Below are 72,089 nucleotides of genomic sequence, written 5' to 3'. Positions count from 1 at the left end.
GCCCCATCATGAATAGACGACCGAATATTCAAGACCTGACAATGTGCGTCTTTAACGCAGACAGCATTGTTAATCAAGAGGTCGAGTTCAGAGAACTCATGAAGGAGTTCTCCATCGACATATGCATGATGGGGGAAACCCACCTAAAACCGGGAATAAAAGCGACAGTTCCCAACTATGTTAGCTACCGTAAAGACAGGCCACCCCTAGGCGGGGGGGTTGCCATATATGTAAAAAGAGGGATCCCCCACCACCAGGTATTCTTACCAGCTACCAACAAAATCGAAGCAGTGGCGGTGGAAGTAACCACTGCCACTGGACCCCTAACAATTGTTGCAGTCTACCGACCCCCACATGACCAGATAGATGAGGGAGACATAGCTGCTCTAGGGCAAATTGAAGGCAAACTCATAATAGGGGGAGACTTCAATGCCAAACATCCTGATTGGAATTCAAGAGTAACCTCCAGAGCAGGCGCCAAACTGCAACAACTAGCGCGCACCCACCACTTCGAAACATGGGGTCCAGTCGAGCCCACACATTTTCCAAAAAATGGAGGCAGGCCCGACGACTTAGACATAGCTCTCACTAGGAGGATCGCAGGGTTTGTGGCCGCAAGGACAATCAACAGAATGTCCTCCGACCACAACCCAGTGATTCTGGAGGTCGATGTGGGAGAATGGGCAGCACGGTACCAGACGTCGTACAAACGTACAGACTGGGAGCGATACCAAGAAACTGTCGCCTGTGATATCGCACGTTCTCCGCCACCTACTGCCGAAACAGTAGAACAAGCGCTACAAGACCTAACAGGCACCATCTTGCAGGCAGTGGAAGAAGCCACCCCTCCACAAAGGGATGGCCCACCGCCGCAAATACAGCTCCCGGAACACTTGTTAGCTCAAATTCGACATAAGAACAGAGTGGCAAAAGAGTGGAAGATCACCAGAAATCAGGCCACAAGGAGGCTGCTCAATCGTCTACAGAGAGAACTGAAGGTAGCACTCAATGAGCACAGAAACCAGCAATGGCAAAGCCGCCTCACAGCTCTCAAAGTAGACGATCATACACTATGGCAAGCGACCAAACAGTTTACAAAAAGACGCGCTAGGATGCCGCCACTGCATGGCGAGCGGGGACTGGTCTACAGCCATGCTGGAAAGGCCAACGCCCTCGCCGACTCCTTGGAGAAGCAGTTCCAAGCGGCAGAACCCCAGGATGAAGAGCATGAAGAGGCAGTCAGTCGTCAATTGACTGTCTTCCTCAATGCCGAAGAGGCTCCAGAGGACGAACCCATATTTTTTGCCACCGAGGACGTGGCAAGAGTAATCAGGTCCCTCCCTACAAAAAAGGCACCAGGGCACGACAGTGTCACTAATCAGTTAGTCAAAAATCTCCCACCCACAGCAATCACACACCTCGCGAACGTCCTCAACGAGATTACTCGATCCCGTGTTTTCCCAGCTTGCTGGAAACATGTGGAAGTGGTCGCGATACACAAACCAGGAAAAGACCCTCTATTCCCGCAGCACTACAGGCTGATTAGCCTCTTGCCAACTCTCAGCAAGATCTATGAGCGCCTCCTGCTAAGACCCATACAAGAACATATTACCAGAGAGCAAATTCTGCCAGATTTCCAATTTGGGTTCTGGCATAACCACTCTGCCCCACAACAGGTCATGAGAATGATTGAAGCAGCCACAGAGGGCTTCAACCACAGAGGCTACTGCGGGATAGTGCTACTAGACGTAGCCAAAGCCTTTTATTCAGTATGGCACAGAGGGCTACTCTACAAGTTGTACACACAAGGGTTTCCCGGGAGCATAGTTCAGCTGATTAAGAGCTATCTCACGAATAGGACTTTCTCCATCAAAGTAGAAACTGCCACCTCCACCAGAAGGCGTATTCGTGCTGGGGTGCCACAGGGATCGGTCCTGGGGCCCGTATTGTACAGTTTGTACACTGTGGACACTCCAACGGCCCCCCTGGTGCACACTGGACAGTACGCTGACGATACAGCCTTCTACACGAGAAACGCGAACAAGGACCTGGTCATCCGTAGGCTACAAAAGGTTTTAGATGACACAGAAACTTGGGCCCGTCGCTGGCGCATCACCTTCAACTCTGAGAAGACGCAGGCAATGCTGATTACCTGGCGACCCTCCTCAACGTCCCCCCCCCCCCTCCGCCTTCACCTAAACGGAACCCAACTCCCCTGGCGCAGAACCGCCAAGTACCTTGGCGTAACCTTGGACTCCCGTCTTACGTGGAAACCCCACATAGACTAGGTCCACAGGGAGGTCTGCGCCAGAATGTCCATCCTATACCCTATCCTGAACACAACCAGCTCCCTTCCTTGCCCAGTAGCAGTAAATGTGTACCAGGCCCTGATCCGGCCAGTAATGGAGTAAGCGTGCCCTCTCTGGGGATACAGGGCAAAGCAGCACCTGGACAAACTCCAGAGGCTGCAGAACCGCGCCCTCAGAAGGGCACTGCGTCTACCTCTTGGATTCCCCACAGACGACCTGCACGCCACAGCCGAAATCCCACTCCTGAGAGAGCGTTTCCAGGATCTGGCAAGGGCCTTCTATGAGGGTTCTTCCAGATCTGGAAACGCACTCATCCACTCCCTAGGTCGGTACGACATGTCCCGCGATAAGCACAAGCGCCCTATGACGATCTTCGACGACTAAGTCGAAGAGAAAATCTCAACACCCAATCCCTAATCCTGTTCCTTCCCACATAACACCAATTTTCTCGCCTACCTCTGGCAAGTACCAGACACACTCACAACAATCATCACATTATCACAGACACCATAAAAACTATAGAAAAATCACACACACACGTAAAACTCACAACAATCATCACATTATCACAGACACCATAAAAACTATAGAAAAATCACACACACACGTTCACAGGAGAGTAAAAGCCAAAAGGCTACAAACTCCCCCTCACACTTCCCCAAAGAGGGGAAAGTAATAGATGAGAGCAGCAGCAGCAGCGACCGAACCCAGATCCGTCTGAGCAGCCATAGCGTACGGATCTCCGTGCCGGCATGTTCACAGGAGCTCAGTCCGTCAGTTCACCTGATGATGGCGACATGTATGATCGCCGAAATATTGTGCCCGTTGGACACTGTAGACCGGCAGCACACCTGTGGCTATTTTGATTATCAAATACGCCGGGAGAAACTCAAGAATCACATCATACACCTTTACGGGGAGGAGATGTATCGCAGCATGAAGAAATTTGAAAAGTTGCGCCACCGTAGATGTCGTTTGCTAAGTACTCTTGCCTTTCTAAAGAGATGTCGTTCCGAGAATGTAGTTCCAAATTTTGCTGATGTTATGCATCACATCGATTCTGCAGCAGCTAAGAGAATCAAGAAACGAGCCAGTCTCGCATTGGTACGTGAGAGAGTTCAATTCACCAGCCGGAGCCTTGAGTTCATCTCACAGGAATTACTCAAACTACATTTGCAACTGGCTAGTAAGTTCACTTCTTGTTCCTGGGATTGGATTGATGGTGTCACCTGGGTGTCAGCTGATTCCGCCCATACGAAGGCTACGGGACGTCAAACAGCTAAGTTCTCACGTCTCCTTGACAAACCATCTCTGCACGTTCCGTGCAAGACTGTCATCAATTTGAGTGGCATGGTGTTGAGTGATGATGCGGTCTCGATTTTGCAGAAAGCTCTCAACTTCGCTCCCACCCCCAAGTTCACTCCGGTCGCAGAAATTGTTAGTGCTGTTGAACAGGCCGCAGCTCGACTTCCGCCAGAATCAACCGAGGAAATACGTCGTGAAACTTGTCGTGCGTTGACGAAATCCAAGCCGATGAAGTCAAATATCTGCAGTAAGGAGAGGGCGGCTATTCGTGATCTGAGGGAGCGCTCTGAAATTGTTGTCTTACCGGCTGACAAAGGCAATGCTACAGTTGTTGTCTCCCATAAGGACTACACTGATAAGATGCAGAGCCTGCTAAATGACGATTCCTACCGGAAGATCAGCGTTGACCCTACAAAGAAGGTGGAGAACAAGACGAGGGCGCTTCTCGAGGACGCAGATTTACCGGAGGGTGAAGCTAAAAAATTGTTACCCCAAGGTCAGGTACCGCCTAGACTATATGGACTCCCGAAGGTTCACAAAGAGGGGGTACCATTACGCCCCATTGTCAGCAACATCAGGGCACCTACATATTTGTTGGCCAAATACCTGACGGGAATATTAAGTCCTTATGTGGGTAAATGCCCTCATCACATCCGTAAATCCGTGGATTTTGTTAAATGCCTTGATAGCTTCTGGTTGGATGAGTCAGATATCATGGTGAGTTTTGACGTCGTTTCCTTGATTACGAGGGTACCCTTGCGAGAGTCACTAGAATTGATTAGTCAGAAGTTTGACGAGAAGACCACTGAACTTTTTAGGCATGTCTTGACTTCCACGTATTTTCTTTTTAATGGAGAATACTACGAACAAATGGAGGGAGTCGCCATGGGTAGCCCACTCTCACCGGTGGTAGCGAATTTGTACATGGAGAACTTCGAGGAGGAAGCCCTGTCGTCATCCGTATGGAAACCTACTTGCTTTTTCCGTTACGTGGACGACACGTTCGTCATCTGGCCACGTGGTATGGATAAACTCCTTGACTTCCTTACACATCTAAACTCCATACACCCAAACATCAAATTCACTATGAAGACTGAAACGGAGGGTAAATTACCTTTGCTTGACGTCTTGATCAAGAGAAGGGCTGACGGCACCCTAGGTCATGGTGTGTATCGGAAGACAACGCACACTGATCTGTATTTGCACGCAGACAGCTGCCACCATCCTTCACAGAGGAATGGGGTACTTAAAACTCTAGTACATAGGGCGCGCACTATCTCTGACGCAGAGAGTCTACCCCAGGAATTGGAACATCTGAGAACCGTATTTCGAAAAAATGGGTACTCAGAGTGGCAGATTCAACGTGCTCTCCGCCCAACCACTGCAGCACAACCTGTTGAGATGGATGAAGTCACGAGGGAGGAGGTAGGCACTGCATTTATTCCATACACAGGCGCACTCTCGGGGAAAATCGCCCGCATTCTGTAGAAACACCGGGTCGGAACTGTGTTTTGTCCTCCAAATAAAACTCGTGCACTGGTGGGGAGCGCCAAAGGTGATCTCGGTTTGAGGAAGGCCGGCGTGTACCAGATTCCGTGTCAATGTGGCAAGTCGTATATTGGTCAGACGATGCGTACCGTCGAGGATCGATGCCGCGAACACCAGATGCACACTCGACTGATGTATCCGAGCAAGTCGGCGGTCGCTGAACATTGTTTGTCGGAAAATCACGCCATGGAGTATGACCGCACGAGGGTTCTGGTACAGACGTCGAGATACTGGGACAGCGTTGTTAGAGAGGCCATCGAAATTCGCACCAACGACGACCTCATAAACCGCGACTGTGGCTATAATCTTAGCAAGGCTTGGGAACCAGCGATTGGGTTAATCAAGAGTAAATCGAGGAAACGTATAGTTGTGACGACCACGGCGGACAGAGCCATCACACCGACGTCATCTCAGACGCCGTCACAATCTGTTCCACCGCGCGACCGTGGCACGGGGCGCGGACGGCGGAGGGAGCGCGCCGCGGGCGGAGGGTATTTAAATCTGCCGCCGCCGCGACCGAACCCAGTTCCGTCTGAGCAGCCATAGCGTACGGATCTCCGTGCCGGCACGTTCACAGGAGCTCAGTCCGTCAGTTCACCTGATGATGGCGACATGTATGATCGCCGAAATATTGTGCCCGTTGGACACTATAGACCGGCAGCACACCCGTGGATGTTTTGATTAATGTGACTGTGGGTTTTGTGTATTTAAATACTGCACGAGCTTTACATACACTAATGAACAATAGAATTCAACAAATCACAGTGCATAAGTAAGGTAATACACAAGTAAAATACTCACTCCTCAAATCACAATCAAGCATTAACTTAATATCTAGCGTAACATAAAGAAATACTCAAAACTCTGCTCTTCAAACAATTTTATCTTTACAGTAAAAGGAGGGCGCCAGAATGAATTAGCGTATTACTGGTAACTATACAAGCTTGATGAAGTGTCAGGAAATATAAAATGAACAGATTTTAGCTCAGGATACAATATCCAGAAATTGACCCAACTAGAGCCAACACAAGAAACCCTGAAACTGTTACTAATACTACCACATAACAAGAGCTGTAGTCAATAAATAATTCAGACACACTGAACCACGCTACTCAGTACTGGCCACAGGACATAATCAATCAGTCCAATAATTCAACCCAAACCGAAAAATAAAAATGAGAACAGTAACGCCATTGAACACAACTAAATAATGAACGCTTAGAGTTTAATTCACACTGTATCTTGTCCTGCTGACAATGGTTACAATAACACACTAGTCATACAGTCATACAAAAAAAATGGTTCAAATGGCTCTGAGCACTATGCGACTTAACTTCTGAGGTCATCAGTCCCCTAGAACTTAGAACTAATTAAACCTAACTAACCTAAGGACATCACACACAGCCATGCCCGAGGCAGGATTCGAACCTGCGACCGTAGCGGTCACGCGGTTCCAGACTGGAGCGCCTTTAACCGCACTGCCACACTGGCCGGCTACAGTCATACAGTAACTCACACAACAAAGGTGAAAAACAGCCTTTTACACGACCGAAATTTGCTGCTGAACATGAAACAACATACCTCTAGTACACTGCCAAGTCTGAGCAGCTAGTATTTGCTGGGGCATTGTCAGCACGACCTTCCCTACTGTCTGTTTGCTTGGAATAGGATCTGTTGTCCCACGCCAATAACAAGTCACAAGCTTAAAACCATAAAAAATGGTTCAAATGGCTCTGAGTACTGTGGGACAACTTCTGAGGTCATCAGTCCCCTAGAACTTAGAACTACTTAAACCTAACTAATCTACACACAGATCCATGCCCGAGGCAGGATTCGAACCTGCGACCGTAGCCGTCGCGTGGTTCTAGACTGTAGCGCCTAGAACCGCTCGGCCACTCCGGCCGGCCTTAAAACTTTACCAGGCTGCCTCCATGCTGGTCGCATGATCTGGCAGCTTTGTCCCGTCCATCTGATTGCCTTCTCAGATGCTAGTTTGCTGTTGTACTTGCTTGTTGGCTCTCTGCACAATCCGCTACTCATGATGACGAAGACCGCCACAGCCTCCGTGCAGACGGGATCGCATTCACCAGCTGCCAGTAGCCCAGATGCCACTGTTCACCGGCCAACTCGCTGAGCCAGGCACAGTGCGACATACACAAGACCAGACAGCGCACCAACCGTGGCCCAGGATTTCACGTGAAGTCGTGTCCCGCTACTGTCACCGGCACCCAGTGATGGTTCCGAGTTGTTGCCGCGTTCTTGTTGCACACCCCTCTCTTCTCTGCTGTTTCACACCGCCGCTCTTAGCCTCGTTGTGGCACTGCGCTCGACTATGTTGCAGATTTGCTCGCCCATATGCATTGAAGCTGAATTTGAGTGTACTCCATTTCACCCACACCGAAACAAGTGGTCCATCTCTCCCAAATAAAACTGGCACATCTCTCCAGACTGTCTGAGAGAGGTGGACCGACCCGGCTTCTATCTGCAGTTAGCGAACTCGTTGGGCATTTCAGGTTAGTTTCATGAGTACACCTTTGTCAAGCTCGCAGTAAATATACTATATCAGCACTGTGCAAACTAAACCTTAATATTAAAATTACGCAACTACACAATTTCGGCTTACCAGAACAATGTGGTTTTTCTCCAGAACTAATACGAAAATAACAGCAACGCTTGTGCACCATGTTTTTTCACTAAGAGCTTGCCCACACAGCGGGAGCTGCCCTGTAACAGATGCTTACAGATTACAGGCTTTTTGTGATCTGAAAAGATAAAAAGACAGTAATAATCATTACCATCATCTAAAAAAAATATAGCCTACTACAACATCTCAGGCCGATGTGTTTTGGCTGTCTGCTGCCATTATTCAGTGACTCTTGAATGTGAAAGTTCAATAAAATTTTTTACACGAAAGAAATGTAGATGTTAATGTAATCGGACTTCAATATTGATAAAGATAGGTTCTTTTCCTGCTAAGTGAATGATTAACGGAAGCGCATAAATGAATCTCAAATTGTTTGGTAATTTAACAAGCTGGCTCCACCCTTTCGAAGACCTACTCTGAAAATCAAAAATAACATATGTAATCCGAAATTATAATCAGATGAGGTATTTCATCTGGCACTACGAAATTGTACGCAGTTACACAATTAATGTTAACTTATTAGTCTGTAAGCAGGCAGTACACAACAGTAAAAAAAAAATGGTTCAAATGGCTCTGAGCACTATGGGACTTAACTTCTGAGGTCATCAGTCCCCTAGAGCTTAGAACTACTTAAACCTAACTAACCTAAGGACATCACACACATCCATGCCCGAGGCAGGATTCGAACTCGCGACCGTAGCGGTCGCGCAGTTCCAGACTGTAGCGCCTAGAACCGCTCGGCCACCCCGTCCGGCACACGACAGTAACATATTGCTTTCACAATGACATTGGGAGGTGTATAGCTATTTATAAGCAATGTTAGAAAAGAGGTATTAGTGAGGGCTAAGGGATTATTTCAAAAATATGAATGCAAGTTTCCAGAATAACAGATACAGAAAGATAATGATGCTAATTATTAGTTTTTCCCCTTAAATGGTTTCTAGTACTTATTTCATCTTCTGTCAAGATCCCTCTTTTGCGTCCCCTCCCCCAACTCACCCAGCCAACAAAAATCCCCTATAAATAGTAAAATAGTGAACTAACCACCCTTCTTATGCTGTCAATGTTTGTTAAAAATATGCCGAGTGACTCAAAAAATTACTCTTTCACGTACTGAATAAACCTTGATTTATTGTGTGCACAAAGTTGTGGGTTACGCTAAATGACATGTGGCTGCTGCTATGATCACTAACCATACTTTAAATTGAGAAAAATTGTCCCCTATTTCATCTAAAATTCTCATGGTTGTTTGATTCAGTGATTTAAATTATGATTCACTGCGTATTATAATCATCCAAAAGACTCTATCACGTAAACAAATTATCCAAACTCTAAAGTCTCCAGAATATTAACTAGAAGTGCATTATACAGGCAGTTCGCTGTTCGAGGAATTGTACTTTGCTTAGTTGTATGTCAATAACGTACTCTGAAATATATGTAACCGGATCCCCTGATGCTGGTTAACTTTAATACTAATAGGGTATGAATGCAGAACTGACTGCTGAATTCAACTATAACCTTTATTTCATACTGTGTTTATTAAAAGACAAACAGATCCACATGTAATTCCTAAACAAACTGGACTTAAAATGTATATGGAGTTCGTTTACGCGAACTGGTCAGTCATAAAATAGCCACCTATCATACAACCATTGTCTAATTGCCGTGTGGATCAGTGACTGAACATATTGGATCAAAGATACACACTCGTCTCACAGTGTATCGTCATAGCTGGGACACGTCGCCTGATTGTTAGTGTGCAGAAACTTCCTTCACTAACAAATTAACATGGAGCTGCGTCACTTTACGGTGACCTGCAAGACGATGCTTCTGGTGCGCAGCTGAAACTGCTCCGTCTCCAGCGGTGGAGTGCCGCCAAACCTTATGAATAGCCGCCGACTGCAATATACTCACTCGCACCTCGGGGACTTGCGTCCCTACTTTCAATTAAGAATTCGCGTTAGTGCCCTCAGATTCTGTTTATGTGCACAGTATAGCACAACACCACTGGCTTTCACACTTGCTATCAACGACATACACACAGTGTATAAATTACAGTTTTCCCACAGGGATCAGACCATTAGTATCAAAATAGCAGTAATCGCCCTGTAAAGACATGTGCAACTTCAAGTACTGCATGGAAGCACTTGTATCAAACGCCCCGCCTCCATTACTCACAACAGCGACTCTACCGCATGCACTCTTCGCAACTACTTCTCCTTACACCGACTCTCTGACTGCTACTGTCCTAAAAATTTGTCTTCTTCCCTATTTTCGGTATTTCCGCGCCACCTTAGTTCATGTACCAATAGCGGTTTTAGGCATTTGATTACAATTAATGACGAGATTTGCCATTAGTATGTGCGTGACTCATCCCATATCCAATCAACTAAAATATCGTCTCCCACTACCCAGATTAAGACCGCCTGCACTGAAGACAACGACGTCACAAGCTCTACGCCACTGACACCTTTGTGCTCGTTCAGTGTTTTAGAGTCTCATCCAAATTCTGGTTTATAGAGGTCAACACACTGGCAGTGGGCCCGAGGCTACTCCGTTGTTTGCAGCCACCTCCAGATTAGATTAGATTCAGTTTTCGTTCCAGACTCAAAAGATGAGATGATTCTCGTGGGTGTGGAACACGTCAGAAATTATAGCGTTAAAACTTAATACCTTATTCATTTGTCAGGAGATTGTCGAAATAGGTGAATACAACTGGAACAGCTAATATTTACAGAATTAACACGCTGTCAGAATGAAGCATTGTTATGCACTATTAATAAATATATCATACACATATACTTAATCTTGACTGTTGTGACAAATTGCTGTCAAAACTGAAATCTAACAGATATTTTTACTTCAGCTGGCTTAAGTCTCTGTTAAGATATTCATCTATAGAGTAAAAGGAGTCGCCTATCAAAAAGTCTTTCAGACTCTGTTTAAACCGTGCTTTATCTGAAGGCAAGTTTTTAATGGTTGCTGGCATTTTATTGAAAATGTTTGTTCCTGAATACTGGACCCCTTTTTGGACCAAGGTAAGTGATTTTAGGTCTACATGTAGATTGCTCTTATTCCTAGTATTGATACTATGTATTGAGCTATTGGTTGAAATAGAGATATATTACTTGCAACAAATTTCATTAAGGAATAAATATATAGTGAGAAGCAGTGGTTAGAATACAAAGTCCTTGAACAGCTTTATACATGATGTTCTTGAATTTACACCACAAATGATTCTTATCACACGCTTCTGCACTCTAAAAGCTTTTGCTCGGTTTGATGAGTTACCCCAGAATATGATCCCGTGTGACATAATAGAATGAAGGCAAGCAAAGTATGCAAGTTTTTTCTGTTTATGTCTCCTACATCTGACTTCATTCTCACTGCTAATACAGACTTGTTTAGGTCCTTGAGCAACTCCATGGTATGCCCTTCCCAACTGAATTTCTTATCGAGTTGTAACCCCAGAAATATAACACTGTCAAGCTCTTCGAACTGTAGGTTTCCCCCCTTGTTGTGTCATCTCGGTCTGGCGCCGTGAAGTCTCATTGCCAGCTCTCCAAACAGCAGGCCGGAACAATGCATTTCAGGTCCCTGGGGATCGTTCGGCTCCCCGCCGACATGGCACTACGCTACCTATTTGGGTCTATGGGCAAAGCGACTGCCAGTAAGAGCACTGTTTACTACCACGGCAGGCAACATCAGCCTAGCCTGCATCCACACAACTCACGTGCAAGGAAATTCAGACTCTGCCACCACCAGTCAGTATAACGTGCAAAAATAAGAAGCTGTTATCCAGTCGCTGATCCAATATATTCACGGCTGCAAATGCAGTCCGACCACTAATGAATTAACAGAAATGCTTCATGAGCAAAAAATGGTTCAAATGGCTCTGAGCACTATGGGACTTAACATCTGAGGTCATCAGTCCCCTAAACTTAGAACTACTTAAACCTAACTAACCTAAGGACATCACACACATCCATGCCCGGGGCAGGATACCAACCTGCGACCGCAGCGGTCGCGCGGTTCGAATGAAGCGCCTAGAACCGCTCGGCCACAGCGGCTGGCTGAGCAAAATAATAGAAGAAAATATTAAATAAATATGGAAGTCGTCTGGCAAAGAGCCTATTGTCTTCCAACAAAACGGAAAAAAGGTAAGTAAACATGAAAGTGGGAAGTAAAATTAAAACATAAACTTGTTAAAACAAGATAATGTAGCATATAGCTAGCGTCCCAGGTTCGTCTTCTTAGTAATATAAATTAGTACTCAGGCAGCCAGCGATTAAAGTTTTATTTTTTTATTTTAAATACCATCTATGCAAAAAATTTTGTCACGTATTTCAGTTTGTGACTAGAAAGTATAGGTATGTCGCCTCTTCGAACGCTATAAGTTAGAGGCATCAAAAGCACTCACTTCAAGCATTCAGTCACATAAACAGTTTGTTTAGTGCTAGTATGCCTTATACAATTTATTTGACAGATACATTTAAATATTTACCTCTTCGTGGGAATTCGGAGTGAATTAACTGTGCATGGGCTAACCTTGTAAGTGTTGCTTCCCTATTCAGCTATGGATCATGGATAACCGAGCCTAAATCTGGTATAAGGGCTTCAAATCCCATCTATTATCCATGTCATAATTAAACTTTCAGTAGTCTTAGTTGCAAAAAGTAGTCATGCGATTAACAAACATAGATGAATTTCTTAAAATTATATGATTTTTCCACAAATTCACTTTCTAGATTTATGATGAATGTATATTTTTTGCTTAGTTTTTCACCATCTGGAAACCATGCTTAAAAAGTTTTTTTTTTAATTGTTATGTCATATACTGTATTCAGTATCGAAAATGAATTAATGAATGAATGCAATATTTTCTTTCTTGTGTAAAACAAAGGTTGATTCGCTGTTTCATTTGCATTTTTTTACAACAAGAATATCATTGACACGAATGCGTGGCATCAGATGTGGGGTGGTTCAATGGTCCGGCGACGAAGCAGGACGTCAGTCATCAAACTCATGTCCCTCATCAAAACAGCAGGAAACACCGACGTGGAAGCTGGTGGAACAGCCGACGGTCGGAAATACCAGGTAGGACTTGTAGATCTTCTGATGGAGTTGTAAGGCAGCTCATCAAGAGTGAAAATGAAACATTACATAGGCAGTATACACTGTTTCATAATAACAAACTATTCTAGGCTTCCCTGAAATAAAGTTCTTGTTAAAACAGTCGTATCATCATGATGATTAGTTATTTTCTACACGTTAATGCCGTCTTTGTGCATTAGGGCCTTTCGTCTTATTTTTATTTTTAGTTGACAAGCCCGCTTACTGGAAACGATCTATGGAATAATCTCAAAAATGTAACTGTTTCTCTCAGTTTGTTAGCTACTGTACAGTTCAGTGAAACCCACTGGATAAGTATACCTGTAGGGCAGTTTATATCTTATTATCGTAGAGATGTCGGTTGAATTGTTTAAAACTTCAGCAGTTTCACGCAGAGTATTACTCTAGACGACAGTTGGATACGCTGCAGTCGTCGTTGTTGAGCACCACCATAACATCCGATGGGCTATAACAGCAATTGTAATGTTCTTGCTTAAGTGTTCAGATGTACCAGTGCTCCACGATTCATGTACTCGTAGCATTTTCACCAGTTGGTGACTGTCCGTGGATTAATTTCGCGACAACACCGCATTTCCAATTTGGCTTAATTAGGCGTACCTCCACAGAACGGCTTCTTATGTTTTCAAAATTCTGTCGTGCAATTCGGCTTATGACGATTACTTGCATGACTGTCCGACACTGTAAGCTTCAGTAAACATGAGCATTTATAAATATCTCTGACTTCACATAAGCCCTTATTTCGCACTTACTTTTATATAGAAGCATTCACTTTGCACTCATTTTCACATGTGAATTCATTTAACATTTACTCCCACAGGCGAACAAACGTTGTCTCTCTTTGCCCCCTGGATCGTAAATTTTTGTTTATAAATGACTTAAATAACATTTGTGGCTTTTATACTATTCTCTAATGTACGAAGCTGTTCGTAATTCTTATATGCATGACAGTGTCGGACTACACATTTAACACACTGGCCCGACGGTATTCATTTTGATCAGTTAACTGAATTGCGTTTCTCTTTTCCTGTTTTGACCATATAGATACTTCACTTTAAGATAAAGTTCATATACTCTCCTCTAAAAGTGTTTGTTAACTACATAAAAATACGTCATTAATCATAAATAACAAATGAAATCCAAAAATGTTATTTCACGTGGCTCTACGAGCTTAAATGCAGTTAGACAGTTAATATTAACTTATTATTACGTAAGCAGTCAGTACATGATGCTTACATGTTGGCTCCACGTCGACAGGATAGAGTAACGATAAGTCGGAAAGTGACAAGTTAAAACACAAACTTAATAAAACAAGATAATTTACCATGTGACCAGCCTCTCAGGCTCGTCTTCTTAGGAATATACATTGTTATTCAGACATCGGGTGATGAAAGTTATATGTTCTTATGTTAAATACCGTATATGCAAAAAATATGACACATATTTGTGATTAAGAAGTAATGGGATATCATCAGAATGGACTTTACCGTATCATTACTTTCCTTTTTCAGTTATAGGAAAACAATAATTTTCCTTATCATTGAACTCACAATCTGGAAGAAAATTAATGTAAATAAATGGTGAAAAAGAAGTTGCCACACCAAAAGAAGTAGTCAATTTCTTCCATTTTCCGGGTGAATTTTTATATTTTAACAAACAAACTGAAAGATACAGAAGCCAGGACAAGGAAGAAAGTAAAGGTGAGCGAATAGAAGGGCTGTAAGGGGAGATAAGAGGGCACATTAAAAAAAATAAAAAGGCAAAACTGGATAGTGTCACTGCCTCTTCATCGCGGGGTCCCGGGTTCGATTTCCGAGAAGATCGAGGACTTTCTTCGTTTGGGTGCAATGTTTGTGTAGCTCTAATAATATCATCTCCTCTTCGTCACAAAATTACGCAAGTCGCGAAAGTTGTGTCAAATAAGACATGTACCAGACGCCCGAAGAACCCCCCCCCCTCCCCCCGCCGCCACCACCACCACCACCACCAACACCACCAACACCACGCGTCCATATCGCCGTACGATCATTTCATTTCTCCTTCGTCTGCGTCGTTCTCGGAATTGCATGGGGTCGTGCGAAGTCTCACTAGTGGCGGACTGAGTCCCGAATCTCTTCACGATGTGCCGACCACAGAACGAATAAAGAAACGTGTTGCTCCGGAAAACATTTGATAGACAATCCGGATCAATTTTCTGCACTTTTGTACCTACAGAACAGTCTCAATAATGAGATTTTCGCTCTGCAGCGGAGTGTGCGCTGATATGAAACTTCCTGGCAGATTAAAACTGTGTACCGGACCGAGACTCGAACTCGGGACCTTTGCTTCTCGCGGTCAGGTGCTCTACCAACTGACCTACCCAAGCACGACTCATCCCCCGTCCCCAAAACTTTACTTCTGCCAGTATCTCGTCTCCTACCTTCCACTTTCCCGCGAGAGGCAAAGGTCCCGATTTCGAGTCTCGGTCCAGCACACAGATTTAATCTGCCAGGAAGTTTGTCTCAAAGTTCGGCAGTCTCGCTATGACCCACAACAGAGGGTTAAAAGCGTCACTTCTCCTAAACAAATTCCTTGTAGCCATCTGATTACATTCAGGTTTCCGTGATCCGGTCACGAGAAAAAAAAAATCACCGTAACAGTCAGTACACCCACGCCAACTGCTTCCTTGCAACTTCCGCAGAAACCTGCAGCAAACACAGGATAATAGTTCACAGATACGTAAGTCAAGAGTCTCGCCAAACTGGATGGAAACTAATACAGTTAATTAATTGTATTTATTTTCTTGCAAATTTGAAGTGTTCAGTGTTTGGCGTGACTCTTGACCTACGTAGTTGTGAAATGCTACACTGTGCCTCGTAGCGATTCAGTTAACGATCGCCAAGTAAGACCCTTTCCTTAAACACCACCTCTAGCTAGACGACGGTTCCACGATTTGATACGAAACCTCTTTCGAGCATTCACTTGTGAATGCAGTAAACTCCAACACTTATCTATAAAATCGGAAACGACCAGTCAGAACAGAGTGCCCTCACTTGAGAAGCACTCTTAGTGTATTTTAAGCTTTCTGTACTGGCAGAATAACTTTGTCACCGAGGATCGTCTTTGACCTGAAAAATATGTCACTTTAAAACATCACCTCCGCCCAACAGAGACCACTATTTACTTCCCACACCCAGGAGGGTATCTGACAGACAGTGTGCAACGTGCAATGTGTCCCCCTCCCTCCCACCCCCAGTACCAACCCCCCCCCCCCCCCCAGACACACACACAACTTGCAGAATACATATGTAAATGTCGTAAACGTCACGCTGAAAAGAATACATTCCTAAAACTTCCTTGTAGATTTAAATTCTGTGCCAAATCGGGCCTCGAATACCGAAGATTTTATTCCATGGACAACGCTATTATCGGCTGAGTTGCCCAACATCTGCCAGTACCTCTCGCCTGCTTTACAAACTTTACAAACACTCTCCCGCCTAACTTACGGAACTTGCAGATCTGGAAAAAGCCAACGAAAGGCCATGGTTCAAAATGGCTCTGAGCACTATGGGACTCAACTGCTGAGGTCATTAGTCCCCTAGAACTTAGAACTAGTTAAACCTAACTAACCTAAGGACATCACAAACATCCATGCCCGAGGCAGGATTCGAACCTGCGACCGTAGCGGTCTTGCGGTTCCAGACTGCAGCGCCTTTAACCGCACGGCCACTACGGCCGGCGAAAGGCCATGTTCCGGTCTTCCACGAATACTCAAAACAGTGCATCTTCCTCTGTAGAATGAACGATCAGTCTGGAAATGAGTTCAACAACTCGTTCCTCAAGATTTGTCAGTGAGATGTTAAAAATAGGGCGTTCCCTATTATGCGCCAAATACGTGAGGGCTTTGGAGTGATATGGTCCTCTGAGGAGTGAATCTCTCTCCGGAGCTGAAGTTGTGAGCAACTCATCAGCATCCGGGCCTGGACTATGAGTGGCGACAAGGTAAGAAGCCGGCGGCCGGTGTTCATGGTGGCACTTCTCGTCTGCTGCAAACACGTTGCTGTCGTTACGCCCGACACAGGTCACCGGCTGCAGCCGTGAGGCGCCTAGCCCAGACGCCTACCGCCACGAAGTAAATCTGCTGTTGGCGCCCTCTCGGCTGTCCTCCATAAACAGACAAACGGAAAAAAATAGCAGCACCAAGAAGGAGTTAAACTATATAAACGAAAGTTGGTAGGCGTGTTTCTAGATTCAAATTTAAGAGTGGCCGCATAAGAGGGGCAGTAGTAGCGCCACTAAAGGGATGCAAGTGAGGTTTGGTGTAAATACACGGTGTAACGGTCGTGAGCTTAGTTAGCTTTTGATACCTCACAGCAACGGTTGGAATAATATTAAGGAAAAACACGTGGAAGGTGGACCTACATATTTCATCATTTTCGATTTCATGGAATACACTTCATTGCTTAAGAACAATTATTATCATTACAAATTAAAAACCTTTTGAAAAAGTAAATAACAACGCTCGTAATAATTTAAAGAAATTGAACAGCATCAATTCCTTAACAAAAAACTTTGACAGTTTATACCATTAAGAACAGGGCTTAAAACCATGAATACACACCAGTCCCCAAATAAAAGTAAGAAGTGACACGAACTAGGTGTGGCTGCAAGCTGGTTCAATAAACTGAGTTTTGCAAGTAAAATGAATTACAAATGACCGCCACTAAAAGTACTAGTAATTCCTAAGCATGAACAGAACTTTAAACAACTGTACAACGCCCACCCAAAATACAGAAAGGATAACATGTCACGCCATTGATTGTATTGGAAAGCCCTTAACAACTTACAAATCTTCATAAAATTCCTTAAGCTCTAAAATACACCATCTCCCAAAATACAAGAAAAGATGGGAAGGCATACAATTTAAAAGTTATTCCCAGCTGGTACACACCAGCAGAAACACTAATATTGACCCTTAAACAAATAAACAGTCCCCCAAAATACAAGAAATGCTGGTAAGGCATACAATTTAAATGTCAATCCCAAGTGCTACACATCAGAAGAAACATTTATAATGACGCTTAAATAAATCTACAACCCCTCAAAATAAAGAAATGGTTCAAATGGCTCTGAGCACAATGGGACTCAACATCTTAGGTCATAAGTCCCCTAGAACTTAGAACTACTTAAACCTAACTAACCTAAGGACATCACACACACCCATGCCCGAGGCAGGATTCGAACCTGTGACCGTAAAAATAAAGAAAGGTGACAAATTACAGCAACGAATTATCACAACAAATTGGCAGCAACCACGCAAGTTTGACTGTGAATGGAGGTAGTTAATGACTGTGGATAATAAAACTTAATAGATCATACTCATAAGTAAAAGCCTTTAAAACTTAACATTCTCCAGAACTAGCAAATCAGGGCCTGCAAGATTTAAATAAGTTGTTAAAGAGCAAATAGTCACAAGGAACTCTGGGCTTGCAGAACACACCTTAAAGGTTGTGTGCTTGCTCAAATCTCAATATTTGATTGGATCAGTGTTCCGAAATTAATTGGGTGACACTTCGCCGTGGAACGTAGAAAAACTATAAAATTTATTTAACTTGATCTAACAAGAGGCAGCTGATAGAGGCGACTGGATGTGGGCAACCTAGACGTCGTGCAACAAAGGAAGTGTCGTCGCAGTAGGAAGAAAACACATCTCTGGTCCAGTCCCACGAAGTAGGAACGCGTCCTCCGCTGCCAGAAGTAGCCTACCAACATGCCTCAGAAAGGGACCATTAGTCTGTGCAAATAAGGTTCAAATGGCTCTGAGCACTATGGGACTTAACATCTGCGGTCATCAGTCCCCTAGAACTTAGAACTACTTAAACCTAACTAACCTAAGGACATCACAAACATCCATGCCCGAGGCAGGATTTGAACCTGCGACCGTAGCGGTCACACGGTTCCAGACTGCAGCGCCTAGAACCACACGGCCACACCGGCCGGTTGCAAATAAAGCTACAAACGACAACATCTAAGGAGCAGGAAATATTAACTTATTGTGGAAGTGGCTACATACACATGTAACGAGCTTGATGCTCCTTAACATTACATGAAAATTGACAACATGAACTAAAACCACCTGCAAATCCAAATACCAGGGCACACGCTCTTTTAACAGTGCATTGCCTTCGACACAGACAATACTGCAACCCCAGTTACATCAAATCAATTTACAACATATAGTATTCACACAATTGCAATGGATATGTGTGGAACAAACAGATTAAAATCACTGACCGGTAACCCTCTCCGCACAGTCATTCAGATTTGTAATGAACATTGCCGGCCGCTGTGGCCGAGCGGTTCTAGGCGCTTCAGTTCGAAACCACGCTGCTGCTACGGTCGCAGGTTCGAATCCTACCTCGGGCATGGATGTGTGTGTGATGTCCTTAGGTTAGTTAGGTTTACGCAGTTGTAAGTCTAGTGGACTGATGACCTCATATGTTAAGTCCCATAGTGCTCAGAGTCATTTTTGTAATGAACACGACGAGTCTAATTCAACACTAGCGTAGACATGGGCTTGTGATAACAAGTACCAATAAAAGATCAACACTTAAGTCCACTCGGGTGCGAAGGAACCGTGACTTCCAGTATTCTAAGCGGGAGTGCTATTGCCTCCCATTCGTTCAAAATGGCTCTGAGCACTATGGGACTTAACATCTGAGGTCATCAGTCCCCTAGAACTTAGAACTACTTAAACCTAAGTAACCTACAGACATCACAAACACCCATGCCCTAGGCAGGATTCGAACCTGCGACCGTAGCAGTCACGCGGTTCCGGACTGAAGCGCCTAGAACCGCACGGCCACCGCGGCCGGCCTCCCATACGTACAAGTGACCTACAGGTGTAGGGATGTTTAAGCCTCTGCAGTTGGACCGGTGTTCGCTGATCAGGTTGCACGTGACGTCAGCTACCCTTCCCGCAACTCGCCGCTATCAGTAGTTAATCCAGCTGGAAAACTTTGTTGCGACCAATTTAAGAAACTCACGGCTTCACGAGCTCCACCTCCGAGCAGCAGGAGTGTCGCAAAACCAACTCGCCAGACACGTGGCCTCCCCCTAACTGCCTGTACCACGATCCGCCAAACACAACACACAACTCGACCAAAGACCGTAGTCCTGGCATATGATCAAGATCGTTATCAGCTGTACAATTAGTTAGTGGAGCCAGTGGAGTGGCATGCCCACCACCAAAATTAAAGCTGTCTTGGTTCACCTTTGAGACTGGACGTGGTGAATTGACGTTAGTCAAGAATGCCTCTAAGGCTACAAATATGTCATAACCAGTACGTTACTGAATCTGGACGAGACCGTTTAATATGACAACGAGAAGCTATATGTTCCATCTGTGATACTGCAGAAAGACTTGGCATGGATGTAACCACTGTACAAGACTGATGGCGGCGGTGGTTACGACAACGTACGGTCGCAAAAAGAACAAGCTCGGGACGGTCACGTGGCACTACCGAGAGAGAAGACCATCGTATTCGGTGTCTGGATCTGGCACATCGTTCTTCATCTGCAGCAGATATTCGAGCAACAATTGGCACCACACCTTTACAAATCGGTTACTTCAAGGATAGCTGCGAGCCAGATGCCCTGTAGCGTGCATTCCACTGATCCCAAACCACCGCCATTTGTGACATCAGAGTGTCAAGCGAGGCTCATTGGAGGGAAGGGTGGAGGTATGATGCGTTTCCTGATGCAACCTGTTTCGGCCCCTGTGCAGTGATAGCCGCGTGTTGGTCATAAGGGGGCTAATTAAGAGCCTGCAACCAACTTGTCATCGTGTTAGACACATTGGATCTACTTCTGAGCTTATGGTTTGGAGTGCAATTTCGTATGACGGCAACACTCCCCGATTATCCCAAGCATCCTGACTGCAGTCTGGAAATTTGACCTGTTGTGCTGCCATTCATGAACAGCAAATCGGGGAAGTTTTACAACAGGATAACGCTCGCCCACATGCCGCTGTTGTAATCCAACATGCTGTACTTAGTGTCAACATGTTGCCTTGGCCTGCTCGATCATTAGATTTATCTTCAATCGAGCACATATGTGACATGACCGGACGATGACTCCAGCGTCACCTACAAACAGCATCAACCGTCCCTGTACTGACCGACCAAGTACAAGAGGGATGGAACTCCATCCCACAAACTGACATTCGGCACCTGTGAAACACATGCACGGAAGTTTGTATGCTTGCATTCAGCATTCTGGATTCTAGTAGGTTTTTTTTTTTTTTTGTCATCAGTCTACTGACTGGTTTGGTGCTAACCTCTTAATCTCAGAGTAGCATTTACAACCTACGTCCTCAATTATTTGCTTGACGTATTCCAATCTCTGTCTTCCTCTACAGTTTTTGCCCTCTACTGCTCCCTCTAGTACCATGGAAGTCATTCCCTCATTTCTTAGCAGATGTCCTATCATCCTGTTCCTTCTCCTTATCAGTGTTTTCCACATATTCCTTTCCTCTCCGATTCTGCGTAGAACCTCCTCATTCCTTACCTTATCAGTCCACCTAATTTTCAACACTCGTCTACAGCACCACATCTCAAATGCTTCAATTCTCTTCTATTCCGGTTTTCCCACAGTCTATGTTTCACTATCATACAATGCTGTACTCCAGCCGTACATCCCCAGAAATTTCTTCCTCAAATTAAGGCCGGTATTTGATATTGGTAGACTTCTCTGGCCAGAAATGCCTTTTTTGCTGTAGCGAGTCTGCTTTTGATGTCCTCCTTGCTCCGTCCGTCATTGGTTATTTTACTGCCTAGGTAGCAGAATTCCTTAACTTCATTGACTTCGTGACCATCAATCGTTAAGTTCTTCGCTGTTCTCATTTCTACTACTTCTCATTACCTTCGTCGTTCTCCGATTTATTCTCATTAGACTGTTCATTCCGTTCAGCAGGTCGTTTAATTCTTCTTCACTTTCACTCAGGATAGCAATGTCATCAACGAATCGTATCATTGATATCCTTTCACCTTGTATTTTAATTCCACTACTGAACCTTTCTTTTATTTCCATCATTGCTTCCTCGATGTACAGATTGAAGAGTAGGGGCGAAAGGCTACAGCCTTGTCTTACACCCTTCTTAATACGAGCACTTCGTTCTTGATCGTCCACTCTTATTATTCCCTCTTGGTTGTTGTACATATTGTATATGACCCGTCTCTTCCTATAGCTTACCCCTACTTTTTTCAAAATCTCGAACAGCTTGCACCATTTTATATTGTCGAACGCTTTTTCCAGGTCGACAAATCCTATGAAAGTGTTTTGATTTTTCTTTAGCCTTGCTTCCATTATTAGCCGTAACGTCAGAATTGCCTCTCTCGTCCCTTTACTTTTCCTAAAGCCAAACTGATCGTCACCTAGCGCATTCTCAATTTTCTTTTCTATTCTTCTGTATATTATTCTTGCAAGCAGCTTCGATGCATGAGCTGTTAAGCTGATTGTGCGATAATTCTCGCACTTGTTAGCTCTTGCCGTCTTCGGAATTGTGTGGATGATGCTTTTCCCAAAGTCAGATGGTATGTCGCCAGACTCATATATTCTACACACCAACGTGAACAGCCGTTTTGTTGCCACTTCCCCCAATGATTTTAGAAATTCTGATGGAATGTTATCCATCCCTTCTGCCTTATTTGACCGTAAGTCCTCCAAAGATCTTTTAAATTCCGATTCTAATACTGGATCCCCTATGTTTTCTAAATCGACTCCTGTTTCTTCTTCTATCACATCAAACAAATCTTCACCCTCATAGAGGCTTTCAATGTATTCTTTCCACCTATCTGCTCTCTCCTCTGCATTTAACAGTGGAATTCCCGTTGCACTCTTAATGTTACCACCGTTGCTTTTAATGTCACCAAAGGTTGTTTTGACTTTCCTGTATGCTGAGTCTGTCCTTCCGACAATCATATCTTTTTCGATGTCTTCACATTTTTCCTGCAGCCATTTCGTCTTAGCTTCCCTGCACTTCCTATTTATTTCATTCCTCAGCGACTTGTGTTTCTGTATTCCTGATTTTCCCGGAACATGTTTGTACTTCCTCCTTTCTTCAATCAACTGAAGTATTTCTTCTGTTACCCATGGTTTCTTCGCAGCTACCTTCTTTGTACCCATGTTTTCCTTCCCAACTTCTGTGATGGCCCTTTTTAGAGATGTCCATTCCTCTTCAACTGTACCGCCTACTGCGCTGTTCCTTATTGCTGTATCTATAGCGTTAGAGAACTTCAAACGTATCTCGTCATTCCTTAGTACTTCCGTATCCCACTTCTTTGCGTATTGATTCTTCCTGACTAATGTCTTGAACTTCAGCCTACTCTTCATCACTACTATATTGTGATCTGAGTCTATAACTGCTCCTGGGTACACCTTACAGTCCAGTATCTGATTTCGGAATCTCTGTCTGACCATGATGTAATCTAATTGAAATCTTCCCGTATCTCCCGGCCTTTTCCAAGTATACCTCCTCCTCTTGTGATTCTTGAACAGGGTATTCGCTATTACTTGCTGAAACTTGTTACAGAACTCAATTAGTCTTTCTCCTCTTTCATTCCTTGTCCCAAGCCCATATTCTCCTGTAACCTTTTCTTCTACTCCTTCCCCTACAACTGCATTCCAGTCGCCCATGACTATTAGATTTTCGTCCCCCTTTACATACTGCATTACCCTTTCAATATCCTCACACACTTTCTCTATCTGTTCATCTTCAGCTTGCGACGTCGGCATGTATACCTGAACTATCGTTGTCGGTGTTGGTCTGCTGTCGATTCTGATTAGAACAACCCGGTCACTGAACTGTTCACAGTAACACACCCTCTGCCCTACCTTCCTATTCATAACGAATCCTACACCTGTTATACCATTTTCTGCTGCTGTTGATATTACCCGATACTCATCTGACCAGAAATCCTTGTCTTCCTTCCACTTCACTTCACTGACCCCTACTATATCTAGATTGAGCCTTTGCATTTCCCTTTTCAGATTTTCTAGTTTTCCTACCACGTTCAAGCTTCTGACATTCCACGCCCCGACTCGTAGAACGTTATCCTTTCGTTGATTATTCAATCTTTTTCTCATGTTAACCTCCCCCTTGGCAGTCCCCTCCCGGAGATCCGAATGGGGGACTATTCCGGAATCTTTTGCCAATGGAGAGATCATCATGACAATTCTTCAATTACAGGCCACATGTCCTGTGGATACACGTTACGTGTCTTTAATGCAGTGGTTTCCATTGCCTTCTGCATCCTCATGTCATTGATCATTGCTGATTCTTCCGCCTTTAGGGGCAATTTCCCACCCCTAGAACAAGAGAGTGTGCCCTGAACCTCTACCCGCTCCTCCGCTCTCTTTGACAAGGCCGTTGGCAGAATGAGGCTGACGTCTTATGCCGGAAGTCTTCGGCCGCCAATGCTGATTATTTATCAAAATTTAGGCAGTGGCGGGGATAGTACCCGGGACTGAAGATGTTTTGATTGCTAATCAAAGACGCTACCCCTAGACCACGGGTTACAGTTCAGGCAGTTAAACCGGGTATTAATGTGCCAACGTTTCGCATTTGCAGCCGCTTATCTCGCGTTTACATTAACCTGTGATCTTGCAATATTAATCCCTCAAATCTGTTACTTAGACAAATGTACTCCCGAAATTTAATTGCTCTACATTAATTATTTTTTGATGCCGTGACTTTTTTCCGTAAGTGTTGTTCGCACATCTTAGAGAATTGCAGGTACCTTAGGCGTTATACAATAGTCTTCTTGATTATTGTAAAGACAGAATAGCAGAGTAAAAGCCGGGTCGTCGCAAGATTGTGAAGAAAATCACTAAGGTATGCCCGCAAAGCTCTGTGGGCCAGTTTTCCGAGGCAATGCCTTTGAATCACTATTACAACAGGCAAAGGAAAGAGAACATACCGCTGGAGTTGTTGATTATGCAGATGATTTACTAGCGATTGCAGCGGCCGACTCAAGAGCAGATCTAGAAAGTAAGATAAATAAAACTTTAAAACAGATAAACGGTTGGTGGAAAAACAATACATTAATTAATTACAATTAAAATACGATAACTAGTTTCAGTTGCTATCTACAACCATCTTCAGATCTGCAAAAAAAATGGAAGAAAAATAGCCCACGAAAACTTTGCACAATGAAGCAGCATAAAAAACCATATAAAAGCTAAGAAAAATTATTTGGGGATCCAGTTCTAAGGCTAAATGTGAACATTGACAAATCAAATTAACCGTGTAGTACATAAGATGTTAACGCTTATAAGATAATAGACCATTCAGAATTTAAAAAAGCGGTGAATATGCATTGGAACGCATCATCACCTTTAATCATACAGTGACATGCATTCGTAAATATCAAGACAAAAACAATACGTAGTTTAAAAGTATCACTGTGAGAAAGCCAGGTTGTAAGCTGTGGGATGATGGTAATAGCGAAGGCAAATGGCTAATTGCTTTAGCAAAAGTCATCCTGCGGGGCTACGGCCTACAACCTGGATTGCTTGGTTTAAAGAGTGTACTGCCATTGTCTTGGCATTTACGAATGCATGTCATTGCATGCCTATAGGCAAATTTTGCTTTCCAATGCCTATTCACCGATTTTTTACTTTTTGTATGGTATGTTATCTGGTACGCATTAACACATTTTGTTCTACGCTGTCAAATATGATCATAAATGTTCACTATTACTATTATAAATGGGTCTCCATTATGTTTTTGGTCAGCTTTTATACAGCGTTTTTTTATCCTGCTTGATTGTACAAAAAATTCTTAGGCCATTTTTCCTCATTTGTTTATAGATCTGAAAATGATTGTATATAGCAAGCAAAACTAGTTATCGTGCTTTAATTGTAATAAAAAAATTGCGATCAAATATCAAAAGTTTTTTACTTTTACACAATTTTTATTTAATAAACTACATTAAGATTTCCGTCTCGTCCCTGACAGTGTCAGGTTTCACTAATAATGGTAAATGGCGAGGTACAAGGAAACTTCGTGACCAAACTAGATAACACTTTCCTAGCACGTAATAACTGCTACACGATACCTTGGCATTCACACTGACGGACGACTAAACCACATAGCCAAGTACAAGTAGTTTCTGACAAGGCCGAACGACTTTTACACTAACTATCCAGGATAAGAGCGACCACTTTAGATTACCACTTGTCACACTTGGTATATAACATTGCAAGATCTATGAGTAGGTAGTATGCTTCGTGGCCCATACACGGGCACACCGCCTTGAGATATGTTACTAACAAAACAGCTGTTAGACGAAGGCAAATAAATGTCCTGCTCAGGCTGTCTGGGGCTTTCCGCATCACTTCACTTGAAGCTCTGTGTGCGGTTTTCGGAATCTACCCGATAAACTTCAGTCAGATATCGAGCCGCAGCGTATTGGCTCAAGATGAGAAGACTTAACGAGATAATTACCATAACGGGGGAAGAAATAAGAGACAAACGCCACTTAAAGACGAGGCTATCAGATAGCTAGAAACAGGAATGGAATAACAGTGATAACAGCTGGAGAGTTTTGCACCTTATTTCCCAACATCAGGAAACGGTTAGGAATGAGACACATTTACTTAAGCAGAGGCATGGTCCATTACCTGGTTGGATATGGGTCTTACCGATGCATTTACATCGCATGTATCTCAGTGAAACGGAAGAATGTGTTTCTGGGAAGAGATGTTGCCCAGAGCACATCATAATACACGGCACACTTCCCACACAGGCCATATGACGAAGACACACATACGTGGAACCTGTACAGCGTGATTCGAAACAAACCAGCGTGCCGGCCGGGGTGGCCGAGGGGTTCTAGGCGCTACAGTCTGGAACCTCGTGACCGGTACGGTCGCAGGTTCGAATCCTGCCTCTTAGGTTAGTTAGGTTTAAGTAGTTCTAAGTTCTAGGGTACTGATGACCTCAGAAGTTAAGTCCCATAGTTCTCAGAGCCATTTGAACCAAACCAGCGTGGAAATAAATCAACAACACAGCAGACTCGATCTCTAAGGCACTGTACCTTCAGTACGAGAAAGAACTACAAAACAGACCGGACGCGAGACCCATAGACACCTCAGAGGAAGCTGGTGAAACTGACGCAAGAAACATCTCTAACCTTTCCTCACATCATTCTACTTCCTTCGGTTTCAACAATTTACTAACAGTCTTTTCTAACACCCTCCGCTTCCGTTAATTAATATAGGTTTTTCTTTGTAACTCATTACTAATACCTCGATATTTCATTACTGAATACAGTATTTGTTTGGAATTATGGAAAACGTTTTATCATATAAAAAATCGTAAAATGTAGGACCTGTTTTAAAATACGTGACAATATACTGTGACAGGACACACGAGGTGCAACGGTAAATTCTCAACTGTCCCCTCTAAAAACTCGAACTCTGGCCATGAAACACGGTATTTAGTGCTCCTCTACATATTTAACCTTCAATACGACACATTTTTTCCAACTGTGCGGTCACGAGACGTCATACGTCCGTGGCGATTTGTATGCTACTGCAAGGCGATTCGATCGCCGCGGCAGTGATGTATGCCTTGAGTATGACTGTCTCTGAGAGATGTCGCCCTTAGAAGTGTGCTCCGAAACAACGGGGATTTTCTTTGCGTACCGTACACAATGTGATGTCGACGGCCTGTAGGAGGCTGATCTCTTGGGCTTGGGGTTACTGTGTTGTCTCGATATCGTACATGGGCGGAATATTTTATAAACTTCCGAATAACTGTGAACTCTCTTGGTTAATCGAAATAGTTTTGAATGTAATGTTTAAGATTACCGGGTAATATGTCTACCTGGAGTGTGGTTTTAGCTCGTGCCAACACATGGGTGGCGGTCATGTTTTTATGTTGACTAATATCACTGTGGTAATGATGCAGAGAATGTTTGTACAATTACTCCGTGCTATAAAAGCTGATCAAGCGAGGCAGTCGACTTCTGGTCGTGATCGCGTGCAGACCGGCTCTGTACGCTGGACAACGCACCTGAGTTGTTTACTTTACTATCTGTGTTGTGTAGCGTCTATTACTATTGTACCTCATGGTGCGCAGTTACCGACGAGTGACACCTAAAGTAACAGTCTAAGCCGAACATTCAAGATCACGCGCTTATGAAATCGAACAATCCATTCGCAAAGAGCTACTTCTGGACCCACAGAAAGTGATAGGTATTCACTTTTCTATCACTGGCAGTGTCGTGTAAATTAAAATGACGGTGGAGGAAGCATGTGCTGACGTAGTTCGACAACACTCACACGGACTCAAGTTTAAGCATTCTGATGGGCATATTGGGGAGGTGACGGTAGACAACACTGGTATCGGTCTTCGAACAGCTCGGGTATTTGAGCTGCCTTTCGAAGTACCACAAAACGTGGTCGTCGAAGCCTTCCGAGCCTATGGCAATGTTGTGGGACAGACATGGAAAAATGGCAGACGCTCACGGCATACCACGTGTTGAATGGTGTCTGCCAAATGAAGGACGAACTGTCCAAACATATACCATCCTATCAGTTAATAGGTGGCGAGCGAGCCATCTTTATGTACGATGGCCAGCCGCGAACGTGTGCTGGATGTGGACATTAGGGCCATGTTAGATTAGATTGTCTCCGTCGCCGTTTGCTACAGATCCCGACCAGTGACGCAGCTCCCAAAATGACAGTAATTTCTTTACCAGACAGCTACGGCAAAGCCGTGCGCAGCTCCGATGCGTCACTTCAGGAAACACCTGTTCCCTCGCCGGCACTCCCTATTGGGACTGATAATGCGGCCGCGGCCTCACTGCACCATCTCTTCCGACGGCTACGGGACCATCAACTCCCCAAAGCTCGATGCCAGCCCGCCCGCTGCGATGGACATGCGAGTGCGGTGCCTACATCTGCTTTTCTTCAGACTGGCGTGACCTTGGACACTGAACGTCCATTTATTTATTCAGAACAGCTCCTCCGAAAGCAGCGGTCGCCCCGAAAACGGAAGAAAAGACAAACGCCCTCAGACAGCACACTTCTTTCTCCCTTCGAGCGCCCCCACAACAGGAGTGGCTGCTCCTGATGCCCCATCTGAGGAGCGTCCTTTCCACCACCTGCGATTCCACCTGACAACGATGGAGCCCGTAGAGGGAAGTTCCCTGGATCCCGCTACGGCAGCGCCACCTCGATGAGTGCGACAGTCGCCTTCCACCAGTTCGTCTCCTGGGCTGACGATGTCGACGATGGAGCAGATCAAGATGGTGGCTCACCTTTCGGGCAGTGCTTCACAGTGGTGCCTGGCCCACCTTCCACCCAGTGATTGCGGCAACAGTGGCCGCCCTGGATGTTTCACACCAGCCGGACGTCTCTACCAGACCCTCTGTGCTAATGGTGGGAGCATGTCCACAACACTACCGCATAGCGACGATGAATCTGGCCACCATTCGGGCTCCACGTAAACTGGCACTGTTCTTAGACATCACTTATGCTGTTGATATCGACATTGCTCTCCTCCAAGAAGTGATCGTCACTGATTTCCACGCCCCCACTGGCTACATGGCACACATCTCCCATGTCTCTGACAATGGTAGTGGAGTCGCGATACTCCTACGTACTAGAGTCCCTGCTGAAGATGTAGTGTACTTTCCTAAGAGGTATGGCCCTAATGCTATTCATCGTCCACATCCTCAATGTATATGCGCCGTTCAGCTCCAGTTGAAGTCTTCAACGACACATCTTCTTTGCTGACGACGTATCGCAATGGGTAAATAAAAGAAACCTTAGCCCGTATACTGATCGCTGCTTTTCTCGAAAAGTAATGAGAGGCTGAATAAAAAGCCACCATTATTCTCCAATTGCACTTAGTTTTTTGAAAGTCGGATCAAAAATAATTTAGTAATCAAGGACCATACAACTATTTGGGCATTACAAACAAGAAGTGCTAAAGTATAAATATTGAGGTTGCAAAACTGTATTTTTCGTGCTGTGTTGTCCAATTCCATGGGCTGTAGCGACATAAAGCCATCTTATTTACTGGCAACAGATCAGCTGCTATCTATTTTTATCACACACAGTGAATGATTTGTTGAGATTTTAATTCATTAATGTTGCCTTAACTTCCTTTCTCTGGTACAATTTCATACAAATAGCAGACAAATAATAAGCTTTCGTGTAAAATTTGTAGCGTTAGTTTTCTTTAATAATTGCGAATGATAACGCGTTTTGTAATCAAATACATTTATTTACTTTTCAAAAGATCTGAATACAATCTATTTTTTGAAGACAAAAGAAAAAAAAATTTCTTTCATGAAATTACTATTAACAATTTAGCCAGCAGTCAAAATAGAACATTTAGCAGCAATAATTGCATGACAAGAATTAAGATAACAGTAGTGAATTAATGCATTGGAGAACATTTAATGTCCAAACATTTCGTAAATACTCGCTTATTATGCACTGACTTGCTAGTTGACTCCTTTCGTCGGGAACAGTATCATTCAAAGACGATGCCAGTCCTTCAGCAGTCACAGGACTTCGTAGCACAGATAAATATTATTGGGCTACAAATGACAAGCCTGGCACACACCTTCTGCTTCGCTCCCAAAAAACAACAGAATCATCGATTCTGGGTAGAAAAGAACAACTGGCACATTATTGTCCCAGCAGTGCTGTAACGATTTTTATTTCTTGTTCAAACGACTCTGTGGTCGCTGCTTCCGCAGCTCTTGTAGGTAGTATATTTTATATCTGAAACTACTCTTTTCGGAGATTCTGATGTAAAATGTACTTATGTCATGCGTTTGTTGCTCGTTTCTAAAAGTTGGCGTTGTTGTTAACATAGTTCTGATAGCTTTTCCCGTTTCCTGTAATGACCTAATACTTCAGCGTTCTCGCTTCCCACGCCCGGGTTCCCGGGTTCGATTCCCGGCGGGGTCAGGGATTTTCTCTGCCTCGTGATGACTGGGTGTTGTGTGCTGTCCTTAGGTTAGTTAGGTTTAAGTAGTTCTAAGTTCTAGGGGACTGATGACCATAGATGTTAAGTCCCATAGTGCTCAGAGCCATTTGAACCAGTTTTGAACCTAATACTTCAAATCAATGGAAATTTTACAAATAAATACTACTCATTTTTAAAAACATCTTATTTAAAAATAAAAAAATTGCGTGGGTGGTATGACAAAATAAGGTTTTTTTACACAATTATTAGCAGCAAATGAAAAAAAAACATGTTGTAACCGATGCCAAACAAATAGCGAAAAACATCGGTTATGGAAAACTAAAATACCGGTATTTGTTGTAACCGGCCGTTTTTCCCATCCCTACATTAAAGTTGGGCACTCCAAGCTCTATGCAACAAGATGAACCTGTTGGCGTTGTTGTTAAAATAGCTCTGACCGCTTTTCCGATTTTCTGTAACAACGTAATATTTCGAAGCAATGGAAATTTTACCAAATAAACATCATTTGTTTTTAAAAACGTCTTATGTAAAAATAAAAAAAATGTTAGCGCCACTGGTATGATAAATTAATGTAATGGTTTTTTACCCCGTTATTAGTAGCAAATTAAGAAAAATGTTATAACCTATACCAAACAAATAGCGAAAAGCACCGGTTACGGAGAACTAAAATACCGGTATCTGTTTTAACCGGTCGGTTTTCCCAACCCTACGTTGAACTTGGACATTCCAAGCCCTTTTCCAGCAAGAGGAACCTGCACCATGGACCCTGAAGCCCAGAGGAGAGATGTAGAACAATAACAGGTCTGGTGGTACCATTTGAGCGGGCCACGGAATCGGCACCAGGTCAAAGAAGTGTCGGCGACTTCCGCCGCGAAGCGTGCCCGGCAAGCGGACGGCGCCCACGATTTGCCTATTACTTGTGTAGGGACGTCTCGCCGCCCGCGATCAGTGCGAAATAACAGCCCGTCGCAGGCCGAGTGCCATAATTACTGGCGCGTCCCTCGCAATTAGCTGCAAAGTGGTGTTTTCCAGTGGGGCGTCGGCGTAATTCACGTTCGGGAGGCGTGTTATTAAGGCATCCGGCAGAGCGCAGGAAGCGCGCGGCCACGCACGGGCCGGGTTTGTCGACCCCGCGGGTCGCGGTTCGAGGCTGAGCGGCGTCCGGCCAGGCCTGCGAATAATGGCCAACGGGACCGCGACACGCCGCGCGCCACTTCCGATGTGCGCCAGCACTCACTGGCGCCAGCCACCATGCGTGCCAGCGGTGCGGCCGCCACTGCGCCGCGAGGAAGCAGATCGCAACTCTGCTGGCGCTCTGTTGCTAAATGGCCTCCCCTCTCTATTCTCAGTGTGTTAGCCCTTTGCCATGCAAACGAAAGAACGGCAGTAAGTGAGGAAAAGGATGAGAGGAGCTGGTGGGTGTTCTCACTGTGCCATACACAGGCTTTTCATTGAAAGATACAGTGCTGATTAAACAAAATCAATAATGGAAATAAATTCCTGAATGTGCCTTTGGTCATTGTGGATACTTTATGAATAAAACCGTTCAGGTAGCTTATTGTGCAGGGTGTTTCACAATTCCCATGACAGGCTTAAAGGGTTTTACGGGGTACGTAGTAAGTAAACTACTGAATAAGGACCTTTCTACGGAAAAGTACCGATATGAATGCAAAATGCGTTTGAAGAACGGAACACTTTCAAATCTCCAGCTTCACGGTAGCACACCGTGAGTACTCGTCGTCACGTTATTTTCTATGCAACGAAGGACGTCCTCGTCAGAGTTCGGAGTGCGCCACGTCCATGGAATACACAGCCAACCAACCCTTCTATTTGCTAAAGTACCAGTTGTAGCTGGCCGGAAATGGTAAGTAATGTCATATTTACAACAGGGACTGCCGGGCCCAACGAGGTATGACGTCATACTAGTAGTCTTGTCCGACACATTTCATGATTCCTCGGCTCCTCATAGGGTCCGCTGGAGATCAGCATTTAATTGAAAGTTGCCCACTACATAAGTCTTCATTTTGTCAGATAGTATCGAGAAGTTATATTTATTTAAACGTGCTGTTAATAATTATTAAAGTCGTCTGAAATAAGATCTGTAGTGTCACGTGCTGTGACATACTCGTCACGGCCATGTCTTTTTTATGGGCCTTGAGGACTGCACAACCGCGCCTTCTCAGTTCGCGTAAGTGCCGTGAAGCGACAGATTTGAAATGGATCCAATCTTCAAAATTATTTTACATCCAAACGGTACATTTCCGGACACGGGTTTCTTCTCAAAACTTCATCTAATAAGTCCTCTCGACAACGCCTTGAAACATGACATAGGAATTGTGAAACCACCTGTATGTCTTTATTTATTACGTGTTTTTGACTCATACCAACTTAAATTCAGTAACTGCTCGGAGAGGCAGGTTACTGGTTCTACCGCAGAATTTGGCTGCCTTTCAAAATATATAACTTTAATAATCAAATTGTTTTATCTTTGTAACCTGTTGTAGAAACATACATAGTCGTATTTTAATACACTGATTGGCAACGTTTCAGCTCATATGGCACAGTTGGTATATATCGCAGTCGGGCAATTTTAAGAGCAGACACGATTTCCATAATCACAACAGCACGTTAAGGCAAATTATACTGAGTACTAAAGTTTTATGCTGCTTTTCTATAGATACGATTGTCAAACAAATTTAAGACTACGTGGTCTCCTATGTAGGTGATGTTGTAGTCCCTCCTCCCCCCCCCCCCCCCTCCTTCCTTTTTCCAGCTATTGTCAACAGCAAGCAAAGTCTATTACGAAAAGTTTGAGAGGAGCGAAGTTTTCCATAAACTTTCTAGTTTACTTAGCTTTTCGTGTAGAGTTGCCTCCAGTTCTCCTTGTCTAGGGGTCTGATTCTTAAAGCTGATATTCTCACACTTTAGGTCCTAATGGTTGAATTGTTATAATTAATTCGAAGATTGTTGCTGCAGAATTTTTGCTGTTACGTTAATATATTTTGTCACATATCAGTATATCATAAAATCTTTTGAATTTTCACATTAACAAAGCCGAAATTACATTGTTCGCCCAAAATACAAAAATATGTCCTATCGTATCAAAGACATACCACTATTTCACTCTGCGGTAATAACAAATTCCAAAGGGCTCGCAATTTTTCTTGACAAATGAATTTCTGTTAATTTCGATTATTATCTCATAAATGAACCCAGAAATAAACGTAGTAAATAGTACTAGATGGCGTAATTAATAATAGAAATTTTTAATTGAGCCAAATAATTCGTAATTTCAAATTTTTCTAAAAAACTAATTTTAACTGCACATTCAGAGCTAGTAATTATCGATTGCAACATCGAAAATAATTACTTTCACATATTTTAACTTGAAATATAACGTACTGTTTATAAAATTATATCTAAGTTTTCTGAAAAGCAGCTGAGATAATAATGTCCTATCCAAAATTCGAAAAATAATACTGGTATCGACAGTTACTGCCGAGGAAAAGCAGTGCTAGAGAAGGATGTCCCATTACAGTGTCGACGTCAACTTATTTCTGCTGTCTGAAAAACAAATTAATATGGTAATGTGTAACAGTACTCATTCACATCGTATTTTATAATTTAATTTTGGAATTTTGTATTGTCGTTACAGAATGTCTGCCAGCGACCACCTCAACAAAAAAGAATAAAAGTCTGCGAGTGAACGTGTTAATAGAATTTTAAGAGCAGTGGTCATAATATTTTGGCTTATCAGCGTATGCAATGTACCATAGCTACACAAAAGCCCTTCCAACACGCTTTACACAGTCGATACTACGTCTTTGATAGTAAAAGTTAACTTGTAGAGTTCACTTATGGTCATAGTCACAATTGAAACCCAGAATATAGTACACTGTAGAACATAACAGTACCAGCGGTTATGGGTGTAATAGGACTCCGAATGGTTGCTGTTTTATTAATTGATCAATGATTTTGAAAAATTTAAAAATAAATCGTATTATAAATGGCATTCTTTATCAGTCTCTTGTATTTTCCCTGGGCTCAAATCTCTATAGTGAATAAGAAGTGACGCTCTTTCGGCGCGTTCAGTTGCTGTTTAACTGAATTTCTACAGACAGAGGATGAATATAAGTATCAAACCCGGGAGATTCGCCTCCAGATAGTAATCGAAAGAAATACGTATATATGATCTAATAACTTCAGTTTTCATTATTACATGCAAAATTTACTTTTTATTTTTAAATTGGTAAAATATCGCAGTATCTGTGATTGTAAAATGTATGACTAGCCCAGAATGAATTTTCTATCAGTCAATTGTAATAATAAAAATAGAAAACTTCATTTATTGTTAATACTGCTTTAAAACACAGAAAAGCAATGCATGTCTAACACCATGATCTACCACTGATGTAAAGATGAAGGTAAATCGTACCTTAGTCATCAAAGTAAATAGTACGCACTCTTTTATAAACTAGTTGTATCTATTGTAGTGTATATAAATATGTCTTCAGCTTTCATTCATTTTTCACACTTACATTGTAGCTCACATTCAAGTTTTAAATATTTCCATTTGTGAATCTCAATAAACGCTTAGCTATATCAGCGATATTAGCTATTATCACTGACTCTCGGTTGCCTGTCTCATGTTGTATAACGGATTAATTATTATTTATTTCTTATTCAATCGGTCTTAATAAAAATTATTGCTCTGACTGTGATGTAATATTTTGAGAAAATTGTCTGTTTTTTCAGTAACCGAACTCTTAACGATAGATTATTATCTATTGATTTTTTCCTGTGGTTAAGAACTTTTACGGAGATTTCTTTGTTATGGAAGTTTCTAAATGGAATAAGTAAACTGATAATTTTTTAAGGAACAATCCATTTTCTTATTGTAGCTCTTTTTTGTACACTTACTGCGTTCGTTGTATCCCCAAATAATCTATCCACTTGGCCCTCCCCTGTCCATAAAGAAATCGAAAAAGGAATAATGCAAATTGCCACCATCAATTTTCATCTAATTAAAAATAATACACCACCAATTTTCATCTAATTAAAAACAAAACATGTGAACAACTTAAGGAGTTGTTTCCTAGCTAAGCTTTGTATCCCAGCAGCACCTGTTACGCGCGAGTACGACACCCCAAGCCAGTTTTCTTTAAAGTAAGAGTAATACTCTTCACTGCTTCATACAGTTGAAGGGATCCAAAATAGCACTTTGTCGAAGTCCAAGGTTTCTTTCTGTAATGTACTAAGAAATAACGAAGTCGGAAAACTCTCGATCTATCCCATAGCATTACGATACTATTCACTCACCATTCATATAAACTCTTGGCATCTTTGCAATTAGAATTATTTTCTCAAGTGAGAAACGGTTTCTGGTTACACTGTAAACGGCACTACACGTGGGTGAGTATCAACCAGATAATGGCCGTCAACTGCTATTCCATCTTTTCCGTTAACTGTATTAAACTCATAATGATACTGCAAACTGTCTACATATACATGACTATTCTGCAGTACATACACTGCCGTTCCATTCTCGAGTGGCACGTGAGAGAAACGAACTCATAAATCTTTCCGACGGAGCTGCAATTTCTATTATGTTATTACGAGTACATTTCTCCCTATGTAAGTGGGAATGAACAAGATATTTTTGCAGTCGAAGCAGAAAAGTTAGTGATTGAACTTCAGTGAAGAGATCTCGCCGCAGCGAAAATACCTTTCTTTTAAACTTGCTACCGCAACACGTATATCACATCCATGACACTCTCTGTCCCATTCTGCGATAGTACAAAACGAGTTGCTCTTCTCTGAGGATTGTCGATGTCCTCCTCCAGTGCAACCAGGCAAGGATCTCACACCGCGCAATAGTAATACAGAGGAGGATGGCAAAGCGCAATTTAGGCAGCCAATTCATTAGATTTGTAACATCTCCTAACTGTTCTGACAATAAAACCAGTCTTTGGTTCGCCTTCCTCATTGCATCTTCTATGTTCGTGACTGAAATCCCTAGGTGTTCAGTCGAATCGACAGTTTGTAAATCTTGTATAATTACCGGGTAACCAAAATTTAACGGAGTTTTTTTAGTATTAATGTGGACGATCTCACACTTTTCGTTGCTCACGACCTGTTGTCACTTTACGCAACGTGCAGATGTCTTATCTAAATAATTTTGTAACTCGTATTAATCAATGTTGTCTTCTCTGTTTTTCGGCATATTTTTTTCCGCAGTTGCAGATATACAACTTTTATACGTTAATTAGCGTCTTTTCCAAATAAAACTGCTAATGAAAAAGAAAAAAAAACATATTGCTACAGTGACCACTGAAGATGGTTTAGAATAAAGCGAAACGCGTCAGGTCTTAAGACTTCCATTACAGTTGCAAAAGGCGTTAATTACTCTTTAGATCTCGTATTAATCTTCTAACGACTTTAATAGACGGTAAACGACAGCGTCATCTGCAAACAGTGTAACAAGTCTTCTCACATTGTCTCCTTTTTGTTTCTATAGTTTAGGAACAGCAGAGGACCTGCAACACTTCCTTGGGTAACGTCACACGTCACTTCTGTTTCATTCGATGACTTCCCGTCAGTTATTACGAACTTTACGCAATCTGACAGGAAATCTCGAATTCGTTCGCAAATCTGAGACGATACTCCACACGTATGCAATTTAGTTAACTATGTAACACTATGCTTTAACGCCACATGAACTCAATTGTATGCTCTATTAAAATCTACCGAAATCACATACTGATAAAGATGTTTTGTCTGTCGCTACAAAAGTGAGCGCACACAGTGTCTAGCAACTTTCAAAATGACGGAGAATAGCAAACAGTCGTCCGTTCCTTTCACGCTAACCTGATGGTCTCGGAACGTGTCAGTAGATTCAGTGGTGACCATTACTGTATTGAGCAAATATTCTATTTTAAACTTGACTCCTGAAACATGTATGTTTTTGGTTTTGGAAGTACAATGTCTGCTGCTTGTAGTCAGATACTTTATGACACGCCATCGGTAATTACATCACTTGAGCATGGCCTTTAAGGCCGAAGTTGCCCACTTGGGCTAAATATAACGTTGCAATTAAGCAACATCCGAAGTGGAACTATGACACTGCCGTTTAACAATTTCCCGACTGTGCCACCTACATGAAGAAAATGATCCAAAAATCGTTATTTTCTTCGTTTCTAAATTGCTTGTAGTCCACATTTCAGTTCCGTACAAGGCTACGCTCCATACAAACATTTAGATGTTAGTAAATATCTCTATTTTAGAGACGTTTTTCTCGCTGTTATCAGTCTGGATTTCATATCCTCTCTACTTTGTCAGTTATACTGCTGCCCAAAAAAGCAAAACTCACGCAATGCCTTTAGTGTCTCATTTCCCACCCTGTTTCTGCCATTATTACCTGATTTAGTTTGACTATATTTTAATGGTTTTTAGTGGTGAATGGTTGTGTGGAAAGTGATTTTCAATAGGAAACTGGGGGAAGTTAGTCACTGTGGAACTCTGCAGTCTACTGTAAGTTTCGTGTGCCATAAAATTTTGCAGGGACGCCGCCCAGTTTAATTAAAATTGGGAAAATTTAATATAAGAAATGATTAATCACTGAATTGGCAAACGTAACTAAAGTGTTAATAGCAATAAAATGTGAATATATGGAATTAACGTACGGGAATAATTTAAGCACAAACAACAAAATCAAATAATTCAGAACAAGCTGAAGCTGGAGCCTCAACAAAAAAAAAAGATAATCAGACAAAAGTCGTCAAATTTAAGTCCACCTGTGGCGCTTTAGAAACGGCAGGTGGGACGTATTAGGAATAATCTTACAAAAGGAGTGGTGTTTGTCTGAGAAACAGTCATCACAGTTTAACATTTTTAAAATAAAACATCATATTAAAAATTCAGAAAGTAATTATAAACTATTATCTGTCATTGCCTGTAATTTAATTAATTAACTCAGTTGTATTGTAATACTGAGTGCTGAGATACAGTGCTGTGATAAATGAAAGGGAAATCTTAGCCGTGTACGGGAGAAGTTCACACAGATCTACACGAATCACACACACACAATAATAGAGATATAAAGAATTTTGTCCATCACCATAAGTCAAAGGCTCAGAGGTTGATCCCTGTCGCTACGATTGGATTACTGTGAATAAGAATACTATGGCATACTTTCCGCCAAAGAAATTTATCTGCATTACCTTGCACATAAAACCCCGGCGTGTAACACACGCAAATGACGTGGATATTCACGAACAAAGCAAAATTACTAAGACCTGTGATAACTTGAAGAACACAAATGTAAACCGTACAGACACAAATAGCAATACGAGTAAAACTTATTCAATATGATACTGAAATTACACATTGTGAAATTACCACCACATGGTATGAAAGAAGCTACACGATCTTAAAACTGAAACTAAACGAAAAGTAGAAGAAATAATGATTAAAATTCTTCTGGGTATTATGCCACGTCATTGCTAAAAACTAACAACAATAATAAACAAAAACCGACGTTTCGGCCGAATTGCAACGGCCTTCCTCAGTGGACGATTCAGGAAGGCCGTTGCAATTCGGCCGAAACGTCGGTTTTACTTTATTATTGTTGTTAGTTTTTAGCAATGACGCGGCATAATACCCAGAAGAATTTTAATCACTATGGCTCAAATGGTTCAAATGCCTCTGAGCACTATGGGACTTAACATCTCAGGTCATCAGTCCCCTAGAACTTAGAACTACTTAAATCTAACTAACCTAAGGACATCACACACATCCATGCCCGAGGCAGGATTCGAACCTGCGACCGTAGTGGTCGCGCGGTTCCAGACTGAAGCGCCTATAACGGCTCGGCCACCAGCGGCCGGCTTTTAATCACTATGACACCGGCTGCGGAAGCCTATGTTCTTATATAAGAAATAAAACACACACACACACACACACACACACACACGCACACGAGGAATGTTTGCACATACAATCCATTTAAAAGAGAAGTCAGGTAACTTAGTTTTAAACCTGTGATGGAGTAACGAACTTCTTACACCACATGTTCTGGTTACACAAAGCAAGGACCGGAAAAACTTACTAAATACAGAACATTTACTCGTGACTACACTATGAAAAATATAAGGATTCGTCTATCGATCTTCAAAATTGACTAGCAAATCATTATTGTGCATCAGAATAGCTACACACCATCACACAGTAACACAATCACCAAAGCCAAGTCACTCTTGTTCCGGCATAACGATAAGCGACGGCACGAAGATGAAGAACGCAAGAGCAAAGAAGGCGGAGAGAATACACGCGCCACTCTTGCCAACCTCGGCCACACCGTACTAGACCGGGACTCGCAGACCAACACAGTTGTAGACCGACATTATGATAGCAGTGACGTGTGATCCATGTCAACTGCTTACGTGTGCACTGCAAAGTACTTTCATTGTTTGCATGTCGCTTGCAACACCGTGGTAAATTCAAGGTAAGTACTGTCAATCTACTTTACTGAAATAAAAAATATTAATGTGATTTGCTTGAATTGTTGCATAGCTATCCGAGGCATTGTTTAGGCACCCTGTAAGAGACAAGGGGGCAGGACTCCACAGCTCTTTAGACAACCACATTCACAGAGCGTAGGTCCAGTCCCGAGTGCCTTGTGCACTAACGTCCGGCCGGCCAGTGTGGCCGAGTGGTTGTAGGCGCTTTAATGTAGTTGTGTACCACTGAATGGGACAAACAGGAAGCACAAAACTAAATTACACATAACTGAGCGTGACAGCACGAAGTACAAGTTAAATAGTATGACATAAATCCAACAGAGACGTTTCACATACCATTACCATAGTTTAATTTTATTCATATTCATCTGATAATCTGCCGGCCGAAGTGACCGAGCGGTTCTAGGCGTTACAGTCAGGAACCGCGTGACCGCTACGGTCGCAGGTTCGAATCCTGCCTCGGCATGGATGTGTGTGATGTGCTTAGGTTAGTTAGGTTTAAGTAGTTCTAAGTTCTAGGGGACTGATGACCTCAGAAGTTAAGTCCCATAGTGCTCAGAGCCATTTGAACCATTTCAACCATCTGATAATCTCTTCTCCAAATACTATCCATTCCGTTCCACAGCTCTTGCAAAAAGTTTGCCATCCCTAACAGAATTGCAATGTCAGGCTTTTGCTGCTTCCTCAGGGTACGGATTAAATAACATCAGGGAGAGACTACATCCCCGTCTCATTACCTTCTCAACCACTGTTTCCCTTCAATGCCTTTCGACTCTTATAAATGCAGTCTTGTTTCTCTACAACTTACGGATAACTTTTCGCTCCTTATATTATATTCCTGCTGCTTTCAGAATTTCAAAGAGTGTATTCCAATCAGCATTGTCAAAAACTTTCTTTACATCTTCAAATGCAACAAACGTAGGTTTGCCTTTCTTTAGTCTACCATCTAAGATGAGCTATAGGGTCCATATGGCCTCACATGTTCCTATATTTTTCGGGCATTCGAACTGATATTACAGTTTTTCCATTTGTTATTTGCATTCGACTGCCTGTACCGATGTCGTTTAACACTCCGATACGAAATTCAACAAAAAGTACCATTCGAATTATCCAGGTCACTCCGTATTAGCTGTATGGGTCAGTGAAATGAATCAGTCCCCTAAAAAGCCTATTAGATTACTATGAACTGCGCTTTCTGTTTCCACAGGAGAAAATAAATACGACGTTACGAGAAATCTTGACTCCAGCCACTACAGGCATTGAAATAATTCCTATAGTAGCCCAAAATCGTCTTCCATCTGAGTGGGTGTGCAACATCATCGCATTCCTGACAGTTCGTGTGTTAGCCCTTTCGGTGTCGTCTTCTTGGTCACGTAAGTCGAGGATGTGAGGAACCACAAACCCCTCCCTGATGTATGTCATAAGATGGTGTCCGTGAGATCTCTGTCGCATCCTGTTTCCACAGGGAAAGAGTCATCTGAAAAGCATTGTAGGTGAGCAGCCTTTTCTTGCATGTGTGACATCGTAATTACAAACCTGGGAACGTGAACTAACAACCTAAATGTGCTGCTGAGCTCAAAGCCATATCACTTACGTGAAACTGAAAAGAATTCCATTTGTGAAAGCCAATCTCTTTCATAAGCAAATAAATAAAAAGACCAATAATTTCACGCTTAGTAGACTTTGTCAGTGCGAACTGTTCGAAAAAGACGTAACTGCATCAAAAAAATTGTAATATCGACCTGTATAAGAATGTAACCTGAAACACAAGAAAATTTCCGCACTGACATATGACCCTGTTAAAATAAAGAAACTGACAGAGCCTATATTGCGCAAAGGAAACGAAACAATAACCTATTATGAATCTCCACCTGCAGAATGATATATCTGCAGGAACAGCAACAAAGCAAGACCGCGCCAGTTAAGAAAATACTGCTAAAACTGTAAGTAGGCTGTTTAGGTTCTTATATTGGTAACGCCGCCGCCACGTAGCGCTCTCTGTATGAAAATCACTGGCTGTGCTGTGTGCAGTCTGTGGCTAGTTTGCATTGTTGTCTGCCATTGTAGTGTTGGGCAGCGGCAGCTGGATGTGAACAGCGCGTAGCGTTGCGCAGTTGGAGGTGAGCTGTCAGCAGTGGTGGATGTGGGGCGAGAGATGGCGGAGTTTTGAAATTTGTCATGAACTGCTATATTTATATATGATGATATCAAGGTAAATACATTGTTTGTTCTCTATTAATGTCTTTCATTTGCTAACTATCCCTATCAGTAGTTAGTGCCTTCCATAGTTTGAATCTTTTATTTAGCTGGCAGTAGTGGCGCTCGCTGTATTGCAGTAGCTTGAGCAGCGAAGATTTTTGTGAGGTAAGTGATTTGTGAAAGGTATAGTTTAATGTTAGTCAGGGCCATTCTTTTGTAGGGAATTTTGAAAGTCAGATTGCGTTGCGCTAACAAAATATTGTGTGTCAGTTTAAGCACAGTCATGTATAATTGTTCAAAGGGGACGTTTCAAAACCTACAGATCGTCCAGGGAAACTGGGTTTATAATCCTGACACAGAACGCCAATCAAACATATAACTCAACCTTTAAGTTCCGAAATTTCAGTTAGGCAGGAACTTATCAAATTCTAGGCTCTAATATGAAAATTCATTTAATCTAATAACATCCATGCTACAGTGAAATAACTCAGGTCAATCAATAGAATAATTACCAAAAAATCGTTTGTGACTAGGGTGAAGTGGACCAACAATAAAAATCTATAATAATAAAAATAAACCTTTAACGTCACCAAATAATATCTTGTTCTTCGTTTCAAAACCATTTTTATGTCCGTATGCCATTCTGCCATTGTTCTGAGTCACCATTCCTCCTCGCAATAAATCTGCAACTCACATAGTTCTGAAAGAGCGTCCATGCATTACACTGCAGGCTCAACGAACCCCGCCTGTTGCACACCGCAGCTTTCCACTACTGACCGCCAGAGATCCTATGACTCTACAGTGCTGCTATCGCAGACACTGTTGCCTGACAACTGTTTCTCAGACCATAATTCTTCAAATATATCATTTTCCTTTACAAATATTAACACATTCAATAACATCATCAATAAATAGCCATCTTACAGCATGATATCCTCTCACCATCTGAAAGTGCACTGTCGATTTCGTCATGGTGTTGTAACTCTCGTGACAAGCGATCCCAGGTGTTACAATCATCACTGATCTCAGGCGGCAGCGAATGGACGTCGTCTTGATTGAATCGGCACTTTTTACGTCGTTACGGCTACGGCTGCTTATGCGTATGTATCTCGACAGCGTTCGTGGGGGATGCAAGCCGGTGTGCATTACCCATTTCGTCGCGTATCTCTACATCCACAACGTGCTCCAGTCTTCCCCCGGTCGCCGCTGGAACTCGCGGTTGTGTGTCGCGCGTAATTACGATCGGTGTCTCCTTGACTGTAAGCAACGGCACTGCCGCTTCCTCCTAAGGCGGTAGATAGATCGAAGGCTTCGGCGTCGGAGTCTGTGTTTTGCGAAGCGACACCACGTATGTCAGCGGAAGAGACGTGGACGCATCTACACTCCTGGAAATTGAAATAAGAACACCGTGAATTCATTGTCCCAGGAAGGGGAAACTTTATTGACACATTCCTGGGGTCAGATACATCACATGATCACACTGACAGAACCACAGGCACATAGACACAGGCAACAGAGCATGCACAATGTCGGCACTAGTACAGTGTATATCCACCTTTCGCAGCAATGCAGGCTGCTATTCTCCCATGGAGACGATCGTAGAGATGCTGGATGTAGTCCTGTGGAACGGCTTGCCATGCCATTTCCACCTGGCGCCTCAGTTGGACCAGCGTTCGTGGTGGACGTGCAGACCGCGTGATACGACGCTTCATCCAGTCCCAAACATGCTCAATGGGGGACAGATCCGGAGATCTTGCTGGCCAGGGTAGTTGACTTACACATTCTAGAGCACGTTGGGTGGCACGGGATACATGCGGACGTGCATTGTCCTGTTGGAACAGCAAGTTCCCTTGCCGGTCTAGGAATGGTAGAACGATGGGTTCGATGACGGTTTGGATGTACCGTGCACTATTCAGTGTCCCCTCGACGATCACCAGTGGTGTACGGCCAGTGTAGGAGATCGCTCCCCACACCATGATGCCGGGTGTTGGCCCTGTGTGCTTCGGTCGTATGCAGTCCTGATTGTGGCGCTCACCTGCACGGCGCCAAACACGCATACGACCATCATTGGCACCAAGGCAGAAGCGACTCTCATCGCTGAAGACGACACGTCTCCATTCGTCCCTCCATTCACGCCTGTCGCGACACCACTGGAGGCGGGCAGCACGATGTTGGGGCGTGAGCGGAAGACGGCCTAACGGTGTGCGGGACCGTAGCCCAGCTTCATGGAGACGGTTGCGAATGGTCCTCGCCGATACCCCAGGAGCAACAGTGTCCCTAATTTGCTGGGAAGTGGCGGTGCGGTCCCCTACGGCACTGCGTAGGATCCTACGGTCTTGGCGTGCATCCGTGCGTCGCTGCGGTCCGGTCCCAGGTCGACGGGCACGTGCACCTTCCGCCGACCACTGGCGACAACATCGATGTACTGTGGAGACCTCACGCCCCACGTGTTGAGCAGTTCGGCGGTACGTCCACCCGGCCTCCCGCATGCCCACTATACGCCCTCGCTCAAAGTCCGTCAACTGCACATACGGTTCACGTCCACGCTGTCGCGGCATGCTACCAGTGTTAAAGACTGCGATGGAGCTCCGTATGCCACGGCAAACTGGCTGACACTGACGGCGGCGGTGCACAAATGCTGCGCAGCTAGCGCCATTCGACGGCCAACACCGCGGTTCCTGGTGTGTCCGCTGTGCCGTGCGTGTGATCATTGCTTGTACAGCCCTCTCGCAGTGTCCGGAGCAAGTATGGTGGGTCTGACACACCGGTGTCAATGTGTTCTTTTTTCCATTTCCAGGAGTGTATATCTTACTGGTCGCCCCTAAGCAGTTGCGTTAATCTATTCTGGAGGCCTTCCGACCTAACATGGCCTTCACTCCTACACCCGGAACAGGTCCTTAGCTGTCCGTCGTGTATCACTATGACTCCACGGCTGCCGATGAGAGCAAATGTTTCGTTAACTCAGTGAGTAACTGTCGGACACCGTTAAGTTGTGAAAGTTGTCCATTTTTAGGCGGAGTGGCTGATCACAGTTCTCGTAATGCGTCTGTAACCACGTCTTCCGGTACTTTGAAGGGCAGTTCAACAAGCCGTATGGAGCGGATGATCCCCTCACACATCTCCCAAATGGCTTGTCAGTATCTTGTCACATGCCGCATCCGTAACCAGTTTGACATGGATGGTACGGCTTACAGCCGAGAAATGGAAGCCAATAAGATTGTTGTAATTAATGCTCACTTTGTCTCGAAAAAGGTATTCAGTTTCGTGGACCTTAGGTTTCGCATGTGCATGTGCTTGGTCTTTCTGAAAGAGGATGCCACAGTGCTCGGCTCTGAGAATTTACACACGAGGAGCCGGCTGCAATAAACACACCCTCGACCGCGAGAACATGCAGCCAGGACGTAAACAATATGTCCGACCTGCTGAACTGCCAATGGCATACTGGCCTCGGCCATCCGGACACACTTGGCGTCCAGTCAAAATGCTCAAGTTGTCACGTGAAAGTAACGACCCATCCATTAGTTCCGCTGCTCGTAGCGTTTGCTAAATCTGTCAGTAGTTCGGGGAAGATTTATCTGCACTGAAAATACGAGCCGTCTTCTCTCCCCAAAAACATACGTTTTTCATATTAGTTGCATTGTGCTGCCACCTACTGACAGGTACTCCATATCAGCGACTTCAGTAGTCATTAGACATCGTCAGAGAGTAGAATGGGGGGCTCCGCCGAAATCACAGACTTCGAACGTGGTCAGGTGATTGGGTGTCACATGTCTCATACATCTGTACGCGAGATTTCCACACTCCTAAACATCCCGAGATCCACTGTTTCTGATGTGATAGTGAAGTGGAAACGTGAAGGGACGCACAAAAGCGTACAGGCCGACCTCGTCTGTTGACTGACAGACACCGCCGACAGTTGAAGAGGGTCGTAATGTGTAATAGGCAGACGTCGATCCAGACCATCACACAGGAATTCCCAACTGCATCAGGGCCCACTGCAAGAACTATGACAGATAGGTGGGAGGTGAGAAAACTTGGATTTCATGGTTCAGCGGCTGCTCATTAGCCACACACCACGCCGGTAAACGACAAACGACGCCTCGCTTGGTGTAAGGAGCGTAACCGTTGGACGATTAAAGAGTGGAAAAACGTTGTGTAGAGTGATGCATCACGGTATACAATGTGGCGATCCGAAGGCAGAGTGTGGGTATGGCGAATGTCCAGTGAGCGTCTTCTGCCAGCGTATGTAGTGCCAACAGTAAAATTCGGAGGCGGTGGTGTTATGGTGTGGTCGTGTTTTTCGTGGAGGAGGCTTGCACCCTTTGTTGTTTTGCGTGGCACTGTCACAGCACAGGCCTACATTGATGTTTGAAGCACCTTCTTGCTAAGCACTGTTGAAGAGCAGTTTGGGGATAAAGATCGCATTTTTCAAGACGATGGAGCATCTGTTCATAATGCTCAGCCTGTGGCGCAGTCGTTACACGACAGTGACATCCCTGTAAGGACTGGCCTGCTCAGAGTCCTGACCTAAATCCTACAGAACACTTTTGGAGTGTTTTGGAACGCCGATTTCGTTACAGGCCTCACCCATCAGCATCGATACCACTTCTCAGTGCAGCACTCCGTGAAGAATGGGCTGCCATTCCCCAAGAGACCTTGCATCACCTGATTGGCCATTCCCCAAGAAACCTTCCATCACCTGCTAAGGTGGAAGCTGTCATCAAGACTAAGGGTGGGCCAACACCGTATTGAATTCCAGCATTACCGATTGAGGGCGCCACGAACTTGTAACTCATTTCCAGGCAAGTATCCGTATACTTTTCATCACACACAAACACACACACACACACACACACACACACACACACACACACACACACACACAAATAGGGCGGCTCACCTAACTCTGCCACCTCAAATATCTCTGGAACAACAATAGGTACTCAAAAACGGTTTTCACCAGCATCAACGTACGGCAGGGGCATAGGCAACCAAATACTATGCGAAATTTTAAAACGTAAACAAATACTGTTTTCAACACAAACTTGGGTATTTTTAAATAGACACCCCCTATTATTTCGTATGCAATCAATAGCATGGAAAATCAAAATAATAATGCCGTTGGTTGCACCGAAATATGTCAATTACATCCCGAGAAATTGCGAAGCGAATTTGACGGGATTGAAATAAATAAAGCGCACAGCTAGCGCACGTCCTGAGACTCAAGCGTGCACTTCTGCGTTGTGTGCGGGACATCCATCATGTTGGAACCACACTGATAAACGAGTTTCCAATCCTATATCATCCATGAGGAGTGCTAGTGTGTGTTGAAGAAATGATGCATATCGCTGTCCATTGAATGTTCCACGGTAAAAATAGGTACCTACAATAGAGTTAGCAATGATATCGCACCAATCATCGACATTCCACTGTCGTTGATTATCAACTTGGCGAATCTAGTGGGGATTTTGCACGGACCAGTAGTGCATGTTCCGCAGATTCACATTATCATGATTTGTAAATGAAGCCTCGTCCTTAAACAGCGTGTTGCTTAGGAATACTGGATTACCTTGCAACTGCTGAAGTGCAAAACGACAGAATGGAATGCGGGATTCCAAGTCATTCCCGTACAGTTCTTGGTGCAGTGAGATATTGAACGTATGCAGATGCAAGGTTCTGCGCGCGCACACACACACACACACACACACACACACACACACACACTACTGTGCAGTTTCTCGTACACTCTTCTAAGGATTGTGCGCTGCTGCAGCCACAACAGCAATTTCGTTTCCATTGCCAGTCGCTGGCTTTGTACGTCGACGTTTCGTGGGAGCCCAGTTTCCTGTTTCCGTGAGTGTCTTGCAGATGTTGCCAATGGTTAGACGTGACGGACGCCGCCGATCTTGGTAGCGTACAGCATACTGTGTCACAGCCGCGGTTGCATTTCTGTGTCATTCGCCATGAATTAAAATAATATCTAGTTTTTCTTCATTACTGGAAGTCGGCATATCTACTAGATGACGGCAAATGTAACAAGCCACAAGAAAACCGGTTTTAATGTGGCAAAAAATGTGAATTACGTTACAGTATGAGAGCAGTTCAGCAGACCAGATTAGGAGACACTTGTACACTGAAGGTAAGTAAATGCAAATGGCTCTGAGCACTAAGGGACTTAACTACTGAGGTCATCAGTCCCCTAGAACTTAGAACTACTTAAACCCAACTAACCTAAGGACTTCACACACATCCATGCCCGAGGCAGGATTCGAACCTGCGACCGTAGCGGTCACGAGGTTCCAAACTGACGCGCTTAGAACCGCACGGTCACACCGACCGGCTTGAAGGTAAGCGTGCCGTGGTGATATTGGTATGTATACGGCGGGATACAGGCGCCAGTGCAGGTACCGCTGCTCTGAGCACAGTACTACATGCGATACATTAGGTCAGAAACTGTGACGCCGTTGCTATCCTTTACAAGCCACATATTTCAGAACTTATGAGGTTTAGAAACGGGAAACCAAGTGTGATAACACTAATTGTACCTCTAGTTGTCATTTCGCATCAATAAACATTATGCGCAGGACATCCATCATTCTGATACCGCATTATTTCACACATTATAAGAGGTGGACCGGTTCAAGTAAGGTACTGCTCAAGAAGGGGCTGAACTATCATCCTTTAGGAGTGCCATCAATGAAATATGGACCAATGATGTGTTGTCACACAATACGACACCATACACTAACACTCCACTTTAGTAGTACGTCATTCATATCACAAATAGTCGCCTGGTGTGGCCGACCGGTTCTAGGCGCATTAGTCCGGACCCGCGCGACCGCTACAGTCGCAGATTCGAATCCTGCCTCGGGCATGTATGTGTGTGATGTCCTTATGTTCGTTAGGTTTATGTCGTTCTTAGTTCTAGAGGACTGATGATCTCAGATGTTAAGTCCCTTAGTGCTCTGAGCCATTTAAACCATTTTTGAACGTCACGATTACCGGCAGAGTGAGGTGCACGCTTGAGTGCGATAGCTGTGCGCTTCATTTATTTCAAGCGTCAACTTCGCTTCGCAATTTCGCGGGATGTAATTAACGTTTTTTTATGCTATTGATTGTATACGAAATAATAGGGGGTGTCCATTTAAAAATACACAAGCTTATTTTGAAAATAGTATTTGTTTACGTTTTAAAATTTCGCATAGTATTTCGTTTCCTAAGCCCCCCGTCGTACGTTCACGCTGGTGAAAACCGTTTTTCAATATCTATTGGTGTTCGCATATATTTCTATGTGTATGTGTGTGTGTGTGCGCGCTCGCGCGCGCGCGCGCGCGCGTGTGTGTGTTTATTGTGTCCTGTCGGATATGTCCGACAGAACAGACGCAAGAGATCAAAATGAATAGAAAATTAATGCAAGTTTTTTGCCTTTTTGAATGAAAAACTGCAACTGCAGATGTATTTGTTGCTTTTAATGCTGTTGTAGAGTATTTCCACATGTATTTCTTCTGAACGTGAGAAAATTACCTCACCCATCGTTGAGGTGGAGCCTTTTGGCTTCGAAAATAGGTAACAATTGTATTGCAAAGTAATATAAATACAGCTGCTCGGATATGGGAGTAAAAAGGGGATGAATATTATTTCCCATCGTTATGCGTGCAACACGTTTGTCTCCTTGTCTTACAAAAATTGGTGGTATTATTTGTCGTTTACGCAACATTGAAACAGTAACTTTACAATGGATTGACTCAGGATCTATATATTTAGTATATCTGACATCAAATGAGCAAATTAAATATGGCAGAATTATTTTTTGTGCAGTCAAAATCGAATTGAAATATTACATAAATTTAGTTTATGGGCCAAAGAGATTCCTGTTTCCCTGAGTCAGTACGTTATCGACTTTCTACAACAATCGATCTATTAATCATGTAAGACAGCTGATAACTGGTACTATATCACAACATTCTGACGTTAAAAACTGTCACAATATTTATATTTTAGTGGTATGAGACTCTAGAAGAAATTGCACTTGGTGGCAGAGGCTGTCGGAGTACAGTATCGGTGATTGATAACAAATACATCCGCACAAGTGCCCCAGGAGTTTGGTGTGTCACATCGAACCACTTGTGGTGGCCTCCATTGGCTGACCTCTCGCTGCGGATGCCGTTCGCGGAACTCTTGATGAAAGTACTGGCAGTCCACGAGGCCAATGAAGCACTTATCCAGCTTCACAGAAGAGGTTACATAGTGAGTGTTGAAGCGAGTCTCATTTTAAACCATGATCAATGCCAGAAGTTCCTCTTCACAATTGAAGCGTAATCTCTCCCCAGATAGCGATTCTCGCTTTGCTGTATATGTACAAAACACCCTAAGCAGTGTATCGAAAACGTGCAATACGCGGGTGTAAAGACGTTTCCTTGAAATTAATGCCTCTTTTGAACAATACACAGATCCCACGTCGTTAAACACGAACGTCACCATTTTAGACTGCTTGAGTAAGACCTAGTAGCAGAATTCTTACGCCAACACGGGAATTGCTGACCGCAAACGCCCGAATCAAGTTGACCGACACTCGAAGGATAACAGAGTCTCAGGAGTAGAATACTTACTTTTTTCGTATAGTGCTTTGGTCTCTAACATTTGTGATAGTATGGGTAGACGCCTGGTTGACCTGAACTTGAAATTTGTTTTTGAATTATTCATTACACCACATAGTGACAATTTAACACCATTTATTGCCACAAACTTCGTCGACCATATTGGAATTTATTAAACAGATAGATCGAACGTAGCTGTTCACCAGCATATACCAAATACTATGCTTTTCTTAAACACGCAACCTAACGAACTGTCAACCTACTCGGAAGTCAGGGATGACCAGGCACGACAGCAAGCCATCCATTTATATCACACTCTACAACAGTCACTTTCGCGTTTTGAAGGACGAGATTGTTGGAATGAAACGGCGGAAACAATAAATCAAAGAATAGGTGAAGAAGGCAAATACAATTTGAAATTCCATCTCTGAATTTCTTTCTTTGGCGTTCAGAAAAAAATAGCCTTTCCGTGGTATGCAAGTAACTTAAAAACTAACTAGATGACTGCACATAAATTTTGAAAATAATAACTATGTGGACCTTTCTGAAACAATAGTAGTGGTGGCAATTAAAAGCAATAATTAGCTATTGGCCTTTTGCCACACTGCCTTGGAAATGAGAGTTGTACTGTTTGTTTACCTGTAAGGATCGTCTGAAATAACAGCTGGCACCTGTAATAACAGTGGCTGCTCAGATCACAAACCACAATCTCTTCAGTGGAAAAAGTGGAAAGGTTCTTCCTACTTCTCATCACATAGGCCCTGTCGTTAAATGGAGATACTTCTTATGGATAGGTTCGAAGGATTTGTGTTTTCTTCATCGTATGAGATGAGGGGAACGAGAGAATGTTTTCTACTCTTGTCAGTAAATACTCTTGGATAAAAGCATGTTTAACTTTACAGTCTGTTGATATATTACACTCCGGAGTTTCATGCAATGTGTCCTCATATGTCGTTGAGAACAGGAGTACTATTTACTGCGAAAGAGTGGAGTACAGCCAGTCTAAAACAGAACAGCGTAGCGCGCTTGCCACATCGTACTATCAAGACATGGCTCCCCCCAGAAGGATTCAAGTCCGACGGCCTTGGGTCAAGTACCATACCGCTGCTATACTTGAACAGTCACTAACACAGTTATTCGCGCCACTTTTTAAACGGTACATTGTAGTATCCTGTGTAGATGGTTACACATATTCCAGAAATTCTCTGGCAGCTCTCGCTTTACATCCTATCCGTTATTGCCGGAAGATACTTGAGGCATACTTCGGAAGATTTCTTGTCTCAACCGGGGGGGGAGTGGTAGGACAAAATTAGAGATTTCTCTAAGTTAATTTACAGAAGACAAGACTATGAAATTACATAAACATTTATGATTTATATCGCATTAATCGCTAACTGACTCACGGTACTAGATCCTGAAAAAGCGTTATCCTCCGTTTCAAAAAATCGGTACAATCAACCCTTGGCACGCAAGAATTTACTTTAAATTTTAATATAATGAAGAATATTGTGGCATTACTGTCACATTACATTGTCACATTACATTGATACCCGACGTTAATTAATATTTGCCACCATTCACGGTTAAATTTAATTGGACTGTACTGGGCTCTCTTGCTTGGAGAAAAACTCTGCATTTTTCTCACTGGGGAGGTGTTCTCCTAGTGTGGTCTCTGGATTGTCTTTGTCAGCAAGAGGTGGTCAGTGAATCTCACTAGGAAAGGCGAAGGTCCCCCGGGACACCGGGCAATTTTCGTGGAAGTACAGCTGCAGTCTGCTTCGTCATGTAGTCGTAGTTAGAAGAGCCTGCGCGCCTTTCCCAAACCTGAGCCTTAGCGTCTTGGTCTAAGCGCTATGCCTGTGCGAAAGACATCATCACAAGAGAATAATAAAGAGCGAGACATTTTTGCTTGTTCTCTTGGGACATCGAAGAAGGAGACAACAAGATATTGCCAAACCAGTGTGGGAAGAACCGATGCTTTTGCTTCAAAATTTGGTGAGTCGCCCCACCGCAGTGCTTGGAGCGAAGAAGCCAACCAATGGATGGGACACTGCTCCATCCCATTATAAACCCCTTATTTGCTAAGGTAGGGTTTGCATGCCAAGAGCGGGAACTTTTAGCAGATTCACCCTTTTTTTAACGAAATATGCAATATTCTCGTTCATCGCATTAGCAACATCATCATGTCACCCCCTCCTTATAGAGATTTATTATGAAGTGAGGGAGTTCTGGAGGGAGATCTATGTTTCACGGCCATTCAATCACCAACGTCTGGTTCCATCAATAACTCATCCATCATCCTGTACAGCTTCCCGCAGAGTGGATCCTTCACTGGGTGAAAGTCGGAAGGCGCGAGTGCCGCGCTGAAGGGAGGATGAGGGAAAACAAGTCAGTAAAGTTTTGTGAACTCCTCTCTGGTGTGCTGACTTGTGTGAGGCCTTGCGTTGTCATGGAGCGTCGAACGAACTGAAGTCGTTTCTTCTATTTCCTGAGAATAGTACACATCAGAGTTTATCGTTGCACCACTAGGGAGAACATCAGATGGGGTAGCCCCTTCAGAGTCCCAGAAGACCATCGCTATGACTTGGCCAGCTGAGGTTGGGGCTTTGTACAACTTCCTCAGAGCAGACCGGCTCGAAGCGATGAGCCAATTTTTCATTGCCTGTGACGATTTTCGATAAAAAAAAATTGTCGCCATCGGACGTGTAACGCGCGGGCAATTCCGTACAGATGGTCCTACGTTGTTCTTTATGTTCTTTGTTAGGCGGTGAGGAACCCAGTGGGCACAATCATTCGAGGATCTCAGCTGGTCCACGAGGTTGTATCACCTCGAATGAGAGTGTCCGCACGTTCCAAGATTTCAAGAGTCACAGCTGCGTGTGGCCGGCCGGCACACGAGAGATAGATTTGCGCGATCTTGTTGCGATGATGACAGACACCTCCCCCAACGACTCACCGTGCTTTTGTCCACTGCCAGGTCTCCGTAGACATTCTGCAAATGACTATGAATATCTGCGATGCTCTGGTTTTCCGCCAAAAGGAACTCCATGACAGCTCTTTGCATTACAGACGCCACTCTGAAAGCTACGTTTGGAGCCGGCACCTACCGGAACTTCACGAAACTCTAGGGGCTGAAGCGAAAATATTCCACGATGTCTCACAACAAATTTCACACTTTTCCAACCGAAACAGGCCGAGAAAAAATGTATTGCACTACTTATTGAACGCCGCTCATACATAAATACGTTCAGAATATTCTTAGCCGAAAAAACTAAACTATCTCACCGTATCTCCAGTCGAATCCTGTTTTAGCATAGTCAGTCGCTCGATCTGTTGTAAATATGCAGAGTTCGGTGTCACGAGCACTCCCAAACAGCGAAATCGAGCCAGCGACGGAGTTTCGTGCATCCGTTATTTTGGCCCGTCTGGCTGTCGTACGCGCGATAGCATCTGTGTCCGCCTGGCAGCGCGCCGCTCGGGGTACGGAACAACATTTTCGTGGAGCGCTTTCTTCGGTCGCCGCAATTTGAATCCTTGGACGGCTACTAATATTTTTGTCTCGGCAATAATAAGATGGAATGTTGTAAGGGGCGGCAGCTTCGCGGAGGGGCAAAGGGGAAGGAGAAGAAGAGGGATGGTGACGGGACGGGCGGGGCAAGGAGGAGAAAACAGTTGACCTGCGGTGACAGTATAAAGTGTGCTGACGTCACCGCACTGGCGACCCGCCACGTAAATAAACTCCCACGCGGCCGAAGCGCACCGCTGAAGGCAGCGCATGTAATTAGCACCAATGATCGTGTCTCCTGCTACGAGCACATAGCCCGCTCTGTAGACAACACGTTACAGCTGTTGCCTCTTGTTGACTCTGTCTGCGTCGTAAAACAGTGCAGCCCAAGAGAGACTGCCGTATGTGTATAAATGAACGCCCTTGTGCACGTTCGTGGATCGTTTAAGGTCATACTGTATGAAAGTGAAGCAGGACATGCTGTGGCCGGCCGGTGTGGCCACGCGGTTCTAGGCGCTTCAGTCTGGAACCTCGCGACCGCTACGGTCGCAGGTTCGAATCCTGCCTCGGGCATGGATGTGTCTGATGTCCTTAGGTGAGTTAGGTTTAAGTAGTTCTAAGTTCTAGGGGATTGATGACCTCAGATGTTAAGTCCCATACTGCTCAGCGCCTTTTTTTTTTTTTTTTTTGACATGTCGTGGCCCTCCATATCTATTCGCAAATGATGCTACGTTGTATATACGTATTCGGATGTTAAACCCTGACCACTTTATGAGCTTCGGTTCCCATCTTACTTCGGACAAACACACGTTCTGTTATACAATACATACATTCCATATTTTTCTGCAATGATCCGTGACAAAACTTCGCCGATGTGTAATCCACACTATGTATATATGTATGTATATCTGCATGTATGTATATGCCACATCTCCTCCAAAACCACTGGATCGATTTCAACCAAACTTGGAACACATATTACTTACTATGTGGAAAGAAGCGATGTGGGGGTAAGACTCGCTCATCTATCACAGGGATTGGTGCGGGGGTGAATACATATACTCCATTATTTGAGAATTAGAGTACATAGAGACTTGCAACAAACTTTAGATATAATTTAAAACCTTTGCGAAAAGTATTCTTGCTAATTACCCTCTACAATAGTTTGAAAGGAAGAAAGTTAATCTCTTATTGCATTTCCGCTTTACGCATTAAGCATGACGTTCCAATTTATTACTTCATTACTACCAACTGTGTTCGTGACACATTTTGCAGACAGTATTCACAATACCACCGAATTAACCCGAAAAATTACATCATTGCACGACACTTAGTTTAGGTGCTGTGATGCCATATACACTGACACGCGTGAAAATGAAACTGAAGATCGAAATTCGATAGACATACTGGTGAAATATGTGTACAAAGATGAGGAGATGGACACAGAAAGGAAAGAGGAAGAGATGAACAGGGAGAGAGGGGAGGAGGAGATGGATGGAGAGTGGGGGTGGAGGACGTGGTGAGAGAGAGAAGGGGTGGGGGAGATGGGCAGAGGGGAGGTGAAGAACGAGATGGACATGGTGAGGCGGCAGGAGGAGAAGACTAATAGAACACTGGAATAAATATATACAGGGGCAACAAAAGGTACTCAACTAGTCTGTTTATGTTGTAACACCCCACCCGTCACTTATCTGATTTTGGCATGTGTTCAACCCAGCTAATTGACTAACAGATCAACATGAGTGCAAAACTGCCACAATATCGGATAACACAAAGAAAGTAATAAGGCCTTGTGACTCCTGATTGAACTACGGTGGCAGTGTTGACATTAATTGATTCAGAATTGATCACTTTTAATTAAAAAGGGGTGCACATTGATGTTATATTCAGCTATTGAACACCAGATGCAAATGTTGAACATAAAATTAATTAAGAAAGTGACTTGGGATTTCAACTACTTGATTGAAAACAGATGCAGTCGATTAGCACAAATTTATTTTAACTCCCGACCTTCAATCATCACATTACATGACTCTCCTATCAGGCAGTGGTAATAAATTGCGTTTAAGTGGAGTAAAGCGCGATAAATCAAAATTAATTCCTATTGTCTGATCCAGGCGTAATGCGAAGTGCGAGAAGAATTCCCCAATACATGGCACATGAAATCCTCGTGGAAACTTTGCCGACGTGATCCAACAAATTAATCAGTGGCCTAATTCTAGGCGAAGCAGGTGCAACATCACCGAATTCAGCATGGCGGGGCGTCGTCGTTGTGAAGACGTCGGCCGGCCTTGTGGTGCTGCAAGGCTGCGCTCGTCTATTCACTCCTAGCTATCTTGTTCAATGCATAGCTGAACCAAAACTTTCTATCTCCAAGCTCAATCGTTCCATTTGCTAAGTCCTAAACTGCAGAGATGCTCACTCTTTCTCAGGCAAGCTGACTAAAGAACGCCACGTCCGCACTCTAGACAAGCTGGGAACAGAAGACCCCTACAGAGACTTCTCCCAATCCAATCTTCACCTCGGTTTCCCCTCCAGCAAAATCACTTATGCCAATTGCAGCAATTTCATTCTGTTGCTCTTCACCTGATTTACTTCAGACTCTGCGGACCGTGAATTCAGCGTGATGTTGCTATAGTCACGAACACGCATATTTTGGCCTCTGTTGACCACTCCACCATAGCTTTGCGCGGCTTTCTCGCATGTTTCACTGAAAATGGGACGATGGACATTTATCAACAGGCATACAAGTTCTCCTTCAGCTTCCCAGTTCACCAGCATGGGGTCAACCACCCACTCACTGTCACTCATCTTAAGGTGCCCTAAGGTGCCTATTGTCGCTTCCCTTCGCTGCTCCCCAGCCGGCCACGTTCAACTCTGAATACTTCCCTGGGTAAACTAGCCTCCAGTAAATCGACACGTTTCCACAAAGTTTTCATGTCATATGAATTACTTTGCATCACCCGACATTAATTATTCCAATACGTCCATACTATACCCTCTACATGATGCATTGTGCCTTGTCATTCATTTTTGTTCAGCCCTACTGTTCGCTCAACGTGAGTTAGGTGATCTTTAATGACTTCATGTAAGGGCCATAATTCTTGCCATCTTACAATGTTATCATTATAAGTATTGATGAGAACAAAGTTGAAGTAAAATCAGGATACCTTCCTAACGTTTGTGGATACAGAGATAGCTACTGAAGGCGTCAAAACCGTTAGAAAACCGAGGCTAACTCACAGACGAAAAGTCTACAACATTTACAGCAGGCAGCTGAGGGGAATGCGTATGAGATGTGTGGCGGGGAGCGTGGAAACAGTCCTTCTCCTCCCTCTCTTCCGCCCTGCGACTGCCCACTGTCTGTGCTATTCGTCACCCGTATAACATTACCTTACCCGTAGACTACATTGTCAGCCATATTGTGTTTCCTTGTTGCCGTTTGCGATCTTCCGTTTTCTTTTGTTTTTTTTTATGTAGAGCAACAGTGAGAAAGATGACTTTATGAGCAGACATCATATCACACTGCAAGCACGAAATGGACGATAATATCCACTGTCAATGTTTTTAACCGAATAAAACCTGGCTAAAAACACGTAAAATTTGCATTCACAGTACCAGTATTAACCAACTAATGATACAGCAACTACTGATAACCATGTAATCACAATTGAAAAATTTCAGAAAGCAAAATTGTCCTGAAAGTATCAGTGTGCTGAAGAGCTGAGAGGGTTTGATACACCTACCGCTGCTCGAACCACTCCAAATCGAACACATTTACAACATCCAATTAATTGCATTCATGAAAATGCTTTCATGACGAAGCACCCTGTTCTCTCTAGGACACGATATCGTCGCAGCTGCATTCCTGTTGCGCGTTCTTTTCGGCTGGAAACAGTATAAAATCCAAGAGTAATTAATAAATGTATATCGTGAAGTAAGACAAATTCGTCTTAAGGAAGGTGTATCTTGGTACTGCAGCTATGACCATTGTTGCTGATCTTGTCCTTAGAAGAAGCTATTAACTAAGAAAAATAAAATTTCGGAGATCAGTACATGGCTACTACAAATAATTCATTGTTTTTCAGAACTCTATATTTTCCAAAGTATTACATACACAAATATGATAGATGCCTGAACAATAATGTAAATTCACCAAGTTTGCATTTTTTAATTTCCAGATGTTTTGTGAATGCACCTCTAGTCACACGACACATGCCCAAGCGGCAATTAAAATGGTTAAAATGGCCCTGAGCACTATGGGACTTAACGTCTGAGGTCATCAGTCCCCTAAAACTTAGAACTACTTAAACCTAACTCACCTAAGGACATCAGACACATCCATGCCCGAGGCAGGATTCGAACCTGCGACCAATAGAGTTATGTTTGTGGTACGGCACAGAAAAGATTAACTTTCGACAAATTTCATTCATGGACCAAAACTTCATGAGGATTTTCAGTGCCCCACACCGGCACATTGTCGGAATCAACCTTTCCAGATATATAGGTTTGCTTCGTCGCTGAATATCAGCTTAGAGGCGAAATGTTCATACTCAATTGCTTCCTGCATTGCGATGCAAATTGAAGGTGCCGGCCGTATCCTTCCGCTTTTAATTGTTCCACGAGCGGCAAACGGTACGATTTGAATCCTAAACTGAACAGTGTGGGTTGAGGAACCAACAGTCTGAACCGAATATTAACTGTTTTGTTGATATAATCAGTTCACAACCTATAGCGACAACGATCGCTAGTCTTAACGCATACAATTGGCCATAATCCCTTAATGGAACTGGACTCTAGATTAAATCCTTGGTCCCGTTTCTTGGACACATTGTTTATATGTGGGCCTAAGCGCTCCTCCAACAGAACTCTACATAATGTATTCTTCGAAGTGTACATTCCACGGTCTACTTCAACTATGTTTACTCGTGAATCATCTCCAACACAATGAATGCCATTTTCTGAAATTCTGTTCTGTGAACCAACCTGTTTAGAGAACCGTGGCCACTTGTCTGCGGCTTGAACGTTCCAGGTACTCGCTAGCTTGTATCCACATTTAGATTGATCTCCTATGAAACAATTAGCTTCAGAATATTTTGGTTAGGTGGAAGCCAACGACAGGTACAAACTTGAAGAACTGCATGACACTATGCTGTCTATAATAATATTTATTTGTAACCTGTTTGAGTTTTAAACCATCTTCACGACAGCTATATATAAAACATACAAATAGACCAAATGTGACAATTAAATTAAACATGAAATCTACCGACAAATTAGTAAAAACTAAGTACTTATGAAAAATATTAAGGATGTGTTATATCTGCTTGTGATACCTGTTCTGTATATTTAATGAGAAATACATGAAATTCCACTGGGATCTAAAGACGTTAGATAAATCAACTTCAACAACAAATATGACTAAACAGGAGATTAACATAAGTACTGAATGGAAAAGTGACAGTAAGCGATGTATAAGGTGAAAGAAACACAAGGCAAAGACCTTAAAAGTCGAAGGCGAATGACATGCCAAATCCAAAGGTGTTGTCATTATACGATTATGTAATTATCAAATCACCCTCTCTAAATATGTGCAGTTCTAATTGTAATTAATATTACGCTCTGATAGAATAAAATAAAATTACAGAAATACAAAATTTAATGAAAGTAAAAATGATTTTCAACATTTCAGTATACGTAATAATATGTGGAATATCAAATAGCGTGATTACATAAAGCTGAGAAGATCAACGAGATTAAAAGGGAAACACACAATTAATAATAGGAAAGATGCATAACTTTTGTGTCAGTTGAAAAAAAATATAATGTATATGAGATGCATTTAGAGTTTTATGAGTAGAACATAAGGCCAGGTATCTGATAAATCTATTCAGGAACAAGCTATGAAAATAAACCTCTAACAAGTTAGTTAGTAAAATAACTCTTCAGACCGACAGATAAAAGCCATAAACCAAAATTACAATTTAACTACAATTTTATGAAGAACACACTAGAAAATAGACCCCAAATACATAACATTCAGCAGTTAATTTTTCAAACATACGAAAAATGCTCATATCATCGATGTAATTTCTATCACATATAATTTCTCACAAAAGGCAAACCGAGAAGGGGAAGGGAGCAGTAATGGTGAAAGACACTTGCTTAAAAAAATACAAGTATTACGCAATTGTAAAGTGATGGGGCATTGTGAGGAGTGGGATAAGGTTTATTGGTATAGGGGGAGGGGTGAGAAAAGGGGTAAATGAGGTTCAACAAAGTGACAGGGTCACAGTTAATAACAAATTCAATCATGTGAACCTACGAGAGACCAGAAATAAAGAACATTGTACTTAAAAAGCTGTAAAAATTACAATAATATTTTAAGAATCTTTACAATGGCAATATTACTATATTCAAATTCTAAAAATAGGAATTTACTAGCAACAACAAATTAACATTGATAACAATATTTAAATTTGTTCAGTATTATTGACCAGAGAGTTTGGGGGAGGGGGAAGTGAAGAAGGTCTGCTTTTTTTTCTTTTTGCCATCACTCTTTTGACTTGTTTGATGAGACATGTTACGAATTCTTCGCCTGTACCATGAAAGTTATTCCGTGATTCTTAATATATGTCCCTCCTTTTTGTCCCTTCTTTTTGTCAGTGTCTTCCAGATGTTTCTTTCCTCGCCGATTCTCCGCAGAACCTCCTCATTCCTTACCTTATCAGAGTACCTAATTTTCAACTTTCCTTTGTAGTGCCATATCTCAGATGCTTCGATTCTCTTCTTTTCTGGTTTTTCCATAGTTCATGGTTTCACTACCATACAATGCTATGCTCTAAATATACATTCCTAGAAATCTCTTCCTCAAATTAAGGCGTATGTTTTATATTAGTAGACTTCTCTTAGACAGGAATGCCCTTTTTTCCAGTGCTAGTCTGCTTTTTATGTCTTCATGGGTTATTTTGCTGCATAGGTAGCAGAATTCCTTAACTTCGTTTCTTCTAGATCGTCAATACTGATATAAAGTTACTCGCTGTTCTCATTTCTGCTGTTTATCATTGCTTTCGTCTTCCTTGATTTACTCTCAATCCATATTCTGTATCCATTAAACTGTTCATTCCATTCAACAGATCCTGTAATTCTTTTTCACTTTCACTGAGGATAGCAATGTCATCGGCGAATCTGATCATCGATATACTTTCACCTTGAATTTTATTCCTACTCTTGAACCTCTTTCTTACTTTCGTCATTATTCCTTCGATGTATAGACTGAACAGGAGACTACATCCCTATCATACACCCTTTTTAAGCTGGGCACTTCGTTCTTGGCCTTCCACTCTTGCAGCTTCTTCTTCGCTCTTGTATTTATTGTATATTACACATCTTTTCCTATAGCTTACCTTTATTTTCCTCAGAATTTCGCACACCTTGCACCATTTGGCATTATCGAATACTTTGTCCAGGTCGATAAATCCTATGAACTTGTCTTGATTTTTCTTTGGTGTTCCTTCCGTTATCAACCGCAAAGTCAGAACTGCATCTGGTGCCTTCACCTTTTTTAAAGCCAACTGATTGTCATCTAACATATCTTCAATTTCCTTTACCTTTCTTGTGTACACTTTTCATGTCAGCTACTTGGATGGATGAGAAATACAAAGCTAAAAACTCTGTAAGGTAGATGAAATAGAGGTACTTAAAAATGAATTATTAGAAAAATTATGGATGCAACAGAGCCTAAAGATAGTTGCAAGATGAGAACTACTTAGCAGATCTCCCAAAATACACAGAACTAAAGGCAAAGTGAAGATTGATCTTCATTGCTCACGTTTACCGAATGAATGAGAATCAACTAACAAAATAAATACTGCCGTTTTTCTGGAATAAGGAATCAACAATGGCATGGATTAGAGGAATAATAAAATAAATAGAAAGAAACACCATTAAAGGAAAGGAAACCAGAGAAATAAAACTTTTGGAGGATAAAATCCTAAATTTAGAGAGCTTTCACGAAAGAAAAGATAAGAAATTGGGAACAGTATAAACGGAAAAAGGAAAAGGCAAGAAAACAGAAAGTGAATGACTACTTGAAAAACGAAAACACAAACAAAGAATTGGATCTGAAGTTGTTACATAATTTTTGTTAGGTATACGTACGTCAAAAAAATATAAAAAAACTTAGAGACTCTGCAACACAGTCATCTTTATGGAAGCGAAAAACTTACTTTAAACAGAAAAAGAGACAGTGTCGAAATTCAGGAAAAAAAGTAAATAGAACAGCCTCTGGTTGAAAGGACGATTTAATAACTTTTTTATAACGTGATCGATTTCCGGACTGCCAATCCCGTCTTCAGATGGATCTGTGCACTAGTAAATTTTCCAAACATTAACTCAGTGCATATACGAAATAGTACCATTTCTCATAAAGTATGTGTTAAAAGTTGTCAAGCTTACCAGTCACATGATCAGGTTAAAGCTCTTATAGTTAAATCAGGCCATAAATGGAATTAAAATTACTCATAGCCAACACCAAAATATTATTAAGCCAACAATATTTCCTAACTTTGGAATTTAAGGACATTACGTACAGTGGGTGACAAATTTACAGTTAAACCGGCTACAGAGGGAGTGTTCACCACTCTCTACAAGCAGTAACATTTAAGGCGTTAACAGCAAACCTCTTTACTGAACACGAGCGAATATTAATTTGAAAGACCACTGACATGTAAAGAAATACTACTTTATGCACCATGGTCTACTTAGTCAGAGCGTAAAATATATGAACGTCGTACAATAAAACAAATGCTTCTGAAGTCATTAGAGTTATCTTGCTTGACCTGTGGCATAATTATCCATAGACATAGAAAAATATTAATGCAATAGTATTTTTCACATTACGTGTTAACCATACCATGTAATGTTGGCAAGCAGCTATTCGTTTAAAATTAAGGACCATTTACAGGGGATTATTCTCTCTAAGGACAAAGAGTTTGTGTGATCGTGAACGATTACCTTAAATCATAGCGAAAATTATTCTGGAAGAGCACTGAGCCACACTGAAACACTTTTCTCTATGTCCTGGACCGCGTAACCATACTTTAAAAGTGTGTAATTATGAGAACGTCAAAGGTAGGATAATAGTTACTAGAATCACAGGGAAAAAGTTTTTAATACACAGTATAGTTTTCTTATGCTATACATTCAATTTAACCTGCCCTGGGTGAATTTGCACTTAGATGACCCTAAGCCAGAAAGGCACCGTTACATTACACCACCGAGGCGTCGTCATGGTAGTTTCCCGGATATTCTGATAATCATACTGATGTGTCAAAGAAGAAACACAACATGGTTGAGTAGGATGACAGACAGATTTGGCGGAAGTAAGATACAATATAACAGATATTTGCTTACAATGGGTAATGACGTTAACATTCCAAAGACAGAAAATATTATCGGCATAATATTTGATCTCAGCTCTGAGTAACTTTAATTTCATGTGTATTCTGATTGCAGCACACAGCCGGCCGCGGTGGCCGAGCGGTTCTAGGCACTTCAGTCCGGAACCGCGCGACTGCTACGGTCGCAGGTTCGAATCCTGCCTTGGGCATGGATGTGTGTGATGTCCTTAGGTTAGTTAGGTTTTGAGTAGTTCTAAGTTCTAGGTGACTGATGACCTCAGATGTTAAGTCCCACAGTGCTCAGAGCCATTTGAACCAGTTTTTGAAGCACACAACTTCAACTTGATATTATGACTGGTAAGCTTAACAATTTGTAAAATATACTTTATGCGAAATGCTATGTTCAAATGGTTCAAATGGCTCTGAGCACTATGGGACTTAACTTCTGTGGTCATCAGTCCCCTAGAACTTAGAACTACTTAAACCTAACTAACCTAAGGACATCACACACATCCATGCCCGAAGCAGGATTCGAACCTGCGACCGTAGCGGTCACACGGTTCTAGACTGAAGCGCCTTTAACCGCACGGCCACACCGGCCGGCAAAATGCTATGTATCAATGGAAAATTTCGCTTTGCGCAGAGGTGCATATGAAGATGCAGCTGGCAGTCCAAAACCCGATCATGTAATTAAAAAGCTGTAAAACCATGACCGCAATCAGAGACTATTTTGTTTACAACTGCTAGTCATATATGTCTGCATTTCAACCAGTGGATTGTTAAGATAATCAGGAACTTTATAGGTCCAAACTATACTTCAGAACAAGCAGACACTAAGAGAAAATAAATAAACGGGAAAGTATACTAAAATTTAGTCGGATATGAAGAAATGAAGGTTAAAAGACAGGTTGTGGAATTCCATGAAAGTCACAGTAAAAGTAAAATTGAAACTTTAAAATGGACGGGTGCAGTGAAAGAAAACCAGGAGAAAGAACGAATGAGCCAACTTGGTGTACCAGACAGGAAGATTATTAGGCAGAAAATTATTAGGCAAATGGACGGTTGACCTAGCACAAAAAGTGAGAAGATCAGAACAATTTGGTCTGACACGCAGAAAAGATTCCCTTCTGAGAGAATGACAGTAATAGGGGCACAAAGAGAAGCTAAAACACTTCAGTAGATCACAAACATGAATAATAATAATAATCAGACAAAAATAATTTACCACCACACACTGAAATGAAATTACCGTATGGCATTGATGACTGGGAGTTCCCACCTGTAGGTTGGGCCGACGAGATGCAAATATTCTTATTTGGCGCCTTTGGAAGACTTGCGGGAGGATGATGATGAAATGACGATAACGACAACACAAAACTCAATCCCCGAGAGGAAACAATCTCCAACACGGGCGGTAATCGAACCTGGGCCCGCTGCATTACAGTTAGACGCGCTGGGCACCCATCTGAGGGTGCGGACACACTCCAAAATATACGTCGTAGGTGTAAAACCAACTGATAAGATTTTTCGTTTAGTTGTAACAGAAAGGAAAGGACTTGGAAGATATGTTGAACAGAAAAGACTGTGTCCTGAAAATGGGGGCTAAGGTGAACAAATACCACACTCAGAGCAATGGAAAGTAGTCGATTTACATCAGGCAATGTAGAGGGAACTGGATTAGGAAATAAGACACTGAAGGTAGCAGACGAATTTTGCTATTTTGAGACCAAAATAACAGATGATGTCGGAATCAAAGAACATATGAAATGCAGATTTGAATTTACAAGAACAGCTCATCTCAAAAAGAGGGATATTGTAACGTCTAATATAAATTTTAGTGATAAGAATTCATTTCTGAAGGTATTTGTTTGAAATTTAGTCTTATTCGAAAATGTAACAAGGACAATTAACAGCACAGACAGGAGAATATTTTTATACAGTCTGTCCCAGAAGGAACGGTCAATATTGACCGGTCAGTATGATAGAAATGATCATTCGAAACAAAAAAGCCCAGTAAACATGGGCTCTAACACGTACACCTTAAGAACGGTGAGCACTTTATCTTCGATACTGTGAAATTAATATATTCCTCTGCAAGCTCTTTGCTTTCCATAACTTGAAAGGTAGTGGTACGTACCAAAAAGAGAAAAAAGTCCAATAAACACGGGCTCCAAACTCCGTATCTCAGTAGCTATGACAACTTAATTTATCTTCGCTACAATGAAACAGCCGGCCGGAGTGGCCGAGCGGTTCTAGGTGCTACAGTCTGGAGCTGCGTGACCGCTACGGTCGCAGGTTCTAATCCTGCTTTGGGCATGGATGTGTGTGATGACCTTAGGTTAGTTAGGTTAAATTAGTCCTGAGTTCTAGGGAACTGATGACCTCAGAAGTTAAGTCCCATAGTGCTCAGATCCATTTGAACCATTTTTGATACAATGAAACACATCTCTTCTACTTTACCGCCCGTAATCGGACCGCAGCAAGTTGGTCGAAACGGCGGCAATTTAGCTGCTTTACTGTTTTATAATGACGTTCACTAATACTCAAAATTATTTTATTCAAAATGATATTGACCGTGAAAGCCCACGAACTTACAATTTTATCTTGTTGTGATCCACGCAGCCTCCTCCCTCCCAAAATATGGAAAACAAAGATTTTGCAGTAGAAGAGATTTGTTTCTACAGTATCGAAGATGAAGAAGTGCTCATAGCTCTTTTTTGGACATTTTTTGCGTCGAATCATCGTTTGTGTAATTGCACTAAATGTTGACTACTCCTCGTGGGACACCCTGTATGTGGTGTTACTGAATGGGAAGATTGTATGGGGAGATCGGATAACTAATGAAGATGCTCTAAACCGAATAGGGGAGAAAAGAAATTTATGGAAGAACTTTATTAAAGAAGGAATAGGTTGCTAGGATACACCATCAGGCATCAGGGAATCGTCAGAAGGGTAATGGAGGCAAGTTTGGGGCGTTGAAATTGTAATTTGTGCCCCACGCTGTCGGTTCACCGCCTGTTTAACTGTCTTGTATCGTGGGACGTCCTGCCTGTGGGACGACCCGAAGGGACGCGGCCTCCTCGTGCTTACCCGAGCGTCTCGAGGCGGACCCCGTTGAAATCCTACCGCGCCGTCGAGATGGGCCGGCGGGTTTACTTTGGACAAACTAAAGTGATACGATCTGCGGTGCCTGTTTTATTCTGCTTACGATGCAAAGTACCTTTGGGCAAGCATACATGTCCAAAGGAACAGGCACTGCGGCGACTACAGCTGTTATGAAATACATTACACGAATTCGCAATTGCGAATGTGGTCAACCATCAGCTGTAGAATGGAGTGACAACGAAAATTTGTGCCGGACCGCAACTCGACCCTGGATTTCCTGCTTACCTGCTTAAAGCAGACAAGCCCTTCTGAATAGTGTATGCATGGAATAATGGAATAGCACCCTGGTTCTGTTTTGTTGGTTTTAGGAACGCTCGGATTAATAGAGACAGGCGAGGGCATTCGGGTTGCGAAGTTAAAGATGAAATTCTTGAATCGTCGTAAGACGAACAGAGCGGAAATATTTTTGAAGCATATTTTCATTAATGAAGAACGAAAGGTGGAGGTTCTAAGGCGTTCAGATACCACCCTAGTTCTAACCTTAAACGATGCCAGCCAGCGAACTCGCCGCTGTTCCTCCGATGAATCGGCGGTCAGCCTGCAGGAAACCAGAGATTTTCGCTTCCGGGGGAAGTGTGGTTGCAAAGCTGAAATTTAAAGTAATTGACGGAAGGCTTAATTTGACTCAGCACAGGAAACCACACCAGGCCCGGACACTGGAAATATTGAGAGACTGATAGCTCTTTCTTGATTCGGTGAGTGATGGCGCATGGCCGTTCGTAGTTGGTGGAACGATTTGTCTGGTTAATTCCAATAATTAACGAGACTCTAGCCTCCTAACTAGTAGCATGAAATCCTTCCGCTGTCAGCGATTGCTTTAGTTCTTACAAGGGAAACCTACCAATGCATCTCCCTCAGATTTAGTGGTAAAACGGTCTAGTGGATAGCCCATCAAAAACTGAACCCAGATCAAGCATGAAATCAGGAAGAAAGTGCACTGAACTGTGAAAAAAGAAGCAAAATCGAAACAGTAAACGGCCCAAGTTCAAGATGTGCAGCATCGAGCGAATTGGGATAGCCACGGCACTGTCGTTATGTGGTCACGGTGTTGGACTCTGCAACGGGAGGTCCGTATTCAGATCTCCCTCGGAGCCCATATTCTTTTTTCTCACAAAATTGCGAACTGTCCGTCTGGTCATTGATGTCTCTTTTCTTCTTACGTAATCTTGGTAATTGTCGTACTATACATTGGTTATAGAGGATGAGCCATGTGGTATAAATATATTTCCGTCGCAAGTAAATGTGATGCTAGCGAGAGCAGGCGAGAGGGCGCGTAGACCTAGCACGTAAATGAAAACAACAAATAAACGAGTGTGAACTATGTTACCACAAAAAAAATTCAAAAGTTAAAACTTCCAAAACGGAACTCAAGAATCATAACGTGTGGCACTTGGGTAGAACAAATAGACGTACGTCTGGAGGTCCCTTCCTTACACCTCGCCGTTGCAAACGTACGTCACAAGCACGAATTTAAATATGGCGAACAGACACGTCAGTGACCGGACGGATAGTTTATAATTACGTGAGAGAAAAAAAAAAAAATGGGCACCTGAGAGATTGGAAGACAGATCTCACCGTGCATCCAACACCATAACTACATAAACACGACTGCGTGACAGTTCGAATCTGCACATTCGATGTTGCACAACTTGAGCTTGGATCGTTCACTGTTTCAATTTTGCCTCTTTTTTCACAGTTCAGTACACCTTCTCCCCGTTTTCATGCTTGATCTGTGTTCAGTTTTTGACAGGCTATGCACTGAGCTATCTTACGACTAAATCTGAGTGGGTGCGATCGGAACTTTCCATTGTTAGAAAGATAGGCGGCTTAAAGTCGCACGAGATTGAGCAGTAAGAGGTCTGTGATGCTCTTCCCTATACTGGAGGAACATGCGTTGTTCCTAGGCCGAAAGAACAAGGCTTGACTACCGTAAGCAGACTGCAGTGGATCTAGATTGCAGTATTTATGCATAGATTAAAAAGCTTGCACAGGATAGCGTAGGATGGGGGGCCGCATCTAACGAGTCCAAATAACACAACGTCGACAAGTGATGTTACTCAGGGGTAACGATCTGACAAAGACAAAGGGTGGGACCGAGCGAGGTGGCGCAGTGGTTAGGACACTGCACTCGCATTCGGAAGGACGATGGTTCAAACTCGTCTCCGGCCATCCTGATTTAGGTTTCCCGTGATTTCCCTAAATCGTTTCAGGCAAATGCTGGGATGGTTCCTTTGAAAGGGCACGGCCGATTTCCTTCCCAATCCTTCCCTAATCCGATCTTGTGCTCCGTCTCTAACGACCTCGCTGTCGCCGGGACGTTAAACACTAATCTGCTCCTCCTCCAAAGGCTGGGAAAGACTGCTGCAGTGAATGAAGCACATCTGGGAGACCCGCTGCAGCAAAGTTGGTCAGGGGAAGACGAGATGAGGGCGCTGCGCCGCTTCGTGCTGCTCCAGCGGGTGACACACTCGGGAGAACAATCAGCGCGCTGGGGAAGGACAGGAGAGACAAGCAGAGCGCGTGAAAGCCGTAACGGGACAGCCCGTGCCCCCCCCCCCCCCCCCCCCCACTAGCCCTATTTGGGCCACGTGGGCGTCGCGTGCGCTCCGTCGAGGTCTGCTTCCCCGGCCCCGTCCAACCGCCGCGCATCTCGGGTCGGGTCGTCGCCGAGAGCCTCATTTGCATACAGAGCCATCTGTGAGATTTCCCTAAGCCTGCGTCTCCAGGCCAGTCAGTAAAAGTCCCAGACTGCCGGTTTTATAGTCACTTTCAAAGCGAAGTAAATTCTTTCTTAAAAGTGAAATTTTCAGCGAGCACTCTCTTCTTCTTCCCCTGTCTCCTTGCTCGTTGCCGTGAGCTCGTCTGGTGTCACTGGATTCGAAGGAAGCCGATTCGAATCCTGGTGGTGGGAGTACTTTTTACTGCCGCTATTTGGCCGGCGTGGCCAGGAGAATTGACTGCGTCAAATTCCTTATCAAAAACAGCTTTTTGTTTAACGAGAAACTAACACATGCACGTAGGATATGAGTAGGACAGACAGAAAAACAAAAGCCCGATTACATAACAGACTGGAGACCTAATTATTGACCTTTATTATTAAAGTATAATGGTGGTGGGTGTGATATATAGACAGGCGAATGGGTGGAAACTGGATCCAGAAAGTTCACTGCTGGATTCGAGGAGATCAGAAGAGGCCGAGGCGACTACACAACGGCATACAAGACGTTAGAAAACAACCGACAGTATCCTGGATACGTGTGGCTGAAAACAGTAATTCAGCGAACAGTGCAATAACGGCCATGCAGTGGCTTATGATGAGGACGACGCTAATTACGTAACTTGCACGCTTCTTCATTTCACATAAATATTTAGAATATCGTGATTAAAGAGGAAGAAACTAACAAAAAAATGGCTCTGAGCACTATGGGACTCAACTGCTGAGGTCATTAGTCCCCTAGAACTTAAAACTAGTTAAACCTAACTAACCTAAGGACATCACAAACATCCATGCCCGAGGCAGGATTCGAACCTGCGACCGTAGCGGTCTTGCGGTTCCAGACTGCAGCGCCTTTAACCGCACGGCCATTTCGGCCGGCGAAGAAACTAACATACACTCCTGGAAATGGAATGTGTCAGACCCACCATACTTGCTCCGGTCACTGCGAGAGGGCTGTACAAGCAATGATCACACGCACGGCACAGCGGACACACCAGGAACCGCGGTGTTGGCCGTCGAATGGCGCTAGCTGCGCAGCATTTGTGCACCGCCGCCGTCAGTGTCAGCCAGTTTGCCGTGGCATACGGAGCTCCATCGCAGTCTTTAACACTGGTAGCATGCCGCGACAGCGTGGACGTGAACCGTATGTGCAGTTGACGGACTTTGAGCGAGGGCGTATAGTGGGCATGCGGGAGGCCGGGTGGACGTACCGCCGAATCGCTCAACACGTGGGGCGTGAGGTCTCCACAGTACATCGATGTTGTCGCCAGTGGTCGGCGGAAGGTGCACGTGGACCTGGGACCGGACCGCAGCGACGCACGGATGCACGCCAAGACCGTAGGATCCTACGCAGTGCCGTAGGGGACCGCACCCCCACTTCCCAGCAAATTAGGGACACTGTTGCTTCTGGGGTATCGGCGAGGACCATTCGCAACCGTCTCCATGACGCTGGGCTACGGTCCCGCACACCGTTAGGCCGTCTTCCGCTCACGCCCCAACATCGTGCAGCCCGCCTCCAGTGGTGTCGCGACAGGCGTGAATGGAGGGACGAATAGAGACGTGTCGTCTTCAGCGATGGGAGTCGCTTCTGCCTTGGTGCCAATGATGGTCGTATGCGTGTTTGGCGCCGTGCAGGTGAGCGCCACAATCAGTACTGCATACGACCGAGGCACACAGGGCCAACACCCGGCATCATGGTGTGGGGAGCGATCTCCTACACTGGCCGTACACCACTGGTGATCGTCGAGGGGACACTGAATAGTGCACGGTACATCCAAACCGTCATCGAACCCATCGTTCTACCATTCCTAGACCGGCAAGGGAACTTGCTGTTCCAACAGGACAATGCACGTCCGCATGTATCCCGTGCCACCCAACGTGCTCTAGAAGGTGTAAGTCAACTACCCTGGCCAGCAAGATCTCCGGATCTGTCCCCCATTGAGTATGTTGGGGACAGGATGAAGCGTCGTCTCAAGCGGTCTGCACGTCCAACACGAACGCTGGTCCGACTGAGGCGCCAGGTGGAAATGGCATGGCAAGCCGTTCCACAGGACTACATC

Source organism: Schistocerca serialis, chromosome 6, assembly GCF_023864345.2.
Source record: "Schistocerca serialis cubense isolate TAMUIC-IGC-003099 chromosome 6, iqSchSeri2.2, whole genome shotgun sequence".
Taxonomy (NCBI): Eukaryota; Metazoa; Arthropoda; class Insecta; order Orthoptera; family Acrididae; genus Schistocerca; species Schistocerca serialis.
This window is presented reverse-complemented; position numbering follows the sequence as displayed.